The sequence below is a fragment of the Oncorhynchus masou genome, chromosome 18 (assembly GCF_036934945.1).
Source record: "Oncorhynchus masou masou isolate Uvic2021 chromosome 18, UVic_Omas_1.1, whole genome shotgun sequence".
Taxonomy (NCBI): Eukaryota; Metazoa; Chordata; class Actinopteri; order Salmoniformes; family Salmonidae; genus Oncorhynchus; species Oncorhynchus masou.
In genome coordinates, this window is record NC_088229.1 from 21603016 (window position 1) to 21656942 (window position 53927).

The following is a 53927-nucleotide window of genomic DNA, read 5'->3' on the forward strand; positions in this document are numbered from 1 at the left end:
TTACTTGCTGTGCTGTTTCGTTGTTAATTCATTCAGTCGTTTCATTCTCAACCAGGATTTCTATGGAACGCCGTTTGGGTCTTTGCGTGTCAAATAACACTTGTTGACCAATCAGGACCTGAATATGATTGCACATCACACATCACATTTAACGCTTTCATAATTTTTTTACGTAGTGTAATCAATGTGTAATAACTATCACTCGTATTTCATATGTTCCAACGATTCATCGATACGTATGCTATGATGCTGGTAAAGTTGTCTCGCAACTGGTTATACAGTGCTGGTCATAAAAAAAGCTAGCTCATGGATGCAAACAATGTTCTTCGCCAAAAACATAGCAAAACTACATACTCTGTTTCAGTAGCTATAGTTAGCTAGCTAACTATATAGCTAGGTGTCAACCAAAATAAACCCTAATTTATAAGACTGTTCTTATTTGAATAATGGTGTTCTGACCCATCTAGGTGAAGCTATCCACAATAAGGATTATCCACAATAGTGGACTTTGCGGTTAGTCTTCAAAATAAAAGTATGTTATAATTCTACTATTTGTATTCATTTGCATCACTGTCAATGACATGCTTTTATTTTGAAGGCAAACCGCAAATTCCACTATTGTGCGTGATCCTTATTGTGGCTAGCTTCACAACACATAACCCGGTCAGCCTCACCAGCCAGATGAAGCTAGCTGGCTGCTTATAATGTTAGCTTTGGGCAACAAGGTTAAGTAGCTGGCTAGCTAAACTAAACAAAAAAGAAACGTCCTCTCACTGTCAACTGCATTTATTTCCAGCAAGCTTAACATGTGTAAATATTTGTATGAACATAACAAGATTCAGCAACTGAGACATATACTGAACAAGTTCCACAGACATGTGACTACAGAAATGGAATAATGTGTCCCTGAACAAAGGGGGGTCAAAATCAAAAGTAACAGTCAGTATCTGGTGTGGCCACCAGCTGTATTAATCCTGGTGGCCACAATAGTGGACTTTGCGGTTAGTCTTCAAAATAAAAGTATGGTATAATCTACTATTTGTATTAATTTGCATGACTGCAATGACAACAAGCTCAGTCCGATGATGCTGTGACACACCGCCCCAGACCAAGACGGACCCTCCACCTCCAAATCGATCCCGCTCCAGAGTACAGGCCTCAGTGTAACACTCATTCCTTCGACGATAGACGCGAATCCGACCAACACCCTGGTGAGACAAAACCGCAACTCGTCAGTGAAGAGCACTTTTTGCCAGTCCTGTCTGGTCCATCGATGGTGGGTTTGTGCCCGTAGGCAACGTTGTTGCCGGTGATGTCTGGTGAGGACCTGCCTTACAACAGGCCTACAAGCCCTCAGTCCAGCATCTCTTAGCCTATTGCGGACAGTCTGAGCACTGATGGAGGGATTGTGCATTCCTGGTGTAACTCGGGCAGTTATTGTTGCCATACTGTACCTGTCCAACAGGTGTGTTGTTTGGATGTACCGATCCTGTGCAGGTGTTGTTAAACGTGGTCTGCCACTGTTGGGACGAGCAACTGTCCGTCCTGTCTCCCTGTAGCGCTGTCTTAGGCGTCTCACAGTCAGGACATTGCAATGTATTGACCTGGCCACATGCAGTCCTCATGCCTCCTTGCAGCATGCCTAAGGCACATTCACGCAGATGAGCAGGGACCCTGGGCATCTTTCTTTTGGTGTTTTTCAGAGTCAGTAGAAAGGCCCCTTTAGTGTCCTAAGTTTTAATAACTGTGACCTTAATTATCTACCTTCTGTAAGCTGTTAGTGTCATAATGACCGTGCCACAGGTGCATGTTCATTAATTGTTTATGGTTCATTGAACAAGCATGGGGAACCGTATTTAAACCCTTTACAATTAAGATCTGTGAAGTTATTTGGATTTTTACGAATTATCTTTAAAAGACAGGTTCCAGGAAAAGGGACGTTTCTCTTTTTGCTGAGTTTATTTATTTGCATGAATTGAAGTTCAATTTCAATAGGCGAACAACAAGTGGCAACCTAGCATAAACTTACTCACAAGGATTCCTAAATCATTGCTAAGAATAATGAAAACGACTGCAGTTTCTACTGGTAATTGTTTTCAGGCTGGTTGTATTGGTGCTAGCTAGGTACCAAGCTAAAGCTAGCTACACCAGAAGTTACGGTCGAACAAATGATGCTTTATTACCAACGCGGTATTGTAAACGCATCGTTCATGGCCGGTGTTTGCTTGTTTGCAGACTTTTTTTGTACAGCTTTGACAGTGCTACTGTATTTTTTTGACACTTAAAAGACCCAAATGGCATTCCATAATATGACAGTTTGTCGTGAAGCTAACAGCAGTGATGCTATTACTGTGTAATTCCAGTACGGCAAGCCAACATCACCCATGACAGAGAACGGGTGATTGTCAAGGTCAATGAATTCCATTATCTTGGCTTTAATGGACTTCGCCTTTTGAGTTGTCTTGTTGAAAATGTTCTACTCTTTCATAATGACTGCTCGGCTTGTTGACTGCTCGATCCACACAGCAGACATCGTGGGCTAGGTTAGGAATGCTTTGTTGCACGTGTAGCGCAAAATTTTACGTGGTGTCATTAGTCATGTACTTACTTTATATGGGTATGATGTCAGCTTTGACATCGGTTTTGCACATCGGCTTTAAACTAGACATTTGCAGATATATGTTCACCGATATATCGAGCATCCCTATATTCAATAGACCATGGTGGTGTGGAAGCTTCACGTAGCAGTATTTATGATGTTTATATTGAAAAGTAATTTATTTTCTCTCCCCTCTCTGACCCTAGTGCCATAGGTGTTGTGGACCATTTTTTACTGAATCAGTGCCGAACAGAGGACATCACCCTCAAAGAGGATTTTGGAAATAGCTTTCTCACATTTGATGACTTTGGTAAGGATTAGGGTTGCTACTCTACAGTGCCTGCCTGTGTCTCTTTCAATGTTATTTTCCTTCTCACCATAGCCCACCTTTCTCTCCTTCACTCACATTTCTGTCAGTAACTTACTCTGACTTAAGCTGTTTCTAATATTTGTAGGTGATGAGACCCAGCCTCACCAAGGCGGCATGTTAGATGTGAGTTTCCTGAGCCTGGCCCAGCACGGAGATGCTTTTGGCGATGAGGACAAAGGCATTGACATCTTGGGTAATGTCCCGACCTGGATTTTTAGCAGCGGATTCACTTGAAGATAACATATCTGAACACATCAAGAATGTTTCAAAGGCAAACCTATGCAATGTCTCAAACCCCTTTTCAAATCCCGAATAGACTTCATGGCCAGTTCCAGTGAGAATGCTTTTTTGATGGACCTTTTCCCAGCCGAACCACAAAATGTGATGCCAGAGATTGCCCCCATGAACATTAACCAAGAAGGTGATTTTGTGTGTGTTTATTTTGGTAGTCTTTTAGGAAACTTTATACCCTGTCTAAATATTCAGTGTAATTGTAGATTCGTATGAAGGGGTCTTCATCTGTATGAGACTACCAAAGACAGTAAGGTATGAAGATAAGCAGAAACTGCTTCTCCAATAGATATCCCCGGTAGCGCTTGTAGGCGATGTCATGGCGTCGTTTGCTAGCTAAGCTCATGCGCAGAAACACGTCACCGGGTCTAACAATCGGCTTGTGCCGAACTGCATGAGTAGTTCCTTTGATGTAAAGTTGTTTTTGACAAAAATGAAAACGTGTCAGTTTGATACTTTTAACGAGGTTGTAGTAATAACTTTTTTAACTACTGGACATAGGCTCAAATCTAGGTTGTGACTTTTAATTTTGAGGAAAATGTACAACTAAGGAATAATTTTTCTCTTCTCTCATTGACTTCTCAAACCCCAGCCTGGTCTGCTTGGTCTGTTTCACCAGTGTTCTCAGAGGTGTTCCCAGAAGTCTTGCGATGTTGCGCCTCTGGGTTTAGAATCTCTGTGGTTATACTTTGTGCAAGCATTGAAGCACCCTCTCTCACAGCAAGAGGCAACGCATACTGGAAAATTATAATTTCATTATTCATGTGCTAATTCCACTTTGCTGTGAATTTTGCAGGGAGTAAATTGGATTTTTCCGTTCTTGAAACTTTTCCCAAAATTGGGTGCTTTATCATTATTGTGTTATACAGTGAAATATTAATCAATTGTATGCTGTCCGTGTCTACTTTATGTTATCACAATAGTAGACTGAGACAGCATGCCCTTTATTCCACAACCCTGCATTGCAGGTCGTCCAGACTCTCCTACATCTGTACCCATGGAGGAGGATAACCCTGTCCTGAATGAGACAACACCTGTCCTGAATGAGACGACTCTGTTGGTCAATGAGGAGGAGGGCTTCGCTCTGGAGCCTGTCGCTGTGACCCGTAAATATTTACCTGCCTAACAAGCAACATCTTGACACCACAAGGCCATTCTCCGAAGCACACTTACTGTCCCTCAAACACAATTATCTAACTGGACACAACCTATATCATATATCAAAGCCATAAGTAACACATTACCTTCTTACTTATTATCTGTGGTAGAAACTCGCAAGTGTGAAAAGCACAGGTAAGGTAAGCCATTAGAGTTAACATTTGTCCTTAGCGACCTTAGAGAGGAAGAAGGGGAAGAGGAGAAGGAGACTGGTGGTGGACCAGGCCAAGGAGCTGTCCAACCAGGCCATCAGGGAGCAGCTCACTGACTATTCAGACCTCACTGCCCCACTGGATATAGCCCCACCCACCCACCAACTCATGCAATGGAAAGAGAGTGGAGGGGTGGACATGCTCTTCAGTCACCTCTGTGCCCATGTCATTCATCCACACCTTCAACAGGTAAGCAGGGTGTGAAATCAACATATGTCCCATCATAGGTTGACATATTTACCTTTAATCAAGTCAAATTGTATTGGTTGCAAACACATATTTAGCAGCTTGCGTTTATAGCTCCAACAGTGCAGTAATATCTAACATTACACAACAATACACACACATCTAAAAAGGAAAAGAATGGAATTAAGAAATATATAAATATTAAGACGAGCAATGCCAGTGTCCGGAGTATAAATATATATACTGTATGTGATGGCATGTATATACAATATGAACAGCATATGAATAGAATATGTAGTATATTTGAAAAATAATATATGTACAACAATAGTTAAATAGGATAGGCCTTGATTAGAATACAGTATATACAGTTGAAGTCGGAAGTTTACGTACATTAAAACTCGTTTTTCAACCACTCTACAAATTTCTTGTTAACAAACTATAGTTTTGGCAAGTCGGTTAGGACATCTACTTTGTGCATGACACAAGTAATTTTTCCAACAATTGTTTACAGACAGATTATTTCACTTATAATTCACTGTATCACAATTCCAGCGGTCAGAAGTTTACATACACTAAGCTCAGGAAGGAGACGCGTTCTGTCTCCTAGAGATTATTGTACTTTGGTGCGAAAAGTGCAAATCAATCCCAGAACAACAGCAAAGGACCTTGTGAAGATGCTAGAGCTATTAGGTAGAAAAGTATCTATATCCACAGTAAAACGAGTCCTATATCGACTTAACCTGTTAGGCCACTCAGCAAGGAAGAAGCCACTGCTCCAAAACCGCCATAAAAAAGCCAGACTACGGTTTGCAACTGCACATGGGGACAAAGATCGTACTTTTGGGAGAAATGTCCTCTGGTCTGATGAAACAAAAATAGAACTGTTTGGCCATAATGACCACTGTTGTGTTGTGAGGAAAAAGGGGGAGGCTTGCAAGTTGAAGACCACCATCCAAGCCGTGAAGCATGGGGGTGGCAGTATCATGTAGTGGGGGTGCTTTGCTGTAGGAGGGACTGGTGCACTTCACAAAATAGATGGCTTCATGAGGTAGGAAAATTCTGTGGATATATTGAAGCAACATCTCAAGACATCAGTCAGGAAGTTCAAGCTTGGTCGCAAATGGGTCTTCCAAATGGACAATGACATTTACATTTAAGTCATTTAGCACCCCAAGCATACTTCCAAAGTTGGGGCAAAATGGCTTAAGGACAACAAAGTCAAGATATTGGAGTGGCCATCACAAAGCCCTGACCTCAATCCTATAGAATGTTTTTGGGCAGAACTGAAAAAGCAAGTGCGCGCAAGGAGGCCTACAAGCCTGAATCAGTTACACAATCTTGAGGAACCAATGTTCCGTGACTATGTACATAGGGCAGCAGCCTCTAAGGTGAAGGGTAGAGTAACCCGGTGGTAGCCGGCTAGTGACAGCGACTAAAGTTCAGGGCAGGGTACTGGGCGAACGCCGGCAAGTGGTGACTATTTAACAGTCTGCTGACCTTGAGGTAGAAGCTGTTTTTCCGTCTCGGTCCCAGCTTTGATGCACATGTCCTGACCTCACCTTCTGGATGGTAGCGGGGTGAACAGGCTGTGGCTCGGGTGGCTGAGGTCCCTGTTGATCTTCTTGGCCTTCCTATCATCTGTTATACTAAAAAGTACACATTTAGCTTAAGAATGTTGTTCCACTTAAGTCAACCCTTCAATATATAAATGTTGGATTCCATACTTAAGTGAGGAAATTGAGTTCACAGTTATGTATAGAAGCAGTGCATTTTGTTTCAACAACTGCCCCCATTCTACCTCTGCAGCTCTATTCCAGTGATGTGTTTTGGGGGAAAACAAATCGAGTTGGCAATGAAGATGACCGTGAAGAGAAGAGACAGGAGAGACATGAGGGTAGGAGGTCATATTCACACAGAGCAACACCATGTTATAGAAATGATCGTCTGAGAATACAAGTCATTACATTTTATGAAATTGGGAGAATTGAATTTCATATTACCTTTGAACTGTTATGTTTCCTATTTGGGTTTATTAATTTTATATGTGTGTATATAGTGGAAAGCGACGTGAGCGACCTGCCCAGTGAGTTCAGTGTCCTGCATGAGACTATGGATCCTGAGAGAATGGGACACAATGTGGAGCTCACTCCTCTGCACCACAATGGGACTGACAACCCACCTGAGGACGTCTGGGACACAGTACATGTAAAGAGTTCAACATGAACACTAGATAAGATTTTTTTCACCATTAAAAAGTGTTTATATATTTATTCAACCGGGTTTTCCCATTGTCTATAACTTTTTCTGGCAACATTCCTTGTTCCACCTTTCTCCTTTTCTCTATTTTTCTTGTCTCAGGATGAGAGTAGATTTGAGGTTTCTCACCCTGAGCTTCCTTCGGAGGATTCCATGCATGTTCATCCTTCTGGAATGGAGAGGGAAACACCATCGAATGTGACATGGAACACACAGGTTCTTTCACATGCATTGAATACACACACATACTCACACGCTTACACACATAAAAGCACAAACGGGGCCTCCTGATTGGCGTAGCGTTATAAGGCGTTACTACAGACCCGGGTTTGATCCCTGGCTGTGTCACAGCCAGCCGTGACCGGGAGACCCATGAGGTGGCGCACAATTGGCCCAGCGGCGTCCGGGTCATGGGAGTGTTTGGCCGGACGGGATTTCCTTGTCCCATCACACTCTAGCAACTCCTCCTTTTGGTGGGCCGGGCGCCTACAAGCTGATTTCGGTCGCCAGCTGGACAGTGTTTCCTCTGACACATTGGTGTGGCTGTCCTCCGGGTTAAGCAAACACTGTGTCAAGAAGCAGTGCGGCTTGGCAGGGTCGTGTTCCGGAGGACGCATGGCTCTCGACCTTTGCCTCTCTGGAGTCTGTAGGGGAGTTGCAGCGATGGGACAATACTGTAACTACCAATTGGATATAACAAAAAATTGGTAAAATAAATAGTGTGGTGTGATGTGAGGTACACTCTGTAATGTGTTGTTATACCACACTACAGTCTATGGTGGACAGCCGGGATGACTTTGAGGAGAGGAGGATGACCAGCCGAGCTCAGAAATTACTAAACGCTCTCAAAGTAAGAACTCAGTACCCCTATGCAGCAGGGCATCCATTCTTACCCTTTGTCAGCTTGCTAGCTTGATTACAATCAGACCCAGAAATCCACCGAATCACAGATGACGGATTTAAAAGATTAAAGGGCATGATTAGGGGACAGTTGGTGGAAATGAAATTGCTGCAATGTGCGATTGTGTGTTGTGTTATAACAAACTGGGATGGGATTTTCCCTGCTTTTCTGACATTTATCCTTTATATAATCAATCTGTAACTGACCTATCCCCTATAAACAAAATTCAGATGTTTCTATGTTGTCCTGATGTCATCCCTAAACAGATTCAGAGCAGCAGAAGCAACGCCATGTTCAGCCTGCAGATGCTGTGTGAGAGGAACAGTCGCTCCCAGGCCTCGGCTACCTTCTTTTGCCTCCTGGTACTGAAGAAACAGCAGGCCCTGGACCTGCACCAGAGCGAGCCTTATGCTGACATTATAGCCACACCTGGACTCAGGTTCTAAGGTGAAGACACCTGCTAATTGTGCCTCGTTCATAGACTCACTGCTATCTGTCAATAACTGCACAAAACTCCAGCGGTCTAGACACCCTGGTCATACGTCTCATAGCATGGACACTAATTAAGAACTGATTACACCAATAAATATTATTTGGATAATATTTATCACACTGAGTTGTGATATCCAGCACTAATGAGATTGTTATGTCACCTCTATGAATCTCCAGGACCCAGACCCAAGTCATTCCCTTTGTGAGAAAGCAGGGCCTGCTACAAGACATAATTTGGACAGGGTTAACATCTGATTTGTCTCATTGGGTCAGAGTAAATGTTTTGGAATGTTCTGTTGTTGTTTTGTTCAGGAGCTTTAGGTTTACTTTACTTTGTTATTGTTCATTATACTGACAGACTAGGATTTGTTGGATTTATCAATTTCAGTAATTTAATAAGGGTAGTTTTAGTTCAGTGTTTTTAATTAAGGAATTGTTTTTATTCTTAATGATCTGTAAGTATAACAGTGAATTTTATTCAATGAAATGTATGAGCAGCCTTCTTCAATGTTTGTAAAGTATGTATTTCAAGTCTCAATTAAAAGAAGTAGAAGTTCACCATAGAAGGATGTTGAGCTAATACGTTGAAGAGTAATGAGGATACAATGGAAATTATTTTAATGAATCTTATTTCATTACACATCTACATACAACACTGTTGCCCTGGCCTGATACATTTTTGGTTCCAAACACCCATGCCCCTTGTAAATAAACATGTTGGCAAGATACTACCATCAGACCATCCCCAGATGCCCCACCATCGGTATGTGTTAGATAATTGCCGAATGGTGCGCCATGATTCATTGTGTCTTTACGAGAATCCGATGCATTGTACGTAATTACCAAAATATCTTCGTAGCAGGTTCTCAGACCTGTGTGAAGATAGCCACAGTAAGGATTAGCCACAATCGTGGAATTTGAGGTTTACCTTCAAAATAAAAGGCTAATACCCCATTTCATGGACTGAAGAGCCATAGGTAAGGCTGTACATCGCAATATGAATGTTCATTACTCACAATAGGCTGAATATTGAAGTGATTTCCCACATTTGAAGTTCCTTAGTATGACCTATGACGCTATTTGTGTAAACGTCAGAATTGTTATCCTTGGATATCACTGAGTATTTTTAATTACTGTCTTGTTGAATTTATATAATAACATTCCGACCTTGTTTAGCATTAGTGCAATTATTGCGTGATTCCACTGTTACGTTTGAATAACAATGGGGAACTTTTATTTTGAAGGCGAACAGCAAATTTCGCTATTGTGGCTAGCTTCACACAGGTGGCTCCCGGCATGGACTCTCATCAGCAGCACAGTAACCATCTACTTGCCACTGGTGACGGTTCTCAAGCGTCCATACACAAGTCCGGAGGGGACATATTCTACTCCACGATGTAGGACTATTTATCGGCCTGCAAAAATGGTAAATGTTGGGAATCGTATCATCTTGTTAGTGTACTGTTATGTCAGAGATCACAGAGTCAGGTAATCGCTGCATCAGAGAGGAGGCTGGTGTATTGAATCCCAGTAGCCTATGTAGGGCACAGCCAGGGCTAAATTCGATTGTCACCTATTTCTGCCTCGTCCCGAAGATTCCAAACGTTGGATGGAATGTTTGTGTTCACCGGAAAGTGATGTTGGCTGGTAGGATTTTGCTTTTCGATATGCACTGGCATATAATCTATGGTATAGTAGTTGTTTTCTATAATGTCAATGTCTCTCGTAGTGACGCACGGAGATGCAACTGATATTTTTAGTGCTAATGGCTTTCTGCGTCTTGCCCATTCATCAACAGCGTACGCGTCTATAGGAAAAGAAGACATTGATTAAAATATTGCCAATTGTAGTGGTAATGTTCAGTTTGTTCATGAGCGAATAGCCTGTACAGCGCTCCTTGCCCTTCTGCATTGTACAGATGACGTAAAGCACCATGCTCAACCTTATTCAGTAATTTCCCAGAAACCTGGGTTGGTGGCATTAATGTGAATCAAATGATCAGCCAACATTAAACCTGATTCCCGTTAATTCGCCCTCATCCTACAACCCAGTTATGCCGTCTGCTGCTGCTCACAATTACATAAGAAGTACATTGCTTGACCCACCACCTGTTGTGCAGAGGCTCTACATTATCCACAGTAGGGTAGGCGTAGTTGTGATCCCTGGCTCTCCCATGCTTTCCTGTATTGATCAATTGTACTGTGTCCTCAAATGTCCCATTGGCACAGTGACAGTAGACAACCATATCACATGGCATATCACAGACATGCCATGTCTTTGTATCTCTGAGCTGCTTTGTGCTCAGCAGAGATTTTCTCTTTGATCATACTTTTTTTGCTCTATTATTGTTTGAGCTAGGCTGCTCAGCTCAGTCAGCCACAGATGTGCTGATGCTGCAAATCTGTTTGCACAACACTTGTTTCTGTACCAACTGGTCTGGGTTTGTTTTGTTATTTTTGGCTCTTGGTTCATTGGATTTTTCCTCTGTTTATTCCCGGCTGTCTGTGGTTACCAGGGATGGGTTGTGCAGCAGTGAGATGGGCGATGGACTCACAGAATGCCCTGTCTCTGCCCTGGTCTGTCCTGTGAAAGGCTTCTTTATCTGTTGAAGGGCTCCTGATGGCCAGACTGGTTTACTCATCAATGGGCTCCTAACATGCAGGGCAGTCAGGGCCACAACAGTAGGCCTACAACACCCCCCTCCAAAAAAAAAAACATTATCTTATGATGAATGTGTTTTTTTAATACACAGTTTGAGACCATGACATAGGATTATGTCCTTGCCCAGGGATTAAAAGTGGTATCTGGTGGGGAGAGGAAATGTCAACAAAATGGATTGCTTTTCTATGTTCGTTTTTAATGGATTATCTCCTGTCTACGTCCATTCTGTTTTCTCTATCTTTGTACATTATGTATTGTACAGTCCAACTGTAAACCATCTTCCTAGACTTCATCTTGAAGCCAGCAGCAGAGCGATAGTGGTGGTCCACACCCATGTCACTCCCGCCCAGTCGGAAGCCCTCTGCAGGTCAGCGCAGGTACTGCTGCTGCCTTCTCTCGCTATTATTTTTTTGCTGTGTGATGATCCCAAGTGATGATGTATGAAAATGTTAGGGTAATATAGTACCACATGTATAGTGAGTGAGTTTTTGAAGCAATCCATTGATTTTGTTTGTTTTCTTAATGTTTTTGACTGAAGATAAGAGTCTCATCAATGTGTAACATTAACGTAGCCTCTCTGTTACAGGCGGTCAGTGGCTACTAGCAGTGGGCGCCATTCCCATAGCAATGCCTCCAATACCAACACTTACCCCACCAACACTTATCCTGGCAGGGCTAGTGAGGGTAGTCCTACAGCCCGGACATACCCTGGCACACCCAGGTAAGACACAGCATCTGTACATCATATGCAAGACACAAGCAAACACAGATTTGTTTTAGGAATTGTTTTTTTTAAGGTTGAGCCCAAAATATCATGCAATAAAAATGATTCAGAAGAATACCAAGCAAATGTTTTCAGAAAAAGGTGTAGCATCTGCCTTGCAATAAAAGGGGGGAAAGCATTTCATGTAGTTTTGAGATTCATAATTTATTTTAAAAACCGAAAGACCCCACTGATATCTTCTAGCCTCTTCCTCAGCCTCTGTTATGATGGCAATTTTTATCTGATGATTGATCTCTGACGCATAACTGGTAATCACTATACACTCTCCTTCACACCCCTATGCAAACCTAGGTGTCAGACGAAGCACACCACCTGCAGTGATAACCATGGGATCCGTCCCCCCACACCAGAGCAGTACCTCACACCCCTGCAGCAGAAGGAGGTGTGTATCAGACACCTGCGAGCCAGGCTAAGGGAGAATGTTGAGATACTGCAGCACAGGTGAGTCCGGAGGGATGCGTTGTGACAAGCAGAATGTTCCTGATCAATGTGATACTTCAGATCTAATGGCCAATAGAAGTGTCTCATTCACAACCCAGCTCTTGGGTTGCATTTAACCACACTATGACTCCAAAAATAGCAACATCAATAATGGTCTTCCATTTCACTACAGAAACTGGGATTGTATCTCAGACTTCTCATGCCTCTCAAGGCAAACCACACATTGATTACTTTTCCTTGGGAAGCCCTCATATCCTCAAACCCCTCCCCCTCTCTCCTTCTCTCTCTCAGGGACAATGAGATAACTGAGATGAGGACCCAGCTGTGTCGGATGCAAGAGGACTGGATAGAGGAGGAGTGTCATCGTGTGGAGGCCCAGCTTGCTCTAAAGGAGGCGCGCAGGGAGATCCAGCACCTACATGAGGTTGTGGAGACAGTACGATCAAATCTCGGCACCCCAGAAAAATCCCCCCACAACCAAAAGCCATACCTTTCACCGCAGGGACCCAGACCAGTCAAGTCCCGCTCCTGTGGTTGCTCCCCAGCCAGCACCCTGAACCGCAGCACCACTTACACACGGCTGAGCAGTGAGGGCCTGCATCTGGACCGCAACGGAAACGTCCCAGGGCCTGACCTGCGTGCAGCGGCACGAGCAGAAGGGGGACGGACCCACCTGCTCCTGGAAGCAGCCCTTCTGTCAGAACAAAACCCAGTCGTCTCCGCCCGTGGCCCCTTCTCCTCCACCATGCCACACTCCTCCACCTACGAGAGACTGTACAGCGGGGGGGCTGTCCTGCCCGTCTCCCACTCCTGCCATTCCCTAGGTAACAGCTGCAGGTGCAGCGGACACACCTGCCTCCCGCATCACCACCTCTTCCTGCACCTCCCTCAGGAGGAGCCCCCGGCTGCAATGGCAGCGGCTGTTGCTGCCCCCATGACAGATGTGAAACCAGAGGTCCGATCCCAGGCCTGCAGCCCCACCATGACCTGGGCCTCAGAGGAAGGAGGGGGAGAAGAGCTAAGCATCATCTCCCTGGCAACAACCGACATCACCCCAGCCTTCTCTGAACAACAACCGTTTCCTCCCTTCTTGTCTTCCTCCCCTCCTCCCCAGTTCTCCTACAACCTAGAACCGCTGCCTCCAGATGGCCCAGTGGAGATGACAATAATGCCAACAGTGGCCCAAACCTGCCAGCCCAAGCCTGTGTCATTGTATTCACTAGAGAGGCAAGGGAGCGTGACAGTGATGGAGAAGGAGGAGGCTGTTGAAGTTGAAGGTGAAATTGTTGTGGAAGGGGAAGAGGGGGAGGAGGGGGCTCCCCAGCGGAACTTCTGGAGCCGATACTTCCTGGTGGACCTGTTGGCGGTGGCCATGCCGGTAGTGCCGACAGTGGCCTGGCTGTGCCATGGGGCCCCTCGGGAGGTCATGCCTGTCTACCACATTGGCTCTCTGCTACGGGGTTGCTGCGCTGTGGCCCTTCACTCTCTGCGACGCAGGGGATGTGGCCGGGGCCATGAACCCACAAGCATGAATGGGGCGACCGATATCTGACAACTTTACTCTTTAGCCCCCTGACTCCCCTCACAGTAACCATGCAACCCCAACCTCTTACGAGCCACAGCCACAAAGGCAATTATACCGACTTTGATTTGGACTTAAACTCCTATTGCTTTTTATTCTCCACCCACCACGTCTGATTTGGGGATGAACTTGAGATTTACATTATCCGATTGTATTGCAGTTGACCTTTGTGAATTTTGTTTATTGGTTACAGCAGACAGGAATTAGGCTAATTGTATAGTTCAAGCCTGTTTCTGTTAGATTTGTAATCATGCCTTGCTATCAAATAAAATCTAATGCAATAGTGATTTGATGGGGAATGCATGAGCCTGCTTAAATGGACTTTTTGACACGGGTCTACAGTGTCTCCCGTAACTGTACATTGCATGTAACCCTGAGAAATGTTCAGCCTTTTGCCATTACCTCACTTTAAACAGACTTGCTACATTTGAACCTTGAAGACTTTGATGTATGCTCCATGAATCTTCTAGTGTTGTCTTTGAAATTGGGGTGAATATGGTTCATCTTGTTAGAAACATCAGCAACATTTTATTTTCTAGAGCTAAGTGAATGAGGGATCTGAGTAGGAGTTCTAGTTGAATGTCTTTGAATTATTATTTTTTTCTCAAGAAAATAGAGGATAGAAAAATACACATTTGCACAACTACTGAGAGATAGATTCTCTATTACATTTCAGGGATCCAAAGTTTTTCTGGTTTCATTCATTTTTATTTATGGTCCAAGGATAAGATAAACATTCTGAATAAGACTGTCACTATCCATGCAAATGCTGAATGGCAGTGTAAGTCATAAAAAATGCCAGCTAGGTATTTATTGTTGTTAAGGCACATATACCATTTACTAAATTTCGCAATTTACAATATTAAGAATATGATCAATAGTTAGCCTAGATATTTGTTTTAAACATTGCACTTTTTCCCCACCTTTGGGACTATACTGTACTACTAAGTTTGTAGTGGCTTTGCATGTCATCAAAAATTAACCATGCCAGTCTTCTTTTGAGCCACATCGTGCCGCTAAAGCTACATTGACAACAATTATTCGAATTCAGTAGTCAATATCAATGAGAAAAAGCAATGATGGAATGTCTTTACTTGGGTTGATAAATTGCACAAAAAGCTGTAGAATGCAAAGTGTAAATAGCTCTGGATGTATTTCCTCTTCCCTTTGAAAATAAACTGAAAGTTGCCTTTGTCTGTGTGTCATCTATTGAAGTGTGCTCTGAGAGAATTAGACGCATTAGAGATGCCTGGGAATCAATATGAAATAAAAATACATTAGGGATGAGGAACAATTGTTTTCAACCAATGGGGTGAGAGTTGACTGTGTGTTTGGGGACATTTAATCTTACAGATGCATAGCTTGCTGAACAAGTTCCTTCAAATCTGCTTTTAGCACTTCACTAATCCCCTGAAAACAATCTTATGCAACTTCACAAATCTTATGGTACAATTATGGAATAATGCTGTGAATGATATTTGGCCCAAAACAAAGGGTCTCTATTTTGCATTCCCTTGTGATTACTAATGGTGTTCAAATATGCCCTCAGCACTTCTCAGAACACTAGAAATAATTGGTATACAGTTGTCAGATACTGTGCAGCATTAAATCAATGATACAAGAAAAATTGGAGAAATCAGGCCGAACAAGGTCAAGCCTACTGGGGGATAAAGGGTGATAATTTTGTTGAAACATACCATAGAAAATTCACCCATTTTGTTGCTTGAGAGGACAACTACACCTGCCGGCATGCAAGTTCTGCACAACAATGACCATCTTTAATTCCACATGTAATATTTGGCCTTACCAACAGTATATGCCACACTTGTCTGTCTCCAGTGTTTAATTCAGAAAGTCAACATGACTGGGGAAAATATATATTAACCAAATACAAAAAAAAAAAAAATCCACCCAAAAACTAGTTAGATTTGTTAGTCCATTGTTGGTAGTCCCAAAAGATTTTGAATGTCAGCAATCATACCAGCAGTATTTATGTATTTTGAAAGTTATATCTCTAAAACTTGATTGCTGACTTGGAAAACATTTTGGGTGGATCTCATTTCAGTAAACTTCTGCAATCCAATTACATTAATCCAATCCATTTGGGGAGTCATTTATTCATAGTTTTTTTCCTTGATTATCATGTCCACAATTACACATTTTCTGAAAAGCAAGGCCACTCAGAGCCACAAGAATGAGATCAAATTGAATATTTGTATAATGATACTTGATCCAAAATTGTGTCAGTACCTACCCCTGATGGCAGGTATGACTTACAAATTTCACAACAAAAAAGACCATAAAAACATACATAACAATAAAATGACATGACATCTGAAAGGTATGGCCTATGACTTGTTAGGGTGTTCTACTACAAGATATATCAAGAATAAGTATTTTAAGCAAGTGACACATTTGAATATAAATGGAAAGGAGAGTGAAGTGGTGAAGCTGTAGATGTGAGTCTTTTACAGGAGTCAAGTGCATTTATCTTCCTTTTGCCTTTTCATCCATGTTCCCGAGATAGGAGTCAACCTGTAGAAGGGGACAGGGATGCAATTCTGTGGTTAACAGAACAGACACGACCGAGGGGATTATGGGAGATGAGCACCAAAGCTTGTTAAACACACCAATGAGCACTTAAGCTCATACAACTATAATGTACTCCAACAATGTAGTAGTGCAATTTGAACAGGCTATTTGTCTGCAGAATTGTCTCACCCTGAAAATCTGAGTGGAATTAAACATGTAGTAAGTGCACACAAACATCACTCCAGGCCCATCAGCTCCACGTCAAAGATGAGGGTAGAGTTGGGTGGGATGATACCAGGGTGCCCTTTGCTGCCATAGGCAAAGTCCGGCGTGCAGGTCAGAGTTGCCCTCTGGCCCACACTCATCTGTGGGGGAGGTGAAACAAAAAGAGAGGTCATAGTATTATTGTCGGAGACACCACTAATATAACCCTATAATGGCTTGTGTCCTTGCAAATCACCCACAAGCCAATTTTTAGATTTTCTAAATTATTAAAACAAGTGGTGCAATCGTACAAGAGAATAATGGGGATATCTAATGCAAACACACCCAGGAGACCCTTCTTACCTGGCCAACCCCCTCCTCCCAGCCACGGATCACCTCCTGCTTGCCAATCTTGAACTTGAAAGGCTTGCCTCTGTCCCGGGAAGAGTCAAACTTGGTTCCATCAGTCAGTGAGCCTGCGATAGGATTGAGAGAAGATAAACGTTAGTTACACTTGCCGAGTTAAATAAAATTAAATAAATACAGCCGTGTAACTAAATTACATTCTGTCCCCTCCCAAATTGCTAACTAGCATCCATGGATTAAAATATTTAATTACAGTCCCCTGGACAAACATTATCGGCTACTGGCTAACTAGCCAACTTATTTGCTAAAGATACATTAATCTTAATTAAATCCATGCTCACTGATTTGAGAAAACTGTCAATTAGCTAGCACGTAGTAGTATGGCAACTAGCTACAAACGTTAGCTTAGCTAGGGTGTAACGTTACAACTACTTTAACCGTAGAAAATACTTTATTTAATTAGCTAAACAAAGCGTCGAACTAATTGTTAGTTATGAGAGATAATATCAGTTTGGCAGATTACACACATTATATAAATAACATGTACTTTGTTGCCGAAGCAAGTGGATAACTGACAATAGCTAGCTAAGCTATCAAGCTAGTGGCTAGCTTGCTGACTCACCGACATAATGCACAACGCATGTCTGTCCTTTTTTGGGAAATGTCTGTCCTAAAAGATGGAAGAAATTGAAAGAATTAGCTATATATTGTGTTAACGACTTAATATTTTGAATTTAGCAACATCCTCTTGACCAATTTAATAATATTTACAGTTTTGTCCTTACCATCACCCGGGGTTATGGTCTCGATTTCTACTCCCATTTTACTCTCCGACGCACTACAATGCAAACGGAAACTGGAAGTCAAGCTCATTGAATTCAAGAAAGGAGGGGGGAGGGGGGTGCAATATAAAATGGCCAATACCAGTTATATGATGAAAATTCGTGTATGCCTACTTGGTCATATTTTAGTCGCATATACATTGATGTAGTGTCATTTTTCAAGGGAGATGATGATAACATAAAAATAACAACTGGTTGACGATCAAACATTTCTAGAAAGATACAATAATTAAAGTTGATGTCATTAACCACGTTTGCAATCTAGTTATGCCATACCATTAAAAAAATAATAAGACAACCGTGATGCAAACATGACGTTTGTTATAAGTGCCAACAGATAACTTGTACGTTCGACATCCTTTTGTGTCGGTAAAATGTATTATGAAAGAAAAAGGCGGTGTAAACGCCTTTATGCGCAAATATTGATATAATAACCATAATTTTGAAGTAAACTTGGAGTCACGCGATGATATAACAGATATCCCACCGGATGTATTAGTGTGAAGCATCCGGTTGGCGTTTCTACTCACTACCAAATATGGTGATGAGATGAAGCTCTGTAGCCCGCAGTAGAAGATGGAGAAATATGGATTTCTGCCGACATTTTCTCAATAATTAAACATTGTACATCAATAACAAACGTTGTTTATGGGTGCAAAGGCGAATTGAGTTATTGCACATGTGCACTTCATGAAGTAGGCGTTACACAACGGAAATATGCAAACATCTTGCTAGCTAGTGTTTGGCTCTGCACCCCTCCTTGCTTGTCCTGCCCACTATGACTAATTTGTTTCCATTAGAAACGATAGGCTGTTGTCTAGCTTGTATTAGTTATTAAAAATATTTTATGATATGGTGAGTGGTCCTCCCACTACAACTTGGGAAACAGTGCAGTTTCTTCTTCTTCTCTGGTATAATGGCGTTTGCAACAATTGGATGTGCATTCCGCCACTTACTGTGCGGGTGGAGAATAAGGATCCCAAGGGAAATTATGTGGGGTATTAATATCTTGACTCATCCTGCCACCAGGTGGAAGGATATGTCATTGAGTGACTAGCATCGTCTCTCAAGTGGAATAGAACAGAAGATGTGTGCCCCGAAGATCAATACAGGTTACTTCTGACTTCAGTAGATCCAGTCTTCTGTTCTATTTCACTTGAGAGACTATGCTAGTCACTCATTGAAATATCCTTCCGCCTGGTGGCAGGATGAGTCAAGGTATTAATATCAGAGTAATTCCGTGCCACGGGTGTGATGCGCCCCATCCCCTATAAATACCTGGGCGCATAGCATCACTTCCTATTTTCTTCCTTTGGCTACGCAGGTGAGCGAGAATTGGATATAGAAGACTAGTTTTCCGTGTAGAGTATGCTACATTTTGGGCGAAGCTTGCTCCTCCCAGCAGTTCTCTGCAGTGTTCTGTCTTCTAAGCTTTTTCTTACAGGTCGACACCATGCTACGAATTAGGGTGAACTGATTGGTCCAACTTGTTCACAGCGCAAATCTTGTCTGTGTCTTGTCTGTCCGCCGGTTTGCCTCCCGGCTAATTGCGTTACCTGTTGGTTATTAGTTTCAGTTGGATGCGAGAGCCTCTTCTCTCAGGATATTGAGTCTGGGTACTGCACCTACCCAGGCTAGGGAAGCCTGTGTGTTTTCTAGCTCCAGCTAGATCTCCGGGTCACACCTTAATGTCCAGGCTTTGCATCCTAGCTAGCACACTCTCTTACTGGCTCGAGCTGCAGCTGTTGCCGGAGTGAGATTCAGAGCATCTGTTCATATGACCTATTCTCACACAGTCTGTTACTGTCTCAGTGTAATTGGCTCCTCACATCCATACCTTTTGGGGATTGTGAGTGGAATTTCCCAAAATATATTCTGATATCCATAGAAGATAATATTACTTAATTCACATATTGCCCTGAGAAGAGAACTACTTTATACTTACACCTGGTATAATATTAAAGGAGTGTAATGCAGATTATCTGTTCTGTAAGACATATCTGTATTTATGATTTTTCATCTAGACAGGGAGAAGATTATACATGCCATACTACTGTGACAAATGCAATGCTGGCTTGGCTTCGGTTGATGCCCATTCCACCTGTATGATGTGCCTAGGCTTAGACCATGCCGTTCAGGTTGTGGATTCCCCCTTCAGCTGCATGTATCATGCTACTCTTGGCCCACGGCTATATGAAGCACGATTAGCTACGATGAAGGAGACAAATGCTAGAAGCTCCGGGAGCGGACTCAAGCGTTAACAACCCTCCTCGGCAGCGGGCCCGCCCACCTTCGCAGCTCCACTCTCTCAGCCTGGCATGCTCTCAGCCATGCTCTCAGCCTGGCATGAAGACTTAAGACAGGATCCTGATGCTATCTCCATCTTTGCTGGTAATGACATAGACAAAGAGAGACCTCTGAGGCTGGTTCTGGGTCAGCGAACCATCGCTCAGAGAGGGCTAAGAGTGAAGCGCCCTCTTCATCAGCTGATCTGCAGGAGCTCATCTCTAGGATTCTGAAAGCTCTGGATATTAACCCAGACCCTAACAGAAGCCCAGGCAGAGTGTACATTCCTCATTTCCCCAAGTACTCCAATCAGCTGCATCAAACTTGGGATAAGGCTAACTCAAGCCAGTGCAAGCCTTGGACGTTCATGGCTTCGCCCGAGGAATTGGTACTGGACCAGTACCCAGTCATGGACTCCATTGTTGCGACCATGGTCCTCCCAGACAAGGAGATCATTGGTAAGTCTCCCCGCTGTCCTCATCGGGCTGCTGATGACAACTTAAAGGACAACTTCTGGCCATGGTGGCTCGCCTCATGAATACAACCACTCTGCTGCAGGCATACCTGCATGGTCTGACAGCTCGCCTGTCCACCGACGGTGACCCTGAGCTGACAGCTGAAATTACTCCGGTGTCCACACTCCTCTCCCTCGTAAATGTTGAGATGTCACGTGCTCATGGCAAAGCCCGGTATACGGTCATCTAGTCATGCAGACCGCTTTGGCTCTCACAGACAGATGTCAGCCTCTGTGAAGAGGGGCACCAAGTGTTACTTTTCAGCCTTTCCCTGGTACCAAGAGCATTCACAAAATGCATGGATGTAGCTATAGCACCCCTAACATCAAAGGGGATGATGGTACTAAATGACCTAGACCAGTGGTTCCCAAACTGTTTATAGTCCCGTACCCCTTCAAACATTCAACCTCCAGCTGCGTACCCCCTCTAGCACCAGGGTCAGCGCACTCTCAAATGTTGTTTTTTGCCATCATTGTAAGCCTGCCACAAACACACACTATGCGATACATTTATTAAACATAAGAATGAGTGTGAGTTTTTGTCACAACCCGGCTTATGGGAAGTAAAGTCCATTAATAACATTATAATAATAATCAATAATTTTGCTCTTTATTTAGCCATCTTACATATAACACTTTATTTGTTAATGGAAAATTGTGAATAACTCACCACAGGTTAATTAGAAGGGTGTGCTTGAAAGGATGCATTTAACTCTGCAATGTTGGGTTGTATTGGAGAAAGTCTCAGTCTTAAATAATTTTCCACACACTGTCTGTGCCTGTCTTTAGTTTTCATGCTAGTGAGTGCCGAGAATCCACTCTCACATAGGTATGTGGTTGCAAAGGGCATCCGTGTCTTAACAGCATGACTTGCCAAGGCAGGATACTTTGAGTGCAGCCCAATTCAGAAATCTGGCAGTGGCTTCTGATTAAATTCAATTTTCACAGAACCGCTTGTTGCAATTTTGACGAGGCTCTCTTGTTCAGATATTGGACTGGTGGACTGGAGGCAGGGCATGAAAGGGATAACGAATCCAGTTGTTTGTGTCATACATTTCGGGAAAGTACCTGCGTAATTGCGCACCCAACTCACTCAGGTTCTTCGTGATATCACATTTGACATTGTCCGTAAGCTTGAGTTAATTTGCAGACATAAACCATACAATAATGGAGAGTGTTTCCCTTGTTAATGCAGACAGAGAAGAGCTCCAACTTCTTAATCATAGCCTCAATTTTGTCCCGCACATTGAATATATTTGTGAAGAGTCCCTGTAATCCTAGATTCAGATCATTCAGGTGAAAAACCATCACCCAGATAGGCCAGTCGTGTGAGAAACTCGTCATCATGCGGCGGCCAGACAAGTGAAAATAATGGTCGGTAAAGAAAACTTTAAGCTCAATTTAAAAAAAGACTGGTCAATACTTTGCCCCTTGATAACCAGCGAGCTTCTGTATGTTGTAAAAGCATTACATGGTCGCTGCCCATATCACTGCATAGCGAAGAATACATGAGAGTTCAGGGGCCTTGCTTTAACAAAGTTAACCATTTTCACTGTAGTGTCCAAACGTCTTTCAAGCTGTCAGGTATTCCTTTGGCAACAAGAGGCTCTCGGTGGATGCTGCAGTGTACTCAAGTGGCGTTGGGAGCAACTGCTTGCACGCTTGTTACCACTCCACTATGTCTCCCTGTCATGGCTTTGGTGCCATCAGTGCAGATACCAACACATCTTGACCACCAAAGTCCATTTGATGTCACAAAGCTGTCCTGTTGTCCTGGTTTCCAGTGGTTTGCAGAAGAGGATGTCTTCCTTAATTAATCCCCTATAAACATAACGGACATACAGTTAGTCGGAAGTTTACATACACTTAGGTTGGAGTCATTAAAACTTGTTTTTCAACCACTCCACAAATTTCTTGTTAACATACTATAGTTTTGGCAAGTTGGTTAGGACATCTACTTTGTGCATGACACAAGTAATTTTTCCAACAATCGTTTACAGACAGATTATTTCACTGTATCACAATTCCAGTGGGTCAGACTGTTGACTGTGCCTTTAAACTGCTTGGAAAATTCCAGAAAATTATGTAATGACTTTAGAATCTTCTGTTTGGCTAATTGACATCATTTGAGTCAAGTGGGGGTGTACCTGTGGATGTATTTGAAGGCCTACCTTCCAATTCGGTGTCCTGTGTGAATCTAAGTGTGCGTTCTCTAATTCTCTCCTTCTCTCTCTCGGAGGACCTGAGCCCTAGGACCATGCCCCAGGACTACCTGACATGATGACTCCTTGCTGTCCCCAGTCCACCTGGCCGTGCTGCTGCTCCAGTTTCAACTGTTCTACCTTATTATTATTCGACCATGCTGGTCATTTATGAACATTTGAACATCTTGGCCATGTTCTGTTATAATCTCCACCCGGCACAGCCGGAAGAGGACTGGCCACCCCACATATGCTCTCTCTAATTCTCTTTCTTTCTCTCTCTCGGAGGACCTGAGCCCTAGGACCATGCCCCAGGACTACCTGACATGATGACTCCTTGCTGTCCCCAGTCCACCTGGCCGTGCTGCTGCTCCAGTTTCAACTGTTCTGCCTTATTATTATTCGACCATGCTGGTCATTTATGAACATTTGAACATCTTGGCCATGTTCTGTTATAATCTCTACCCGGCACAGCCAGAAGAGGACTGGCCACCCCACATAGCCTGGTTCCTCTCTAGGTTTCTTCCTAGGTTTTGGCCTTTCTAGGGAGTTTTTCCTAACCACCGTGTTTCTACACCTGCATTGCTTGCTGTTTGGGGTTTTAGGCTGGGTTTCTGTACAGCACTTTGAGATATCAGCTGATGTACGAAGGGCTATATAAATAAATTTGATTTGATTTGAGTGTCACTGCACAGCTATTTTCAGATGTTAGATCGGGTTCAAGTCCGGACCCTGGCTGGGCCATTCAAGGACATTCAGTGACTTGTCCAGAAGCCACTCTTGCGTTGTCTTGGCTGTGTGCTTAGGGTCGTTGTCCTATTGGAAGCTGAACCTTCTCCCCACTCTGAGGTCCTGAGCGCTCTGGAGCAGGTTTTCGTCAAGGATCTCTCTGCACTTAGCGCCATTAATCTTTCTCTCGATCTTGACTAGTCTCCCAGTCCCTGTCACTACCACCATGTTTCCCCGTAGGGATGGTGCCAGGTTCCCTCCAGACGTGACACTTGGCATTCAGGCCAAAGTATTCAGTCTTGGTTTCATCAGTCCAGATAATCTTGTGTCTCATGATCTGAGATTCCTTTAGGTGCCTTTTGGCAAACTCCAAGCGGGCTTTCATGTACCTTTTATTGAGGAGTGGCTTCCGGCTGGCCACTCTACCATAAAGGTCTGATTGATGGTGTGCTGCAGAGAGGGTTGTCCTTCTGGAAGATTCTCCCATCTCCACAGAGGAACTCTGGAGCTCTGTCAGAGTGACCATCAGGTTCTTGGTCACTCCCCGACCAAGGCCCTTCTTCCCCGATAGCTCAGTTTGGCCGGGCGCCAGATCTAGGAAGAGTCTTGGTGGTTCTAAACTTCTCCCATTTAAGAATAATGGAGGCCACTGTGATCTTGGGGACCTTCAATGCTGCAGAAATGTTTTGGTACCCTTCCTCAGATCTGTGCCTCGACACAATCATGTTTCGGAGCTCTACAGACAATTCCTTCAACCTCATGGCTTGGGTTTTGCTTTGACATGCACTGTCAACTGTGGGACCTTATATAGACAGATGTGTGCCTTTCCAAATCATGTCCAATCAATTGAATTGACCAAATTTGGACTCCAAGTCTAGTTGTAGAAACATCTCAAAGATGATCAGTGGAAACAGAATGCACCTGAGCTCAATTTCAAGTCTTATAGAGAAGGGTTGGAATACTTATGTAAATAAGGTATTTCTGTTTTTTAATTTTAATAAATGTGCTACAATTTCTAAAAACATGTTTTCGCTTTGTCATTATCTGGTATTGTGTGTAAATGGATTAAATATAAAAATCAATTTTAGAATTAGGTTGTAAAGTAACAAAATGTGGAAAAGGGAAGGTGTCTGAATACTTTCCGAATGCACTGTAATAATGAAATGACATTTTACATAATGAGGGGGAGAAAAAGGGAGAGGCAGAGCAGGAGTAGGTGGATGAATGACTCACTGTAATGTCATGGTTGAGATTCTAACAGACAGACCTCCCCCCAGCTTACTGCAGAAGGCATGGCAGGAGAAAAACAGGGGCTCCAGGTCCTCGCAGCAGGGGTTTCTCAAGGCAAAGTAATCTACCATATCCGGGAGCATGGACCTACATGAATAATAAGAGACTGGCTCGCAAATCAGACCACACGCAGATATTGCACCAAACACTGTCTGGGTGAATCGATTGAAGTGTAAAACAGTTTATATTAGTCAACTGGCCAAGTGTCAAATCAGCATATCAGAATATTCAACTCTTGACAGGCTGTCATGAGGAGTTATGAATGAAGTATGCCCCTAGTCACACAAGTCAGCATTGTGTGTGTGTTTAGAGTCATTCAAAGTGACAGAGGCAGAGACAGAACTGGAGCAGAGTGCAGTTCAAAGCGGAGACATGGCCCTGAGCCAAAGTCTTGGCCTTCTAACTGCAGTGTGCTGACTCACCAAGGCAGCAGGAACATGGTTGCCAAGCTGAATCCTAACATCACACACATGGTCACAAAGACAGGCAGGTTATTGGGTACACAAGCTATGATTGTTACAGCTGGGATGAAGAGCTATAAATAAATACAAAAACATTGTAAGTCTCAAATAGTAAGTATTTCTGCATAAACATTGTCATAAAGGGAGAAACAATGTTATGCTCACAGATAGGCCGATGAAGAGTGTGGTCTTTTTCCCAACTCGTACCAGGATTGCCTGCCACAGTGGAACAGCTGTAATGGCTGTTATCTGTTAGGACGAAGAAACAAACAATATCAAACAACAAGAGGATGTCTTGTGGCTGTAGTTTTCCCTTAAATAAGGAAATGACAGAGGTTAGCTTCCAGCTACACATAAATATATCACATCATAAAGAGTATGATATGCCGGATTAGATAACAATTGTGTTCTGTTACCTATATATTGGGCCAATTTGCAGTCAAGAGGGTGTGGTGTGTGTGATATGACTATGTGTGAGGTCGACGGAACTGAACAGAACTGTCTTACCAGCAGAGCCAGGAGAAGGTGTTGGAACTGGGCCCCAAGCCCAGCTACATGGGTACAGAACAGTGCAAAATTCCCCAAAGACATCTAAAAGGGACAAATGTGCATTAGCTGATTCAAGATGTATTAGTTGATTTATTTAGATGCAGCCCAGGCTAGGATTTACCTGAAAGGCAAGTGCAGCAAAGAGGAGGCCAAGGACCAGTCGTTGGTAAGGAATGTGGCACACTAACATCTTTAGAGTGGTGAGATAGGACAGACGCACTCTTGCCAGACTATAGAGGGGAGCTGGAGACAAAATCAGAGAGAGGTATTGGTGCCCACTTCCAGAACTAGACTCTTGAACACATTCTACTAAACCTTGACCTCTCCTGTGCTTTACTCTGGCAGTTCGAAACTGACCCCTCTCTAACCCTAATTCTAGTGTTCTGACCCTTGACTCACCCTGCTGCTCCTTCATCCCCAAGAAGAGGACCAGGCAGCAGAGGAAGAACAGCCTGCCTATGACCAGCGCTGAGGTCAGGAAAGCCTTACGCTAGGGAAAGAAACCTCACAGGTAAGCAAAGCTACACAAGCACAAATGATTCCCATGTATGCATTATGCACAAAAACACCTAGGTCTATGGGTAAACAAACAAGACAAATGCACATACTTGAAATGCAAAAACACAAATGGATGCAAGTACATGCACGCACACACACACATGCACACACACATGCACACACACACTAAGAACAGTTAATTACTGTGTAATGTGATATCCCTGGGACTAGGTAAGTTCACTTCCACTGACAAAGAAATTCTGCTAAACTAACATAGTAGAGGAGTGTTATGTCCTTCAGTGTGTGTGTGTCATTGCTGGGTTAGGTTAGTGTTTGTAACTGGAGAGCAGTTACTTGTACCATGCCCTGCTGTGTAACTCATAATGGTAGTACCATGGCCTGTGGTGTGACTCATAGTGGTAGTACCGTGGCCTGTTGTGTAACTGTCTGTGGCGCAGGGGTGTCAAGCTGTTGACAGGCTGCAGCCCTCTCTGTGTTGTATACAGCCACAACCTGACCCTGAATTGCTGAGGCCACCAGCATCGCCAGCAATTCCACACTCATCCCTATCACATAGACAGGGAGAGAAATAGACAGACCAAGGGACTGATGAAGCTGAAAAAAAAACAACAACTAAGAAATGTATGATTTTATCAATTTTTACTGTATTCCATTCATCATTATAAGATGGAATACGAGAGAGAGTGGATGTCAAGCTCTTACTGTAGGCTGTGGTAGATTCTCGGTCTCTCTGGTCTCCACCCAAAAACATGCTCAGCGAAAGATAGGGCACATTAAAACACTGTCAGGAGATAGACACAGAAACCATGGTGATGGTGCAAAAAAAGGGACATGTGATACTGTACTGTGAGTCAATAATTGCACCTTGTAACCATGGACACGCTGACACAGGAAGAGTATGGCACACAGTAACCCTAAAGGAAAGTGGTCATTATCAAGAGGGAGCGATGATAATCCTGCAGAGATCAGGCTACAGAAAGCAGCTAAGTGATTTGTTTGGGATACATACAGTAGTAATGATAAGATAAGTGGTCCTCTGTAGCTCAGTTGGTAGAGCATGGCTTTTGCAACGCCAGAATAATGGTCTCGATTCCCAGGCCCATGTGTGAAAAATGTATGCACACATGACTAAATCACTTTCGATAAATGTGTCTGCGGGTTTAGCCGGGGTAGGCCATCATTGTAAATAAAAATTTGTTCTTAACTGACTTGCCTAGTTAAATAAAGGTTAAATAATTGTTTTATTTTATTTTTGTATATATATTATTTTACAGAAATGGAGCAAGGCAAGCAAGGGTTGAGGATGTAGACTAGAGGATTAAGACTTGGAGATGGGGCTGAGTGGTCATACTGTATGTGAAGAAAGAGAAGAACAGCCTTGATGTTAACAGGTTGAAATGTCTCATCCAGCGGATGAAATTGTAGATCTTACAGTCATGAGGGTCTCAAACAGGCAGCTTGCTGTGAGGTACCAGGGAACACTGAAGGCTTGAGACATGGAGCCTTGGGGCATGAACCACAGCAGGACATAGGAGAGGACCCCAAAAGGCATAGCGAGAACCACCCTGAAAAACACAAAAATACAGAAAGGGATGCTCTGAGAAGGACAGCAAGAATGGATTGCACTGGCCAAAATCAATTTAAAAATGGAAGAGGTATTATTGAGATCCACTGACCATGGCATGAGTTTGCCAATGGGTGTCAAGCTACTGCGGCTCACCAAGTACCCCACCAGTGGGTCTGTTACAGCATCCCAGGCCCGACTCACAAACAGGATCAGAGAAACATAGAAGGCCTCGATCTGCAAAAGAGCAAGGTACAGACGGGACTCAGACACCCCTCAGACCCTGGTTCTTCTCTAGGTTTCTTCCTAGGTTCCTGCCTTTCTAAGGAGTTTTTCCTATCCACCGTGTTTCTACATCTGCATTGCTTGTCGTTTGGGCTTTTAGGCTGCAGATGTAAAAAGGGCTTTATAAATAAATGTGATTGATTTGATTGAGACAGAGATCAGCCTAGAGAGGTTACACAGACAGACATGAGACACTGGACTGGACTGGACTGGAGGGACGGACAGACTGGACTGACAGACAGACAGACAGACAGACAGACAGACAGACAATGAGTAACATTACTGACCTGTACAACATTTAGCAGGAAAATATGTAAGGAGAAGCCAATGGCAGCAGTAGTAATCTGATATGGCACACCTCCCCCGGCATAGCACAGCTTCCTGGACAGAGGAATCCCTGCCCGACGCTACAGTGATCGGATATATTACAAAGACACATACAAATTGGTCAGACATGCTTGAGAGAGAGCGCGAGAGATTGTTATTAAATTACTCTTCAAGGTCTGTAGTTGATCTGTCAAAGTATGGAAGCAGCCCATCCTTTGGAATTAGGACTCTCCCATGGTTACAGTCCACTCCAGATCACCATTTACTCCTCGACGGGGTAAAACTTCAACATCTTTCTCTACTTCTGACTAGACATTTACATCATTTACATTTAAGTCATTTGGCAGTAAACAAACTACGAGTATCTGGTAACAATGAACACATGCACACACATTCGTGCTGTGCGTGCACACGTCTTAATCCCTTGTGACATTGGACTCCTACCGAACAACCCTGGCCCTTTGAAAGTGAGAAACTCCTGTCGCGGTCTATTTCAGCCCTGTGAACCCACCCATTAAAGTACTACATTGTTTTAACACAAACAGGTGTTAAAACCCCTGTAAATTGAAGCCTTTAGATCGCAATATCTATTGTTTTAAGATGGTCATAAAATGTATCATTTACGATTTTGAAAGGTTACAGTACCGTTCAAAAGTTTGGGGTCACTTAGAAATGCCCTTGTTTTTGAAAGAAAACCAAGTTTTTTTGTCCATTGAATAACATAAAATGTATCAGAAATGGTCATTAAAATGTAAATGACTATTGTAGCTGGAATTCTGATTTCTTTTTGAATATTTTGGGCAACCATCACTCCTGTGTTCCAATAGGTATAAAAGTTTATCATTTTGCTAATTGATCATTAGAAAACCCTTTTACCGTTCAACTGAAAAGTTTGGGGTCACTTAGAAATGCCCTTGTTTTTGAAAGAAAACCAAGTTTTTTTGTCCATTGAATAACATAAAATTTATCAGAAATACAGTGTAGACATTGAAGAGTGAAGAGGCGACTCCGGGATGCTGGCCTTCTTGGCAGAGTTCCTCTGTCCAGTGTCTGTGTTCTTTTTCCCATCTTAATCTTTTCTTTTTATTGGCCAGTCTGAGATATGGCTTTTTCTTTGAAACTCTGCTTAGAAGGCAAGCATCTCAGAGTCGCCTCTTCACTGTTGACGTTGAAACCGTTGAGGAAGTACAGTTCCCGCTCAGCCCAGTCAAAACTGTTCGCTGCTCTGGCCCCCAATGGTGGAACAAACTCCCTCACGACGCCAGGACAGCGGAGTCAATCACCACCTTCCGGAGACACCTGAAACCCCACCTCTTCAAGGAATACCTAGGATGATGGCCTAATCCGTTCCCCCCCCTTAATGATTTAGATGCACTATTTAAAGTGGCTGTTCCACTGGATGTCAGAAGGTGAATTCACCTATTTGTAAGTCGCTCTGGATAAGAGCGTCTGCTAAATGACTTAAATGTAAATGTTTTGCGGGTACATAAACTGAAATTAGGTGCCATTTATTGGTAGCTAAAATTTGAACAGTTCGCCTAATTTCAGTTTGTTACAAAACAAGCAAGTAAAGTGTAAATAACGATTGTATTATCTAAACCGCTGTGAAATATATTTCCCATAACAATTTTTTTTCAACTGTTTGAAGCTGGTGTATAAAACCGAAAGTAAAAAAGGTAAAAAGTAAACATAAAAACAGGAAGTGTAAAAATTGTGCATATAGAACAGATCTTCTTAGACTTGCTTTCAATGAAAATGGCAGATCTATAAAACTCACATTTCTATGTGAATTTTGTTGGGTGAATTTTTGTACATATTTTTAAATATTTTTTTGTTTAGCTCACAGTCCATTGCAAGAAGAAGATAGAGAAGGAATGAAATGCTTTTGAAAAATATATTAATTGTTTCTCACTATAGATCATGAAATGCTCATGTTCAAATGGAGTAAAAACAGCATGGTGGGTGTAGCGGCTACTGTAGCCTACGGGTATGATACACTACCACAGGATGCCGTGCGGTGAAACACCACTTCCCATTCATTTCAATGGAAGGAAAGCTGTGAGAAGTGGAGAGTGCGGGCAACCTATGGCGGTGCGAAGGTGGTGTGGGAGGTGATGAGAAAGATAAGCTTTTCCCAAGTTTATGCAAATCACCAGCGGTGACCACTGGGCAATGTCCAATCATATCGAGTTGTTCCCATGACAAATTTGACGCTATGCACCCCCAAGGCTGGAAACCTTCTTTAGCAAAGATGCCTGACAAAAATACTATAATGGAAGCAAATGTAAGTGATTATAACATCATAACGAATCATGCAAAAAAAAAAGATAGTTAATATAGAGACAAACTATTATGCATATTTTTTTATCATAAAGTTAATTTACAAAAATCACGATTTAGCAAGCTAGCTGACGAGCTAACATTAGCAGACTATCTTTATGGGCGTTGGGAGTATGAAATCTGGTTGTTTAATGTTTTAGAGACTCCTGAAACAACCAGGAAACCAGGCTGTCATCTTGTGAAACAGTGGATGTAAAGAATCTAGCTAGCTAAAGCATTTACTGCAAATTGAATGTACAATTTTGTAAGCTTGCCTTGCTGATACAGTGGGGAAGTGTACCTATGATAAGAATTACAGACCTCTACATGCTTTGTAAGTAGGAAAACCTGCAAAATCGGCAGTGATTCAAATACTTGTTCTCCCCACTGTATATGCCATGCAATGCAGATAGATTAGTAATGTAGCTAGCTATGTTCTTGCTTATTGTGCAGTGGAGGATAAACATACTTGTAGGCCTATAGATGTGCGGCTATCTAGCCAATCTGTGTATGAACCCAAAAGTTTGGTATACATATTAGTTCAGAACCTAGCTATGAACCTCAGCTATCATAGCCAGTTGTATCAACTTCAAAACACTCTAAATTACATTAATGAAGCCTATGAATTGAGTAGAATATAATAGAACTATGTGCCAAGGATGCAAGTTGTATATACATGTAGTTATTACCATGCATGAGATCCCCACATTGTTAATATATTCACTGATCATGTACTCTACCTTGGCAAATAAAGGTGCAGTTCAGGTATAAATGTCTTTGATTATTTTTCAGTCATATCCAATACCAGGAGTATCAAATTCCAGTCTTTGAATGATGCTTTGTCTGCATGTATTACAATTATACAGTGTTTACCAATCTTGGTCCAGGGACATCAATGGTTACACATTGTAACTAATAGACTAGAAACAGGATTTAAAATGCTGATTTGTAATTCATATATACAGAAATATATTATTTTTTAAACAGTACACTACACTTCCTATGCATCATGTAAATACTCTAAAACCAGTTAATCTCAATATCTAATGATCTTCATCTGCATTGATCTGATAAACACAGGATAGGTGTAGTATTTCATCAAATGAGAGACTTAATTTCAACCAGTAGAGAATGTGAAACGCTTTATTGAAAGAAGTTCATTATCCAAGTGTTATAAGTACACGCATTATAAATATTATAATTGTCATATTATAAATACAAGTTCAATCTGTACTTCAATGCACATTTGTTGTGCATTATAAAAACAGGAAGAAAGAGGTGGTGAGAGAGGTGTAAAAGACAGGGAAAGAGGTAAGAACTTAGGAGCAGGGAAGGGAGAAAATGATTAATGAATAACAGTGCTACCCAAATATTCTCTCAGTTTATCACAATCTCTAGTCGACCCAAAGGTTATCTTAAAAGTGGGTGAGGTGGCAATGATGGGACTGGGGGTTGGCATCCTCTCTCACATCAAAACATACAGTGCCTTGCGAAAGTATTCGGCCCCCTTGAACTTTGCGACCTTTTGCCACATTTCAGGCTTCAAACATAAAGATATAAAACTGTATTTTTTTGTGAAGAATCACCAACAAGTGGGACACAATCATGAAGTGGAACGACATTTATTGGATATTTCAAACTTTTTGAACAAATCAAAAACTGGAAAATTGGGAGTGCAAAATTATTCAGCCCCTTTACTTTCAGTGCAGCAAACTCTCTCCAGAAGTTCAGTGAGGATCTCTGAATGATCCAATGTTGACCTAAATGACTAATGATGATAAATACAATCCACCTGTGTGTAATCAAGTCTCCGTATAAATGCACCTGCACTGTGATAGTCTCAGAGGTCCATTAAAAGCGCAGAGATCATCATGAAGAACAAGGAACACACCAGGCAGGTCCGAGATACTGTTGTGAAGAAGTTTAAAGCCGGATTTGGATACAAAAAGATTTCCCAAGCTTTAAACATCCCAAGGAGCACTGTGCAAGCGATAATATTGAAATGGAAGGAGTATCAGACCACTGCAAATCTACCAAGACCTGGCCGTTCCTCTAAACTTTCAGCTCATACAAGAAGACTGATCAGAGATGCAGCCAAGAGGCCTATGATCACCCTGGATGAACTGCAGAGATCTACAGCTGAGGTGGGAGACTCTGTCCATAGGACAACAATCAGTCGTATATTGCACAAATCTGGCCTTTATGGAAGAGTGGCAAGAAGAAAGCCATTTCTTAAAGATATCCATAAAAAGTGTTGTTTAAAGTTTGCCACAAGCCACCTGGGAGACACACCAAACATGTGGAAGAAGGTGCTCTGGTCAGATGAAACCAAAATTGAACTTTTTGGCAACAATGCAAAACGTTATGTTTGGCGTAAAAGCAACACAGCTCATCACCCTGAACACACCATCCCCACTGTCAAACATGGTGGTGGCGGCATCATGGTTTGGGCCTGCTTTTCTTCAGCAGGGACAGGGAAGATGGTTAAAATATCCAATAAATGTCGTTCAACTTCATGATTGTGTCCCACTTGTTGTTGATTCTTCACAAAAAAATACAGTTTTATATCTTTATGTTTGAAGCCTGAAATGTGGCAAAAGGTCGCAAAGTTCAAGGGGGCCGAATACTTTCGCAAGGCACTGTATCTGCGGACGACAGATGTAAAGAGAGATAGAAAAAATTACAAACATGGCTCAAACATGCTAACATTGTTAGTCATCATAATAATCAGGAGGTGAAATGCAAAACTGACCTTGATTCATTAACTCTGGGACTACTGCATCTCTATCTGTATTTCAATGTAAAGCATCTCTTTAATAATACTTCCTGTTGACCTGAACAAGTGACCTCTCACCTCTGATCATGCTGTGCCCTCTATGTAGCCAGTTCAGATGCGGGAGGGGTTCATCGACACAGCTGATATAACCTAGAATATTTAGGGAGAAGATGAGAGAGGGATGAAGTGAAGGAGAGAGACTTATTGAGAAAATAATGTAGTTAAAGAGACAGCGTTCAACAGGAATCTGTGTGTGTGGGCACACTAAGTGGCTGCAGAGTACTTCATGCTGAAAAACATGAACGGACACACAGGCACAAACAATATAGCGTAGTTATAGAAATAATGAAGTGTCTTACTATTCTCCATGGTTGGCCATCTTGCCTATTCTTTGAAGGGGATAGGAGCCATAGTTCTACACCTGAGCCTGCTTACTGCACAACAATCCACCAATCAGATTGATACGACACACGACAGAGATGGCCGCCTCGCTTCGCGTTCCTAGGAAACTATGCATTTTTTAGTTTTTTACGTGTTATTTCTTACATTAGTACCCCAGGTCATCTTAGGTTTCATTACATACAGTCGAGAAGAACTACTGAATATAAGATCAGCGTCAACTCACCATCAGTATGACCAAGAATATGACTTTTCGAAGTGGATCCTGTGTTCTGCCTTTCAACCAGGACAATGGAATGGATCCCAGCCGGCGACCCAAAAAAACGACTTCGTAAAAGAGGGAAACGAGGCGGTCTTCTGGTCAGACTATGGAGACGGGCACATCGTGCCCCACTCCCTAGCATTCTTCTCGCCAATGTCCAGTCTCTTGACAACAAGGTTGATGAAATCCGAGCAGGGGTAGCATTCCAGAGGGACATCAGAGACTGTAAAGTTCTTTGCTTCACGGAAACATGGCTCACTGGAGAGACGCTTTCGGAGGCGGTGCAGCCAGCGGGTTTCTCCACGCATCGTGCCGACAGAAACAAACACCTTTCTGGTAAGAAGAGGGGCGGGGGGCGCATGCCTTATGGCTAACGAGACGTGGTGTGATCACAGAAACATACAGGATCTCAAATCCTTCTGTTCACCTGATTTAGAATTCCTCACAATCAAATGTAGACCGCATTATCTACCAAGAGAATTCTCTTCGATTATAATCACAGCCGTATATATTCCCCCCAAGCAGACACATCGATGGCTCTGAACAAACTTTATTTGACTCTTTGCAAACTGGAATCCATACATCCTGAGGCTGCATTCATTGTAGCTGGGGATTTTAACAAGGCTAATCTGAAAACAAGACTCCCTAAAATGTATCAGCATATCGACTGCGCCACCAGGGCTGGCAAAACCTTGGATTATTGTTATTCGAACTTCCGCAACGCATATAAGGCCCTGCCCCGCCCCCCTTTCGGAAAAGCTGACCACGACTCCATTTTGCTGATCCCTGCCTACAGACAGAAACTAAAACAAGAAGCTCCCACGCTGAGGTCTGTCCAACGCTGGTCTGACCAAGCTGATTCCACACTCCAAGACTGCTTCCATCATGTGGACTGGGACATGTTTCGTATTGCGTCAGGCAACAACATTGACGAATACGCTGATTCGGTGTGCGAGTTCATTAGAACGTGCGTTGAAGATGTCGTTCCCATAGCAACGATTAAAACATTCCCTAACCAGAAACCGTGGATTGATGGCAGCATTCGCGTGAAACTGAAAGCGCGAACCACTGCTTTTAATCAGGGCAAGGTGACTGGTAATATGACTGAATACAAACAGTGCAGCTATTCCCTCCATAAGGCTATCAAACAAGCTAAGCGTCAGTATAGAGACAAAGTAGAATCTCAATTCAACGGCTCAGACACAAGAGGTATGTGGCAGGGTCTACAGTCAATCACGGACTACAGGAAGAAATCCAGCCCAGTCACGGACCAGGATGTCTTGCTCCCAGGCAGACTAAATAACTTTTGTGCCCGCTTTGAGGACAATACAGTGCCACTGACACGGCCTGCAACGGAAACATGCGGTCTCTCCTTCACTGCAGCCGAGGTGAGTAAAACATTTAAACGTGTTAACCCTCGCAAGGCTGCAGGCCCAGACGGCATCCCCAGCCGCGCCCTCAGAGCATGCGCAGACCAGCTGGCTGGTGTGTTTACGGACATATTCAATCAATCCCTATACCAGTCTGCTGTTCCCACATGCTTCAAGAGGGCCACCATTGTTCCTGTTCCCAAGAAAGCCAAGGTAACTGAGCTAAACGACTACCGCCCCGTAGCACTCACTTCCGTCATCATGAAGTGCTTTGAGAGACTAGTCAAGGACCATATCACCTCCACCCTACCTGACACCCTAGACCCACTCCAATTTGCTTACCGCCCAAATAGGTCCACAGATGACGCAATCTCAACCACACTGCACACTGCCCTAACCCATCTGGACAAGAGGAATACCTATATGAGAATGCTGTTCATCGACTACAGCTCGGCATTCAACACCATAGTACCCTCCAAGCTCGTCATCAAGCTCGAGACCCTGGTTCTCGACCCCGCCCTGTGCAACTGGGTACTGGACTTCCTGACGGGCCGCCCCCAGGTGGTGAGGGTAGGCAACAACATCTCCACCTCGCTGATCCTCAACACTGGGGCCCCACAAGGGTGCATTCTGAGCCCTCTCCTGTACTCCCTGTTCACCCACGACTGCGCGGCAACGCACGCCTCCAACTCAATTATCAAGTTTGTGGACGACACAACAGTGGTAGGCTTGATTACCAACAACGACGAGACGGCCTACAGGGAGGAGGTGAGGGCCCTCGGAGTGTGGTGTCAGGACAATAACCTCACACTCAACGTCAACAAAACTAAGGAGATGATTGTGGACTTCAGGAAACAGCAGAGGGTACACCCCCTATCCACATCGATGGAACAGTAGTGGAGAGGGTAGTAAGTTTTAAGTTCCTCGGCATACACATCACAGACAAACTGAATTGGTCCACTCACACAGACAGCATCGTGAAGAAGGCGCAGCAGCGCCTCTTCAACCTCAGGAGGCTGAAGAAATTCGGCTTGTCACCAAAAGCACTCACCAACTTCTACAGATGCACAATCGAGAGCATCCTGGCGGGCTGTATCACCGCCTGGTACGGCAACTGCTCCGCCCACAACCGTAAGGCTCTCCAGAGGGTAGTGAGGTCTGCACAACGTATCACCGGGGACAAACTACCTGCCCTCCAGGACACCTACACCACCCGATGTTACAGGAAGGCCATAAAGATCATCAAGGACAACACCCACCCGAGCCACTGCCTGTTCACCCCGCTATCATCCAAAAGGCGAGGTCAGTACAGGTGCATCAAAGCTGGGACCGAGAGACTGAAAAACAGCTTCTATCTCAAGGCCATCAGACTGTTAAACAGCAACCACTAACATTGAGTGGCTGCTGCCAACACACTGACTCAACTCCAGCCACTTTAATAATGGGAATTGATGGGAAAGGATGTAAAATGTATCACTAGCCACTTTAAACAATGCTACCTAATATAATGTTTACATACCCTACATTATTCATCTTATATGTATACGTATATACTGTACTCTATCATCTACTGCATCCTTATGTAATACATGTATCACTAGCCACTTTAACTATGCCACTTTGTTTACATACTCATCTCATATGTATATACTGTACTCGATACCATCTACTGTATCTTGCCTATGCTGCTCTGCACCATCACTCATTCATATCTTTATGTACATATTCTTTATCCCCTTACACTGTGTATAAGAAATTAGTTTTGGAATTGTTAGTTAGATTACTTGTTGGTTATTACTGCATTGTCAGAACTGGAAGCACAGCATTTCGCTACACTCGCATTAACATCTGCTAACCATGTGTATGTGACAAATAAAATTTGATTTGATTTTGAGTCTGTAGGTGTGGGTTAAAGTGTCTAATTGTTCTACATTTTTTCAACATGGGTCATTTAAAATAGCCTGTTTTTCTACAGACATCACACCCTTACCTAAACAGCACCCTCATCTGAGAAGTAAAAATCAAAGGGAGAGAAACTGGACATTTAATAACTGCAGTTGGCACAGTTAAGTAAATGGAAGAATACTCTTATTGCAATGTGAATGGCTCTTAAAAGAGCCTTTCATTGTGCATAGTGTAGTCTACGGTGATGCCAGGGAACAGCACCCTCTTCGAAGAAGTGGGAGGTGAAGATCTCCTGCACACGGATCGCCTCTCTTGCTGCACAAGCTGCAGATCCATTCCTGGTCCTCGTGTCCATCCTCATGAAGTTATGTAGGACAGAGGTAGCCTTCACACACCTGAATTCCTCCAGGAGATGTTTGTGGACTACAGGAAAAGGAGCACTGAGCATGTCCCCATTCTCATCGACGGGGCTGTAGTGGAGCAGGTTGAGAGCTTCAAATTCCTTGGTGTCCACATCAACTAGATTGGTCCAAACACACCAAGACAGTCGTAAAGAGGGCACGACAAAGCCTATTCCCCCTCAGGAAACTAAAAAGATTTGGCATGTGTCCTGAGATCCTCAAAAGGTTCTACAGCTGCAACATCGAGAGCATCCTGACCGATTGCATCACTGCCTGGTACGGCAATTGCTCGGCCTCCGACCGCAAGGCACTTCAGAGGGTAGTGCGTACGGCCCAGTACATCACTGGGGCAAAGCTACCTGCCATCCAGGACCTCTACACCAGGCGGTGTCAGAGGAAGGCCCTAAAAATTGTCAAAGACCCCAGCCACACCAGTCATAGACTGTTCTCTCTACTACCGCATGGCAAGCGGTACCGGAGTGCCAAGTCTCGGACAAAAAGGCTTCTCAACAGTTTTTACCCCCAAGCCATAAGACTCCTGAACAGGTAACCAATGGTAACCAACCAATACATTCACATACATACTACCTAAATTGGCCCGACCAACCAGTGCTCCCGCACATTGGCTAACCGGGCTATCTGCATTGTGTCCCACCACCCACCAACCCCTCTTTTTACTCTTCTGCTACTCTCTGTTCATCATATGCACAGTCACTTTAAAGATACATACATGTACATACTACCTCAATAAGCCTGACTAACAGGAGTCTGTATTCAGCCTTGCTACTCTTTTTTTCAAATGTCTTTCTACTGTTGTTTTATCTCTTTACTTACCTACACACACACACACACCTTTTTTTGGCACCATTGGTTAGAGCCTGTAAGTAAGCATTATACTGTAAGGTTTACACGTGTTGTGTATTTGTTACTGTTGATTTGAGGAGGCATTCCCAGATGGCCTTGATTACCAAACCTTGCAGTGCCCTACACGTTAACTGTAGGAAATCGTTTTGAAGGAATCTCCAGTTACAAGGTATCTGTAGGAATATGGAATACACTGTAATTATTAGACTTTTATATCACCAGGTCATTGTGGATTACAAAAGTATAATATCACTGATTTAAAAGATAACTAGGCATGTCAGTTATGAACAAATTCTTATTTTCAATGAAGACTTAGGAACAGTGGGTTAATTTAAAACTGCCTTATTCAGGAGCAGAACGACAGATTTTTACCTTGTCAGCTCAGTGATTCGATCTTGCAACCTTTCGGTTACTAGTTCAATGCTCTAACCACTAGGCTACCTTCCGCCCCAGGTAACAAATCATGATAACATTGGTTTGATAGATGCAAGGGCACACATATAGGCATGTGTAGCATGTGACAAAAACAGGATCATCTCACGGACAGCATCACAAATTAATACATACATACCTTTTGAAGTTGATGATGAGTTGATCATTTGAAATCAGCTGTGCAGTGCTAAGGCAAAAACAAAAATGTGCACCTCTTTGAGTCCCCAGGACTAGGACCGAGAACCACTGCTCTTCATTGGGACCTCTTCATATGCAGACAGGCTTTCATAGCTCTCTTTATCTGAGGACAGACTTCATTATAGTCAAATTACACCGAAATGAATATTATGTTACCATTATCTCCGTCCTCACTTCTAGGGACAGTAACAACACAAAAGTACCTGCGCTATCCAGAATAGCCTACTCTCTCACGTTGACAGTTGTGGCTGCTATCCTTTCACCCCCCCGCCCTCCATGGCTGTTATCAAGCTACATACATTTGGAGTTTGTTTTTCACAGTAATAATTACATCAAGATAGCTAGCTAATTTGATGTTAGGTAGCTGGTATGTAATTCACTTCGCCAGCAATCTATACATTATGTGACGATGGCTAGATAGCTAGTGAATCAACTAGCTAGCTCATTTAGCAATTAATTTGAGTTAGCATGCACTGTAGCTATTATAGTTAGCTAATAATGCATCAGTTTAAAAAAAAACATTTTTTTTAAATGTATTTCTTTCTTGAATAGGTTCTCCCAGCCATGTGGACAATTGGAAACAGGGAAGCAAAGTTTGTTTGTCACCAGAGAGTTTTAGAGCATATTACTATTGAACTATTTACCATTTAATAACCAAACCTTCATACAAACTTACTATGATGAAATCTTCACCCACAATCGAACCTGCTGCCAGCACACCCACAAGCGATTCGGTGGCCTAAACGGCACGCGCAATTTACCGCTTGCTATTGAACATGCCCGTGAAACTTCAAAAATGGTACTGGGCTTCCATGACCTCATGTTGATCTTTACCGTAACTTCAACCATCAGTCCCAATCCTTTCCCAGCTACGCCAGTTTCCACAAGATGACACGGCCACAAAGTCAAAATTGCCTACAAAAATCTCCTTTTGTTCTTAATTTAAGTTTAGGGTTAGGTTGAAGGTTAGGTTAAAAAAAATCTAATTATGAAGATAATGTTTTTTTTTTCCATTACTATTTCCCCCTAACCCTCCCCTCATTTGAGTAAACTAATGGGGACAACAAGACTTAGCCTTCTACTTCCAGCTTATACATACTATATACACATTTTACGGACACAGTATATTTTACATTAGTTATCTTTTGTTTGTTTTTAGTCCCATCCTTCAGCGACCCCCAACTATCTCTGATGACCATCCAGTTGACTGTGCTGTGATGTTTCACAAAAGTTCTGAACCTACAGTGCATTTGGAAAGTATTCAGACCCATTCCCTTTTCCACACTTTGTTACAACCTTATTCTAAAATTGATTAAATAATCTACACACAATACCCCATAATGACAAAGCAAAAACAGGTTCTTACAATTTTTTGCAAATGTATAAAAAAACATGAATAGCTTATTTAAATAAGTATACAGACCCTTTGCTAAGAGACTCGAAATGGAGCTTGGCAGTCAGGCCAAAGAGGCGCATCCTGCTTGAGATGTTTCTACAACTTGATTAGAGTCCACCTGTGGTAAATTCAATTGATTGGGCATGATTTGGAAAGGCACACACCTGTCTATATAAGGTCCCACAGTTGACAGTGCATGTCAGAGCAAAAACCAAGCGATGAGGTCGAAGGAATTGACCATAGAGATAGGATTGCGTTGAGGCACAGATCTGGGGAAGGGAAACAAAACATTTCTGCAGCATTGAAGGTCCCCAAGAACAGTGGCCTTCATCATTTTTAAATGGAAGAAGTTTGGAACCACAAAGACTCTTCCTAGAGCTGGCAGCCTAGACAAACTGAGCAATCAGGGAGGTGACCAAGAACCCGATGGTCACTTTGACAGAGCTCCAGAGTTCCTCTGTGGAAATGGGAGAACCTTCCAGAAGGACAACCATCTCTGCAGCACTCCACCAATCAGGCCTTTATGGCAGAGTGGCCAGATGGAAGCCACTCCTCAATAAAAGCACATGACAGCTGCTTGGAGTATGCCAAAAAGGCACCTAAAGGACTCTCAGACCATGAGAAACAAGATTCTCTGGTCTGATGAAATCAAAATGGAACTCTTTGGCCTAAATGCCAAGTCTGGAGGAAACCTGGCACCATCCCTATGGTGAAGCATGGTGGTGGCAGCATGGTGGAGACTAGTCAAGATCGAGAGAAAGATAAACGGAGTAAAGTGCAGAGAGATTCTTGACGAAAACCTGCTCCAGAGCACACAGGACCTCAGACTGGGGCGAAGGTTCACCTTCCAACAGGACAACGACCCTAAGAGCACAGCCCAGACAACGCAGGAGTGGCTTCGGGACATGTCTCTGAATGTCCTTGAGTGGTCAAGCAGAAGGCCAGACTTGAACATCTCTGGAGAGACCTGAAAATAGCTGTGCAGCTATGCTCCCCATACAACCTGACAGAACTTCAGGATTTTCAGAGGAGAATGGAAGAACTCCCCAAATACAGGTGGGCCAAGATTGTAGCGTCATACCCAAGAAGACTCAAGGCTGTAATCGCTGCAAAAGGTGCTTCAACAAAGTACTGAGTAAAGAGTGAAAACTTTTGTAAATGTAACATTAACCTGTTTTTGCTTTGTCACTATAGGTTACTGTGTGTAGATTGAGGAACGTTTTATTTAATTCATTTTAAAATAAGGCTATAAAGGACTTCCGGGTGGCGCAGTGGTCTAGGGCACTGCATCGCAGCGCTAGCTCATCGTGCACTAGCGACTCCTGTGGCGCAGTGCATGCTGACCAGGTCGCTAGGGGCACGATGTTTCCTCCGACGCATTGGGTTGGATGCGCACTGTGTTAAGAAGCAGTGCGGCTTAGTTGGGTTGTGTTTCAGAGGACGCATGGCTTTCGATCTTCGTCTCTCCCGAGCCCGTACGGGAGTTTTAGCAATGAGACAAGATAGTGTTTACTAAAAAAACAATTGGACACCACGAAATTTGGGAGAAAAGGGGGTAAAAAAATGGCTGTAACATAACAAAATGTGGGAAAAGTGAAAGGTCTGACTACATTCCAAATGAGATTACATACAGTCCCTGTCGTAGGTCAGTTAGGATCACCACTTTATTTTAAGAATGTCTAACGTCAGATAGTAGAGTGATTTATTTCAGCTTTGATTTTCTATCGGATTGAGGTCAGGGCTTTGTGATTGCCACTCCAATACCTTGACTTTGTTGTCCTTAAGCCATTTTGCCACCTCTTTGGTGTGCTTGGGGTCATTGTTCATTTGGAAGACCCATTTATGACCAAGCTTCAACTTCCTGACTGATGTCTTGAGATGTTGCTTCAATATATCCACATACTTTTCCTACCTCATGATGCCATCTATTTTGTGAATTGCACCAGTCCCTCCTGCAGCAAAGCACCCCCACAACATGATGCTGCCACCCCGTGCTTCCCAGTTTGGGATGGTGTTCTTCGGCTTGCAAGCCTCCCCCTTTTTCCTGCAAACATAACAATGGTCATTATGGCCAAACAGTTCTATTTTTGTTTCATCAGACCAGAGGACATTTCTCCAAAAAGTACAATCTTTGTCCCCATGTGCAGTTGCAAACCGTAGTCTGGCTTTTTTATGGTGGTTTTGGAGCAGTGGCTTCTTCCTTGCTGAGTGGCCTTACAGGTTATGTTGATATAAGACTCGTTTTACTGTGGATATAGATACTTTCGTACCCGTTTCCTCCAGCATCTTCACAAGGTCCTTTGCTGTTGTTCTGGGATTGATTTGCACTTTTGTCACCAAAGTATGTCTCTAGGAGACAGAACGCATCTCCATCCTGAGCGGCATGAAGGCTGCGTGGTCCCATGGTGTTTATACTTGCGTACTATTGTTTGTATAGATGAACATGGTACCTTTCAGGCGTTTGGAAATTGCTCCCAAGGATGAATCATACTTGTGGAGGTCTACAATATTCTTCTGTGGTCTTGGCTGATTTCTTTTGATTTTCCCATGATGTCAAGCAAAGAGGCACTGAGTTTGAAGGTAGGCCTTGAAATACATCTACAGGTACACCTCCAATTGACTCAAATGATGTCAATTAGCCTATTTAAAGTCATGACATCATTTTCTGGAATTTTCCAAGCAGATTAAAGGCACAGTCAACTTAGTGTATGTAAACTTCTGACCCGCTGGAATTGTGATACTATAGTTTGTTAACAAGACATTTGTGGAGTGATTGAAAAACAAGTTTTAATGACTCCAACCTAAGTACATTTACATTTAAGTCATTTGGCAGACGCTCTTATCCAGAGCGACTTACAAATTGGTGAATTCACCTTATGACATCCAGTGGAACAGCCACTTTACAATAGTGCATCTAAATCATTTAAGGGGGGGGGGTGAGAAGGATTACTTTATCCTATCCTAGGTATTCCTTAAAGAGGTGGGGTTTCAGGTGTCTCCGGAAGGTGGTGATTGACTCCGCTGTCCTGGCATCGTGAGGGAGTTTGTTCCACCATTGGGGGGCCAGAGCAGCGAACAGTTTTGACTGGGCTGAGCGGGAAAGTGTATGTAATCTTCTGACTTCAACTGTAGATGTGTGAAGGTTAGTGTTTTCTCTGTAGGGAAGGTAATTATCCATCATGTTTGACATTCCTGGATGTGTGTAAACTTTAAAAAATGTTATGTTCTCTTTTTTTATACACAAACAGTCATGGTGTGCACAAATAAAACATCACAAATCGCGCAGCAAAAGTTACATTCCTCCACAAATAATCCCCAATCAATACTTTAAATTGACTGAACGGCACCAGAACATCAATATTAAATGTATTCAGAATTTTGTTCCAGCAGTACGGTGTATTAAAACTAAAAGAAGATTTACCTAGTTTGGTGGAAACCCTAGGAACCTTGAGTGTAAACCAATCCTGTGAACTATTTGGTAACTCGGTGGTTATACTAAAACAGAAAAAATAGATAAGACGGAAGTTTATCAAGTAGGACCCTTCAAACAAAAAGGGACTAATGTAGAGACCTACGGGTCTTTTGTGAAGTCCAGCCAACCTTTTGATACATGATACAGTAATGAGTATCAACTGTCGCCTGTAACAAAACAAAGGGCACTATGATATTGGCATCCAAAGGTTTAAGAGTAGTAGCAGCTGCACTTATAAAACGGTTGACTGACAAATCTGCGTCTTACTGTTAAAAGAAAAGCACAATCTGTTTCTGTAGAGAAAAAACACTTTATAATGTTTGCTTCTTAACCAGCTCATCAAAACTCAGCAAAAAAATATATGTCCTCTCACTGTCAACTGCGTTTATTTTCAGCAAACATGTGTAAATGTTTGTATGAACATAACAAGATTCAACAACTGAGACATAAACTGAACAAGTTCCACAGACATTTGACAAACAGGGGATGGCCCTAGGCCTCACCCAACAGGTCCCAGACGTGCTCAATGGGATTGAGATCCGGGTTCTTCGCTGGCCATGGCAGAACACTGACATTCCTGTCTTGCAGGAAATCACGCACAGAACGAGCAGTATGGCTGGTGGCATTGTCATGCTGGAGGGTCATGTCAGGATGAGCCTGCAGGAAGGGTGCCACATGAGGGAGGAGGATGTCTTCCCTGTAATGCACAGCGTTGAGATTGCCTGCAATGACAACAAGCTCAGTCCGATGATGCTGTGACACACCGCCCCAGACCATGACGCACCTCCAAATCGATCCTGCTCCAGAGTACAGGCCTTGGTATAACGCTCATTCCTTCAATGATAAACGCGAATCCAACCATCACCCCTGGAGAGACAAAACTGCGACTCGTCAGTGAAGAGCACTTTTTGCCAGTCCTGTCTGGTCCAGCGTCGGTGGGTTGGTGCCCATAGGCAACGTTGTTGCCAGTGATGTCTGGTAAGGACCTGCCTTACAACAGGCCTACAAGCCCTCAGTCCAGCCTCTCTCAGCCTATTGCAGACAGTGTAAGCACTGATGGAGGGATTGTGCATTCCTGGTGTAACTCGAGCAGTTATTGTTGCCATCCTGTACCTGTCCCGCAGGTGTGATGTTCGGATGTACCGATCCTGTGCAGGTGTTGTTACATGTGGTCTGCCACTATGAGGATGATCAGCTGTCCGTCCTGTCTCCCTGTAGCGCCATTTTAGGCGTCTCACAGTACGGAAATTGCAATTTATTGCCCTGGCCACATCTGCAGTCCTCATGCCTCCTTGCAGCATGCCTAAGGCACATTCATACAGATGAGCAGGGACCCTGGGCATCTTTCTTTTTGTGTTTTTCAGAGTCAGTAGAAAGGCCTCTTTAGTGTCCTAAGTTTTCATAACTGTGACCTTAATTGCCTATTGTCTGTAAGCTGTTAGTGTCTGAATGACCGTTCCACAGGTGCATGTTCATTAATTGTTTAGGGTTCATTGAACAAGCATGAGAAAAAGTGTTTAAACCCTTTACAATGAAGATCTGTGAAGTTATTTGGATTTTTACGAATTATCTTTGAAAGACAGGGTCCTGAAAAAGGGACGTTTCTTTTTTTCCAGAGTTTAGTATCATCCACATAAACAGATTGACCAATGGTGTTTATATAAACAGTGAAGAGAACAGGTTCCAAAATGGAACCGTGGTACACATTTATGCACTTCAAGAAATTTCAGACTTAGCCTGAGTTCTGAGTTCTTTCACTAAAATAATCATGAAACCATAAACAGGCGTCACAACTTATTCAATAAAATAGCATGATCAACAGTATCAAAAGCTTTGGACAGGTCCACAAACAAGCAGCACATTTCATTTTAGTGTCTGAAGTATTGACAAGATCATTAACAACTGAAGTGATTAGAGTAATACTGTCATGCCCAGGTCTAAACTCTAACTGGTTTACATTCAAAATACATTTCTCAGATAAAAGAGCAAAGTTGTACATTTACCAAGGATTCAAGAATCTCAAAGAGACAAGGAAGCCTTGAAACGGGCTGATAATGATTAAGATCACTAATGTTACTATCCCCACCATTATGGAGTGGCAACACAAGAACAGATTTCTATCATTTTTGATTATTTCCCAATAACAATGTTAAATAAAAAATGTGGGGTATTGAGCCAGCTATGATAGGCGCTGCAGTTTTCCTGAATTTGGCAGGGTTCTTATAATCAGAGAGTGGTTACATAATAATCTATTTGTTTTTTCACAATGGTTCCTCAGTTGCTTAAAAGCTTGCCTACACCTGTGTTCCTGGCCTTGACCCATGCATCATCTATTTTATGAATGACTTAAAGATAGTATCTAAAACATTTGGGCAAGGGAAATGGATTTCACCTCTACCCTGTCTGTCAGCTCTGAACTCATGATAACCCTCAATATTAATATCAGAGTCGAGAATGTCAAGAAAGTTTCAGTCAATACCAGAATGTCTGAATTCATTTGCATAGCCCAGATCCTAATGCAATTCAGTTCAGGAAGTAAGCACCTAATGTTCAGATGCATCAACCCAAGTCTGAAGTCACATGGAAATTCCAACTCAAACAAGCTACTGTATGTTCAATAGGCGGTTGCGGACCCTGTCTGATGGTTGATATTGATTTAGTTGGTTTGGCTAGAAGATTGCATAGAACTAGACCATTAGTCTATCCCTATTAGTAAAGAGGAAGGAGAAGGAATTGGAATGACTTTTCCAAGGTTAGCGTCGTAGGGCCTGAGGCCGCAGCCAATGTCAATATGAGGAACTCTCAGAGTAACCAATGATGGAATGTTATAAACTGACTTACATGGGCTTTGGTTGCTATCGTGCAACAGCCAAAGCCCCCGAGGGGGTTTCAAGTTTATGGAATTCACATTTGAACTTTAAGCACTGGGTGAGCAGACCACAGTGGGCTCCCCTTTTGAGCTAACAATAGCAGATCTAAGAGTGGAATTAAATTGAATGGGTACAAAATTACAACTGACAACTTCCCTGGCAGTATAGACAACAGTACGAAGATAATGCTTAGAGAGGATGGGCGGTATTACCTGAGTGGGGCTTGGTCTGTCTCTGAGTCAATATCTTAACACAGCTTTAAAATGTGACGAGAGAGTCCGGGCTCCTATCGTAGATGGTTTGGGTGGAGTCCATCATCCTTTTGTTTCCAAAAAGTGTAAAAAATTGTCAATAAAAGTTATGCCAACAGAGTGGCAGTAGACTTTAAGCCAGATATGAAGTGCTAAAGCCTGCTGAACCTTTCGCAGTCGCGACTCAGCGATGGGGCCAGATATACTGTAATCGGCTGCCTTTCAGAGCCTTTTAGGGTGTTGATCAGCTCAATAAAATCCTGTTCATTATTTCTGATTCACCATTTTTGATATCATTTGATCCCACATGCACTACAACAGCAGCAGCTCTTGGCTGCTGATGTAGGATAGACAAAATAAATCCTGTGATATCCTTCACCGTAGCCCCCAGGTAGCACAGCAACTAAGATGTGCTTCACCATGGAACTACCAATGATAATGGCTGGAGGAAGGTGAGTAGCCTTGGACGTCAGGCCTTTTCTGAGCCTCCTTGATGACCGATGGGAGATGAGGTACAGAGGATCCACATCATCAATACAAGCGTCATTCACCAAACACTGCTGCTTTGCCCTGGATGAAACGGGTGTTGGTACCAAGTACCATGCAATAAATAATTTGCACAAATGATGTCCAACACTATCAAACTGCATTGACAGACAGTGTCCTTCACTATTAGTCCAGATCAGTCCCTTCCTTTCATTTTCATTAGTTGGTTTATACCGGCAGTCACACTTCTCCTGCTTTTTTCTCTGTACAGGAATTGTGTTTAAAGTGCACCTCCATGTTTTTCTCCCCTGCCTCTATTTACATCAGTCTCTCATGGCCCTACATGTTGGTGCTCCTGGCACTATCCTTGGATGTGCGGATACCATAAAGCCACTTGATAACTCTGGCGTTCCTCTCAATTACTGAGACGCCATAGGGTGCCGGCTCTGCAGCCCCACCTTCCTCTTCACCCTCCTGGCCTGCACACTCTGACCCAGGAGCGCTGGCACTGCGGAACTGTGCAAGGGAGGCGATGTCTGAGCCTGGCCCCTTCAGCACCTGCATCTCTGAAGTGTCCAAACCACACAGGTTGAAGAAGCGCTCCAGCTCAGTACTGGCCCGGGAGTAACGGTCACTCATGTCGGATTTGGAGCGGTTCAGAGAGGGACGTTTCCTGGAGCTGCCGGACGATAGGCAGGTGACCGACGGGGAGGGCGGGAGTACGGGGGGGTTGGCTGGGAGCTGGACGGGGCTAGACGGGGAGGTGGAGGTTGGGGTGCGATTTTGTGGTGGAGGGGCTGGGACAGGTTTAGGAGACGCAGGGCCTGGTGCATAGGTAGTTCGGGGGTGGAAGAGACGCAGAGGTGACATAGTGTTGTGGATCTGGGTGTGTGGATGCAGAGCCATGGGCTGCAATGGGACGCGCATCTGCTGCTGTGCTCTAAGGGGCATCCTCACTGGTGTGGTGTGGTGGGGGATGATGTCCACTCTACGTATGGTCACTGCAGTAGGAGACCATGTAGGACTTAGTGGGCCAGAGGCATTTACCCTAACTTTGACTGGAGTGGACCACTCAGGACAGAGGGTCTGGATACTCTCAGCAGCCCCTGACCCAGCTCCAGCAGAGATTGGAGAGGGACAGGGAGAGTTGGTAGTGGGGCAGTCAGGGGCCTGACTACTCTCCACTGGGTCCATGGTTGGGGAGGTAGGGGGAGTTTCAGCCTCACCCATCCCATTGATCAGGTTACTCAGGTGCTCCAGGTCCAGTGGGGAACTCCTTTGCTGGGTGTAGTCAGGGCGAGGCAGTTGGGCCTTACGGGTGGGCCGCAGGGCGGGTGCAGGGAACATCAGAGGCTTGCGCATGATAGGTGGAGGCACTTTGATTGGCTGTTGCTTAAAGAAGGCCACCTGGTTCTTGACATATTTAGCCTTGTCTACTGCCAGTCTCTCCACTGCACTCTGCCTGGGCTCAGCTGCTTCCAATGTTCTTGGCTGGAGGAGGCGGCGGTTGGGCATGAGAAGGCGGTTGGGTGTTCCAGCAGCAGCAGCCCTCACTGCCACCGGCTGTCTCAGGCCAGGCTGTAGTGTCTCCACAGGCATGCTGGAGGTGGGGTTGGGCGGTAGCACAGGTTGGCTTTTTTGTCCTTGACTCCTGTCTTTATCCTGCTTTTTTTGGCCACCCAAAGTCAAAATTATTCAGATGTCTTCACTCCAGGATCATACTGTCCCCAAAAGCTGACAGGATTTTGTTTGTGGCTGATATGATTCCGTCTTCTTCCAGTTCCCATAAGGATGTCACTTGAAACCTGGTGCCCTAAAGTTCTGGATGTCCAGCAGAAAAAGGAGAAACAGCATCACATCAGATAGCAACTCAGTTAACTGTGTCATCAGAGGAGAGAGACAGCATACAGGCAAGCAATCAATATAAATACCCAGTTACCTCTAAGACAGAGGGAACCCCTCTCTTCCAGATCACTTACCTTCTACAGAGATACTACCCCTATGGCATTGATACTTCAACTCACACAAATCACTTTAAAGTGCTGTGGTTGACTCAGGGATAAGTCAACAGTAATGGCCCCAACCGCTGTACTCACAAAACCCCAGGATGCAGTCAATGACAACACAGCATGTTGAAAACTCACAACAGTGGGTAGAGGGGAACAATGCATGTCACCTTTAAATAAAGATTCCCAGTTGCTAGGGCGTTGTGCTGGGCTTCCTCTAGACTAGTGTTCCCCAACTCCAGTCCTTGAGTGTAACCTACAACACACATTTTTGTTTTAGCCTCGGACAAGCACACCTGATTCAACTTGTCAACTAATCATCAAGTCCTCAGTGAGTTGAATCAGGTGTTTGTCTGGAGCTACAACAAAAATGTGTGCTGTTGGGGGTACTGGAGGACTGGAGTTGGGAAACACCGCTCTAGAGCGCAGACCTCACAATAGATGGCATCAGTATCTCTGAAAGCATACCACTTGATCCACCCCTCTAGAAGTTGACTGTAGTTATCATCAATTCATTTCTGAACATTTGTTTTGCTTAGAACACAAATCATGTATTATTTTTGTCTGCACCAGTAAATGTATGGAAGATCGGTGACCACAACATAAACATTCACTTGGGTCAGACAAATGATTCCATTAATGTATCACTTCTGGGGAGCAAGGCCTACTATTAACTCCTAAAGATGTTCCTATTGTGTGGTGTCATGCGCTGTTGGTAGATAAAGCACAAAGATATGAATGTCAAACCAGTAATCTGTGCTTTATGAAAGTGTTTAAGACCCTGGTCTAATAGTCTGTATCTGACAGACATTCTGAACAACATGTTTCTCATTCCACCTAGAGCCATGCCAATCCCCTACTGAGGTTTGAGCTGTCTCACTACACTCTCTTACCTGCATGTCCTTTATCTCTTCATCTGTGTCGCTCCTCCTCTCCCTCACACACTCCTACTGTGTACACACAGTACAATTTATCAGCCAATGAGGGCAGAGGACATTCTGTTTTATTAGGCTAAGTTCTCAGAATACAGTAATACTGAACACACAGAGGTATGTAAAGTGGTATGTAAAACAAAACGGATCCTTCTCCTTCAACCCAGTGTCAAGTGTCAGCTTCTACTATTTAGGAAGAATATATATATATATATATATATATATATATATATATATAGGTGTATATATATATATAACACTGAAAGGATCTCTCACATATACACACCCAAGGCTTGTAGATGGTTGGCCTTAATTCCAAATAAGGCGTTGGTTACTTGGACACACACATACCTTTAGAATGGAAGTCAAATCTTACAGGTCCCCAACAGAACTCTAGGCCTCTCCACAGCTCAGCACGCCCCAGAGGATACAAACTGCAGAATTCTACTGCAGAGACAGAATGGAAGGGAGCAACAGACCAGCCAAACCTGTCAGACAGCTCACATGCTCCTCCTTCTCCTTCCCCTACCTGACTACTACTTCTTCTTCTATGGTATTATGGCGGTCTGAAAACATACGTTGGAGGTGCATGCCACCACCTTCTGTGTGGGCTGTGTGTCTGCCTACTGTTCTGGAAGAAAACAATGTGACCTGCCAACTAATTAACCCTACACCAATTAAAATCTCACCACTATTCCACTACTTTGGATCTATCTGATCCTATACCAGGCTGGCAGGATGGGACACTATCACTCAACACACCTTCTGCTGTAAAATCTTGTACACCCAAGTACTTCTCTGCAGCTGCCACCACAACATATATTTTCTGTGATTTTACATTCCATTTCTGTGGTACAGTTGATAACCATGGCTAATAATGCTAAGAAGCTAACCTTACTGAAGAACATGTTATTTCTATCACTCTCTATTGGCCTCGGGCTACTCACAGGGATTGTCTTAGGATCCCTCGCCCTGGACCCATCTTCCTCTACTACTTTCTTAACTGCCTCAGCATACAACTCCTTCTGAACTACTCTGACCCGCCTTTCTCTCACCGGACACTTCTGATCTCCAACAACATGGGTGCCCCTACAGTTAACACACAACATTTCCCACCAATACCACACATTCCTTTGTCTCATGCCCTCCTGCACACTTTTCACATCTAGGAATCTCCACACTGCTGCAACATTACCATAAGCTTGGCACCTAAAACACAGTAATGGGGTTGGAACAAAAGCTCACACTGACAAATCCTAACTTGACCTAGTCGGGTAAAGACTGCATCAAAACCCAGGAGGACAGACAGTGGGTGTGTTCGAGCGGTAAGCCTAACAAAGCTTTAGACGAAAGTCGGTGAGTAAAGTCGGGGGAGGTTAATCTGCGACAGCCGAAAGTTGGACACTGTAGTGGTTTTCCAACATCAAGGCTCAGATCAACATGGCAGTGTTAACATAGCTGCTATTGTTTCTATAAGTTTGTCTGTATACATGTCGACATAAATTTTTCTGTACCTCCATATCACACACTCACAAACTGGACACATAACGTGTACAATTCATTGGTTAGAGAGAGGTCTCAAATATCACTTTTCATTTGTATCCACTGAATCAAAGCAAAGTTGGTTCCTGTTTCAGTCATGTATTTGAAAAAAAGTTGACAAATAGTGCCTCCCACAATGCAAGTGATGGCTGCATGGTGCAGTTGGTGAGAAGCAACTACAGTGACTTGGTGACCTCTTAAAACACTGTATGACCTTTTGATCACATGATCCAGTGCTCAAGTCACAAGTCGATCAATTTTTATAACCACTTTGAAAGGTGATGACCAACGATAGTCAACGACTTGACAAAAGTCATTTGCTCAAACACGCTTAGTGGCAGTGTTTCGAAAGCATCAAAACGACTGCAGGCGAATGCCAACTGACTGATCTACAAATCACCTTGCATCATAAATAACTTATCATTTGTAGATTAGTCAGTCACAATTTACCCATGATACATTCGGGTTTTGATCCTCTCTAACACGGACAGTGTTTTTTTTTGTTTCACCACGCTCTCCACCGGGTCTGCGTCGTCCCACCTGACTACTCCGACCAAATCACTCCTACATAAGGGAGTAGACTTGCTTCTTCTGTCATGTGATAATAGCAGTTTCCTATTCTCTAATGATTTCAGTAATCAGAAAGATTTTTTATATAAAATGAGAACAATTTTTTTTTAAATAGATGTATTTCTCCTATTAAAGAATTTACAGAAACTGTAATTTCCTCATAATTTCTGAAAAGTGACAGTTTGAAGTATTTTATATATATTTAAACAAATATAAAAACAGGAACCAGCACCAAAGAGTATAAAAAGAATAACTGGACAAAAAAAATATCTAGTAATGTACATAAAGTACCAGTCAAAAAGTTTGGACATGCCTACTCATTCCAGGGTTTTTCTTAATTTGTAAAATGTTCTACATTGAAAAATAATAGGGAAGACATAAAAGCTATGAAATAATACACATGAAATCAAGTAGTAACCAAAAAAGTGTTAAATAAATCAAAATATATTTTATATTTGAGTTTCTTCAAAGTAGCCACCATTTACCTTAACGACAGCTTTGCACAATCTTGGAATTTTTCAACCAGCTTCACCTGGAATGCTTTTCCAACATATGCTGAACACTTGTTGGCTGCTTTTCCTTCACTCTGCGGTCCAACTCATCCCAGACCATCTCAATTGGGTTGAGGTTGGGTGATTGTAGCCTAGTGGTAAGAGCATTGGACTAGAGCATTGCAAGTTCAAACCCCCGAGCTGACAAGGTACAAATCTGTTGTTCTGCCCCAGAACAGGCAACCGACTTGCCTAGTTAAATAAAGGTAAAAATAAATAAATAAATTGTGGAGGCCAGATCATCTAATGCAGCACTGTCCTTGGTCAGATATCCCTTACACAGCCTGGTGGTGTGTTTTGGGTCATTTTCCTGTTGAGAA

The 53927-nt window shown here is 43.2% G+C and overlaps 5 protein-coding genes across 12 annotated transcripts in view; 2 read left to right on the plus strand and 3 right to left on the minus strand.

Annotated features, from left to right (window-relative positions):
- The window catches only part of LOC135503652 (double-strand-break repair protein rad21 homolog), an 11657-nt gene extending 3235 nt beyond the window's left edge, over positions 1–8422 (plus strand). Inside the window, exons 4-13 of the mRNA XM_064921807.1 lie at positions 2806–2909; positions 3055–3162; positions 3286–3390; positions 4229–4366; positions 4590–4819; positions 6626–6713; positions 6876–7024; positions 7178–7291; positions 7848–7936; positions 8251–8422. Coding sequence (XP_064777879.1) covers positions 2806–2909; positions 3055–3162; positions 3286–3390; positions 4229–4366; positions 4590–4819; positions 6626–6713; positions 6876–7024; positions 7178–7291; positions 7848–7936; positions 8251–8422 — 1297 coding nt within the window. The remainder of the gene's footprint in view (positions 1–2805; positions 2910–3054; positions 3163–3285; positions 3391–4228; positions 4367–4589; positions 4820–6625; positions 6714–6875; positions 7025–7177; positions 7292–7847; positions 7937–8250) is intronic.
- Positions 8423–9774: 1352 nt separating this feature from the next.
- Positions 9775–15130, plus strand: LOC135504206 (syntaphilin-like). 2 transcript variants are annotated; one of them, XM_064922559.1, is made up of 5 exons: positions 9775–9894; positions 11392–11506; positions 11716–11850; positions 12205–12354; positions 12646–15130. In XM_064922559.1, exons 2-5 carry the CDS (start codon positions 11463–11465, stop codon positions 13904–13906), a joined length of 1590 nt encoding a protein of 529 aa, XP_064778631.1. In that variant the 5' UTR covers positions 9775–9894; positions 11392–11462; the 3' UTR covers positions 13907–15130. The 2 variants fall into 2 exon arrangements, with proteins under 2 accessions (XP_064778631.1, XP_064778632.1); XM_064922560.1 differs by having other exon boundaries at positions 11416–11506.
- Positions 15131–16033: 903 nt separating this feature from the next.
- Positions 16034–17922, minus strand: LOC135504207 (peptidyl-prolyl cis-trans isomerase FKBP1A-like). Its single transcript, XM_064922561.1, has 5 exons — positions 17824–17922; positions 17661–17708; positions 17036–17148; positions 16658–16833; positions 16034–16471 (listed from the first exon to the last, which is right to left on the minus strand). The coding sequence occupies exons 1-4, from the start codon at positions 17909–17911 to the stop codon at positions 16705–16707; spliced, it is 378 nt and encodes a 125-aa protein (XP_064778633.1). The 5' UTR covers positions 17912–17922; the 3' UTR covers positions 16034–16471; positions 16658–16704.
- Positions 17923–21268: 3346 nt separating this feature from the next.
- On the minus strand, positions 21269–42754 carry LOC135559327 (sodium-dependent lysophosphatidylcholine symporter 1-like). Its single transcript, XM_064993506.1, has 13 exons — positions 42692–42754; positions 28566–28685; positions 28106–28230; positions 27862–27994; positions 27132–27210; positions 26835–26974; positions 26310–26400; positions 26032–26153; positions 25869–25952; positions 25527–25610; positions 25323–25435; positions 24844–24987; positions 21269–22501 (listed from the first exon to the last, which is right to left on the minus strand). The coding sequence occupies exons 1-13, from the start codon at positions 42752–42754 to the stop codon at positions 22387–22389; spliced, it is 1413 nt and encodes a 470-aa protein (XP_064849578.1). The 3' UTR covers positions 21269–22386.
- LOC135504208 (protein FAM110A-like) lies at positions 28598–52052 on the minus strand. Of its 7 annotated transcripts, none has more exons than XR_010450102.1 (6): positions 51296–52052; positions 47482–49827; positions 42840–42971; positions 39473–39634; positions 33779–33850; positions 28598–28685 (listed from the first exon to the last, which is right to left on the minus strand). XR_010450102.1 is itself a non-coding variant. In XM_064922563.1 (2 exons), the coding sequence occupies exon 2, from the start codon at positions 49603–49605 to the stop codon at positions 48346–48348; it is 1260 nt and encodes a 419-aa protein (XP_064778635.1). In that variant the 5' UTR covers positions 49606–49827; positions 51296–52052; the 3' UTR covers positions 42979–48345. The 7 variants fall into 7 exon arrangements, 1 of the variants encoding a protein (XP_064778635.1); XR_010450105.1 differs by adding an exon at positions 50906–50962 and having other exon boundaries at positions 39473–42971; XR_010450103.1 differs by lacking the exon at positions 42840–42971.
- Between the last annotated feature and the right edge of the window lie 1875 nt (positions 52053–53927).

Excerpts from the sequence above, each read along its gene's own strand:
- LOC135504206 (XM_064922559.1), top strand. The coding sequence starts at position 11,463 with ATGTCACTCCCGCCCAGTCGGAAGCCCTCTGCAGGTCAGCGCAG. Across the intron at positions 11,851-12,204 it reads ACATACCCTGGCACACCCAG|GTGTCAGACGAAGCACACCA; the intron begins GTAAGACACAGC and ends ATGCAAACCTAG. Across the intron at positions 12,355-12,645 it reads GTTGAGATACTGCAGCACAG|GGACAATGAGATAACTGAGA; the intron begins GTGAGTCCGGAG and ends TCTCTCTCTCAG.
- LOC135504207 (XM_064922561.1), bottom strand. The coding sequence starts at position 17,911 with ATGAGCTTGACTTCCAGTTTCCGTTTGCATTGTAGTGCGTCGGAGAGT. Across the intron at positions 17,709-17,823 it reads GACCATAACCCCGGGTGATG|GACAGACATTTCCCAAAAAA; the intron begins GTAAGGACAAAA and ends TCCATCTTTTAG. Across the intron at positions 16,834-17,035 it reads GGGAGGAGGGGGTTGGCCAG|ATGAGTGTGGGCCAGAGGGC; the intron begins GTAAGAAGGGTC and ends CCTCCCCCACAG.
- LOC135559327 (XM_064993506.1), bottom strand. The coding sequence starts at position 42,754 with ATGAACAATGACCCCAAGCACACCAAAGAGGTGGCAAAATGGCTTAAG. Across the intron at positions 28,686-42,691 it reads TTAAGGACAACAAAGTCAAG|CGTCGGGCAGGGATTCCTCT; the intron begins GTATTGGAGTGG and ends CGATCACTGTAG. Across the intron at positions 27,995-28,105 it reads ATTGGCAAACTCATGCCATG|GGTGGTTCTCGCTATGCCTT; the intron begins GTCAGTGGATCT and ends TGTGTTTTTCAG.
- LOC135504208 (XM_064922563.1), bottom strand. The coding sequence starts at position 49,605 with ATGCCTGTGGAGACACTACAGCCTGGCCTGAGACAGCCGGTGGCAGTG.